The sequence below is a fragment of the Tachypleus tridentatus genome, chromosome 2, assembly GCF_004210375.1.
Source record: "Tachypleus tridentatus isolate NWPU-2018 chromosome 2, ASM421037v1, whole genome shotgun sequence".
Classification (NCBI taxonomy): Eukaryota; Metazoa; Arthropoda; class Merostomata; order Xiphosura; family Limulidae; genus Tachypleus; species Tachypleus tridentatus.
The window spans coordinates 147435786-147491905 of NC_134826.1; the positions used below are offsets into that span (position 1 = coordinate 147435786).

The 56120-nt window shown below is 34.3% G+C and overlaps 1 protein-coding gene across 2 annotated transcripts; it reads right to left on the bottom strand.

Moving 5' to 3' along the window:
- Positions 1–24941: 24941 nt before the first annotated feature.
- Positions 24942–45870, bottom strand: LOC143236715 (fucolectin-5-like). 2 transcript variants are annotated; one of them, XM_076475159.1, is made up of 6 exons: positions 45788–45870; positions 31675–31854; positions 30371–30446; positions 29169–29190; positions 27424–27636; positions 24942–25558 (listed from the first exon to the last, which is right to left on the bottom strand). In XM_076475159.1, the coding sequence occupies exons 2-6, from the start codon at positions 31851–31853 to the stop codon at positions 25293–25295; spliced, it is 756 nt and encodes a 251-aa protein (XP_076331274.1). In that variant the 5' UTR covers position 31854; positions 45788–45870; the 3' UTR covers positions 24942–25292. The 2 variants fall into 2 exon arrangements, with proteins under 2 accessions (XP_076331274.1, XP_076331265.1); XM_076475150.1 differs by lacking the exon at positions 45788–45870 and adding an exon at positions 41802–41897.
- Positions 45871–56120: the final 10250 nt, after the last annotated feature.

Genomic DNA, 56120 nt, shown 5'->3' on the forward strand with positions numbered 1-56120 from the left:
TTTCTGGATACAATATTCATTGTCTCTCACCATTAAGTTCTGGAAAAATTACCGGCGAAAATCCATTAGAAGAAATTATAATAATTTGGAGATAAATTCGATCGCCAACAAATTAACGAACTCACGATAGGCAGAACGAGTACAGGTGGTGCCTTCGTATATCCATATCAATTATCCTAAAATATCTATTCTAATTACATGAAAATAGGGCGTGGCATCCTCATCACATTGAGGAATTTACATAAAATTACCAACATTAAGTTTTGTATCTCGAACCAACTAAAGAAAATAATGAAAAACAAAATTTTCTTCTCGTTAAAAGTTAAATATTATTTATTTATTGTCTTCAGAAACTGTTGATAATTCTCGTAGTGTGAAGCAAATTTTAAAAATTATAAAATTATCAAACATACGACGTAACAACCTTCATTACATCAGTATATTCATGTCCTTGTTTCTAACATTGAAGATTTAGTGCACGCTCCACGGAGGTACAGTTGAAGATTTAGTGCACGCTCCACGGAGGTACAGTTGAAGATTTAGTGCACGCTCCACGGAGGTACAGTTGAAGATTTAGTGCACGCTTCACGGAGGTACAGTTGAAGATTTAGTGCACGCTTCACGGAGGTACAGTTGAAGATTTAGTGCACGCTTCACGGAGGTACAGTTGAAGATTTACTGCACGCTCCACGGAGGTACAGTTAAAGATTTAGTGCACGCATCACGGAGATACAGTTGAAGATTTAGTGCACGCTCCATGGAGGTACAGTTGAAGATTTAGTGCACGCTTCACGGAGGTACAGTTGAAGATTTAGTGCACGCTTCACGGAGGTACAGTTGAAAATTTAGTGCACGCTCCATGGAGGTACAGTTGAAGATTTAGTGCACGCTTCACGGAGGTACAGTTGAAGATTTAGAGCACGCTCCACGGAGGTACAGTTGAAGATTTAGTGCACGCTTCACGGAGGTACAGTTGAAGATTTACTGCACGCTCCACAGAGGTACAGTTGAAGATTTAGTGACGCTCCACGGAGGTACAGTTGAAGATTTAGTGACGCTCCACGGAGGTACAGTTGAAGATTTAGTGCACGCTTCACGGAGATACAGTTGAAGATTTAGTGCACGCTCCATGGAGGTACAGTTGAAGATTTAGTGCACACTTCACGGAGGTACAGTTGAAGATTTAGTGCACGCTTCACGGAGGTACAGTTGAAGATTTAGTGCACGCTTCACGGAGGTACAGTTGAAGATTTAGTGCACGCTCCATGGAGGTACAGTTGAAGATTTAGTGCACGCTTCACGGAGATACAGTTGAAGATTTAGTGCACGCTCCATGGAGGTACAGTTGAAGATTTAGTGCACGCTTCACGGAGGTACAGTTGAAGATTTAGTGACGCTTCACGGAGATACAGTTGAAGATTTAGTGCACGCTCCATGGAGGTACAGTTGAAGATTTAGTGCACGCTTCACGGAGGTACAGTTGAAGATTTAGTGCACGCTTCACGGAGGTACAGTTGAAGATTTAGAGCACGCTCCACGGAGGTACAGTTAAAGATTTAGTGCACGCATCACGGAGGTACAGTTGGAGATTTAGAGCACGCTCCACGGAGGTACAGTTGAAGATTTAGTGCACGCTTCACGGAGGTACAGTTGAAGATTTAGTGCACGCTTCACGGAGATACAGTTGAAGATTTAGTGCACGCTTCACGGAGGTACAGTTGAAGATTTAGTGCACGCTTCACGGAGGTACAGTTGAAGATTTAGTGCACGCTCCATGGAGGTACAGTTGAAGATTTAGTGCACGCTCCATGGAGGTACAGTTGAAGATTTAGTGCACGCTCCATGGAGGTACAGTTGAAGATTTAGTGCACGCTCCATGGAGGTACAGTTGAAGATTTAGTGCACGCTCCATGGAGGTACAGTTGAAGATTTAGTGCACGCTCCATGGAGGTACAGTTGATGTATTGTAAAAAAAGGAAAGAAAGAACTGTCTTGATTGTTAGCTAACAGTGCGCATGATCTGGACTTATTTTTCAACCGAAACGGTGGGTACTAGAGCAAAACACTTCAATCGAAACGGTGGGTACTAGAGCAAAACACTTCAACCGAAACGGTGGGTACTAGAGCAAAACACTTCAATGCTGTGACTCTAGAGGTATAATCTATATTTTGGTAATAATAAAGTATCGAACTGTGCAGCTTCATATGTCAACAACTTATTTCAACGAAAGTCTTCTTGCAGTCTTTAATTGATTATTCTATATGAATTCATGGTGGCATGCTAAGTTTAAAGCATACAGCAATACAGGTCTATAGGTGTATTAAAAGTAAAGGAAGATTAGGGTTTTTGTTTGTAGGTTTGAAAAGTAACAGTTGTTATAAGTTCTTTTTAAGAGTTTGGTTTGGTTTGTTCTGAATTTCGCGCAAAGCTATACGAGGGCTATCTGCGCAAGCCGTCCCTAATTTGGCAGTGTAAGACTAAAAGGAAGACAGCTAGTCATCACCACCCACCGCCAACTCTTGGGCTACTCTTTTATCAATGAATAGTGGGATTGACTGTAACATTATAACGCCCCCACGGCTAAAAGGGCAAGCATGTTTGGTGTGACGAGGATTAGAACTCACAACACTCGGATTACGAGTCGAGTGCCTTAACCATCTGGCCATGCCGGGGCCTTTTTAATAGAACGTAACCAACGTTTTACACTTTTTTATCTTCAAAAAGTGAAGTAACGATCATATTAGTTTTATCCACGAATTTCAAATATTACAAGATATTTTGCGCTTTAGAATACTACTGAAATATACAAATTATAAGAACGTTTGAGTAAAAACAAATGAGAATATATATAACAATATATTTTCCGAAGAGGCCTTTCTTCAATACAAGGTCTTCCTAGGCCGGTTGGAATATGACAAACACAGTTTAATGTGTATGTGCGTGTTATTTTATATGAAAAGCTATACAGTAGCATATCTCAGCTATGATCATTCCGAGGAATTGAGCCCCGAAATTTAAGTGAAGTAAATCCGTTTATGTCCCGCTGACCCATTGGGAACGACACAACACTGGTTATGACTATTTATATTATTAAACTGCCTAAACAACAACCTTTGTGGTGTGAAACAGATAAGTTGGCGAAGTGTTTGATCGATACAATATCTGGCACAGAAAACGTCATCAGAACACTTGACTGTAAGCGCACACGAAAGTGAAACTCTACCCAATCATTCTACAGCCATTGTTTTCAAACTCTATAACTTGATACAAAGAAATCCATACCAGCTTCGAACACTGATTCCTCTTTCTGCGCCCATTTTTAAAAAGAGAAATACACGAACGTGCAAGATAGTGTAGAAACTTATATGAGTTTTATGTGGTTAATAATGTACAAAATCTCTGCAACATGTCTTTGTAGTAGTGCTAACTGCTGAGGTAAGGTTTCCAAATCATATAACTGTAGAACTGACGATGTAACTTTTCTAAATTATATCATTGTAGTACTGATGATCTAATATTTCTAAATTACATAATTGTTGAATTGGTGATGTAACTTTTCTAAGTTATATTGTTGTAGAAGTAACGATGTAACTTTTCAATAATTGTAGAACTGACGATGTAACGTTTCTAAATTATATTGTTGTAAAGCTGATGTTGTTATGTTTATAACTGTATCATTATATAACTGACGATGTAACGTTTCTAAATTATATCATTGTAGAACTGGTGATGTATCGCACATCTTTATAAATCACAGCTTTGTTGCTAACTTTCGGTCTAAGTCCTGTCTATATTAAACGTTTGGTTGGTCTGGTGGTTAGGGCCCTTGACTCATAATCTGCAGGGTCGCGGGTTCGAATCCCATCACCGAACATGCTCGCCCTTTCATCTATATAGGTATTATAATGTTACAATTAATCCCACTATTCAGTTAGAGTAGCCCGAAAGTTGGAGATGGGTGGTGATGACTATCTGCCTTCTTTCCTGTCTATCACTTGAAAATGAGGGACAGCTACTTCAGGCAGTCCTTGAGTAATACAAGAACAGAAAGAACAAACTATATCAAATAAAGTTCATCGTCCTGTCTGGCCCGACGTGGCCAAGTGGTTAGGGCGCTCGAATTCCCGTAACACCAAACATGCTCGCTCTCAGCTATGGGGGCGTTACAATGTAACTATCAATCCCACTATTCGTTGGTAAAAGAGTAGCCCAAGAATTGGCGGGGAGTGGTGATGACTGGCTGCCTTCCCTCTAGTCTTACACTGCTAAATTAGGGACGGCTAGCGCAAATAGCCCTCGTGTAGCTTTGCGCGAAATTTAAAAACAAACGAACAACCAAAACCGTCTACCTTATGTTTATATCATCAACGTGTTTTATGGTGAGCGTGTTTCATGCCTCCCTTGTATTTAGCTTTCAGGTGTAATGTAGAAAATTTGTTACTTGACGTACAGGTTAACATACGTTTCCGAACGTTTATCTTCCACACAGTTCGGTAATGAAGGACTAAAGCACAACTTTAAAGTACAATTGTAGAATAAACGATGATATTTGTGAACTAGTTGCTGTAGTATAAACACAAGCCATACACGAAATGGAACAGACGGGTATGAAATATTTACTTCTACTGTTTTGTTACCAGCATAAGATTTAGAGAGATACTTCTAACGGGAACTACTGCTAACAGGAAGGAATGGTCAGCCTACACTAGCTTATGCTTCAGAACAAAGAACACTCGTGTAAACTGACACAAGTATCTGCGCGAGGGACCTATGTTAAACGTTAAATTCAGTCATCACGCGCGCGTGTAAACTTCGAGTCATTGAAATGAGTCTTAACTTTAAGTACATTTGTAGGTGGTAAAGCGTGTAAAAACAAGCTCTTTGAATTTTACTTTTTTTTATGTTACTTATACAACGAATCCTCTCGTTTAGCTTTTTGTCATATAAATAAAAATATAATGTTAAAAGCCTGAAACCTGTCAAACTTCTGATTAAATATAGCCCTATATGGGAAGAGGTGTAACATTATTAATTAAAAGAAAGTCAAATCAACTTCATACAAAAACACTGTAAAATAAAGTGTTAAAGTAGATAGATCTTCACAATAATTTTTAGTTTACGAAGACAACTACAGGAAGATGTGGGGAACCTAACGGCTACTGGAATAAAAGCACAAATCTGCGAAATGAGCTATTCGTGGCGTGTCCACCACGGGTATCGGAACCCAGATTTTAGAGTTATAAGCCCTGAGACGTACTGCCGAGTCACCGGGAGCACAGAGAGAAATGTCTGAAGGCCTTGTATACGATTTTGGCAAAGAACCCTATGCTAATTACCAACCTAAAATAACTTGATTTATACAGTGTAGCTCGTTCAATACACCTGCCTAACTAGGGGTATCTAGTGCCCTGAAACAAAATATTCTAATGAGACTAGAATACATTAATTCACCAATTGCGTACTCTCGTTATCGGTCATATTTTTCGTTGCAACCTTAAGAACATTTGAAGAAGTTGGCCAGCATATGGGATTTTGGCTAGTCCTAAATCCACGTATTATAATACCAACAATACAAGTTGGACCTTATAATGAAAAATATATGTACTAGAAACACGAAAAGTAGATTATTCTTTGCTTTACTTTTAATATAATTAGGTGCATAACTGTGATAAATATATGCGTATTTAAGTGTGTCATTACCAGAATTTGTAAGTAGAAATTCTATTTCTTGTAGATTTAATAACAAATGTGTTTATGCGATTATCTTAAATCCATCAGATGATGTAGTTCGAAACTCGGTTGTTACGATCACTTAAACATTTTGTCTCTGGTGCTTCCTAAATTCGCGAGTACAGAATAGTTACGTATGTTTCGAATATCGTCTTGTTAGCTTAGCTAATCTCTTAAGATGCCCGAACATCTAGAAATGTTACTGACTTGTTACTTAAGGCCGCAAATATCAATAACATTGGCGGTGCTCAACTAATAAAACAATGCATTTTAATATTTCTGATTAAGAACAATATATTTAATTAGTTTTAATAAAGAAACTCTATACCTTAGTTTACAGTGATTGTTTCATGGCTAGGGAGAGACATAATATGAACTTTTATACTGAATATTTCATCGTTTCACGGATAGGGAGAGATTTAATACGAAACCTGTATAACAAACGTTACAGAAATTGTTTATTCAACTGAACTGAACTAATCCAGTTTTGCTTATTTTTATGTGTCTCAAACAGCAAAAGATATATCAAACAAGAAAAGAATTCCTCACAGATATTTGTAATATTTGTTTAAAGGCTTTACTCATTTTAATGTGACGGTCAATCCCACTATTCGTTGGTAAAAGAGTAGCCCAAGAGTTGGTGGTGGGTGGTGATGACTAGCTGCCTTCCCTCTAGTCTTACACTGCTAAATTATGGAACGGCTAGCGCAGATAGCCCTCGAGTAGCTTTGCGCGAAATTAAAAAAACAACAACAAAATATTCAGAACTTGACAGAACAAATAGGCAGAATACTTACTGTACGGGATATCAGTATACAGGGTGTCATAAAATTACACAATATTTTATGTTCCAATTTGAGAAAAAGACAATACTGTATTTATTTGTATACGCAGGGAATCGAGCTCCGGATTTTAGCGTTTTAAGTCCGTAGACTTATTGCAGAAGACAACACACATAGTAAACGAAGTGAACTGTCAGAAGAAACCACTTGCGACACATTCGTGACGGTCAATCCTACTATTCGTTGGTAAAAGAGTAGCCCAAGAGTTGGCGGTGGGTGGTGCTGACTAGCTGCCTTCCCTCTAGTCTTACACTGCTAAATTAGGGACGGCTAGCACAGATAGCCCTCGAGTAGCTTTGTGCGAAATCCAAAAACAAAAAAAACAAAAAACAAACCGTATTTCCTAACGTTGAACTGCTTAAACCAAAATATCGATAATTATACAAACTAGGTTCTAACATACAGCTTTCAGTGACTACTTCCTGAAACAGAAATACAAAAAAAACACTCATTTGTACATAGTTTAAGTCACTTTCAAAACACTAGTTCAGAACTCAGGTATAAACAATATCAAATATTGTATTTAATCTTTAACTTCAAAATATTCAACATTCGCTTACCGTGAAATGAGGTGCCAGGTAGGCTTGGATCACTAGTCCCGGACAGTACTAACCTTTTGACAGTCAGTAACAGAACCAGTGCCGCTAGCCGAACAAACTTTTGATCTCTTGCTGTCATGACGTGGTAACCGTTTATATTTTGTAAGCCTTACACTATTATTTTATGTAATATTGAAGTAATAATAGGATAAACTGTTCCAAAGACTTTTGTAGTAGAAATTTTCATGACTACACAACGCTTACATGTACAGTGATTTCATTTATCTAGTCGTGTGCACAACGTGTATAGAAATCCACACAACGATATGCTTGTTCTTAATGTACAGCACTGGTGTATATTTAACCTTCGAGAAGTAGCGAATTGCTCTCGAACTAGTATAATACTTAATAAAAAAATTCTGACATTCACTGAACGTTATCCACGTATCATATCCTACACTATCCACGTATCATATCCTACACTATCCACTTCACATGGAAAACACAGTAAAAGGGCGTTGCGTGGTGCTAGTTAGAGAATAAGTTATAAGTTTGTGTCTATTTCACAAGTATTTCTGCCTAGAGTCTCTACCGATCATCCGGGTTTTTTTTTAAGTTATTCTTCAAATTACCGGAATTAATACATACTCGCTTTCTTATACTGAACTTTATCTCTGCTTACGAATTTCCAAACTGAACTGCCCCCCCAAAAAACCAGCAATGGCCCACACGCTGGCTTAGTCATTCATTGAGCACATTTTTTTTTAGTGAGGAGCGCCTTTGCGCACAAAGACCCAGTTGTGTTACCGCTCAACTTACAGGCTGGACCTCGTTAAAAGAGCGTCTCACCCGCACCGCTTCAGTGCTACGCGTTTAACACCGCGCTCGTGAAAGGTTCACCAAGGTCTAACCATTCCAGACGAGGGGACAACGTAACTTTCTTCTCGGGCGGCACCATTCATCATTAGTGACCGAATAAATATATGACAGACTCACACACACAAAAAGCTAGTTTCCCGTGCCTTCTGGTTGTCATAGCTACTGAGATTAACTAGCTGATCAGGTCAATAGGTTTTCTGTCAATTATAAAAGCACAAAAAGAATAGAAAAAACAAACAAACTCGAACTGCTTGGAAGTTTCCAAATAGCGACTTTGTGTAAAATGTTCTTGCTTCGAAGAGAATCGTATGTTAATACATGCTCCAAACTACCATCATAATATAATATGCAGGTTTATGGATGCTGAGATCGACATAAAAAGATTACGAAAAGAGAAAAAATGCCTTTGATTAACCACAGCTTAACAACCGAGACCGTCTCCAAACTTTATGCTGTTAAAAGTGCCTAAGTAATGTATTCTATTATATCTATTTAGTATCTCATAAAGCACAATGCTTATCTACAGAGAATTTCCTTGCAATAACACTGGTATTCAAAACTACTAGCACTCAATCGGTTTGATGACACAGAACAAAATTACAATATTAGAGAAAGATAGTGTAGCTTATCAGAGTATTGTATAACATACTATAATTTAGCGTAGTATTGTATAAAATAAAATAGTAAAATACAGTACAATATAGTATACCATAACAATACAGTACGATGTAGTATACTATAACAATACAGTACAATGTAGTATACTATAACAATACAGTACAATGTAGTATACTATAACAATACAGTACAATGTAGTATACCATAACAATACAGTACAATGTAGTATACCATAACAATACAGTACAATGTAGTATACTATAACAATACAGTACAATGTAGTATACTATAACAATACAGTACAATGTAGTATACCATAACAATACAGTACAATGTAGTATACTATAACAATACAGTACAATGTAGTATACCATAACAATGCAGTACAATGTAGTATACTATAACAATACAGTACAATGTAGTATACCATAACAATACAGTACGATGTAGTATACTATAACAATACAGTACAATGTAGTATACTATAACAATACAGTACAATGTAGTATACCATAACAATACAGTACAATGTAGTATACTATAACAACACAGCAACAACGTAGTATACCATAACAATACAGTACAATGTAGTATACCATAACAATACAGTACAATGTAGTATACTATAACAATACAGTACAATGTAGTATACCATAACAATGCAGTACAATGTAGTATACTATAACAATACAGTACAATGTAGTATACCATAACAATACAGTACGATGTAGTATACTATAACAATACAGCACAATGTAGTATACTATAACAAATACAGTACAATGTAGTATACCATAACAATACAATACAATGTAGTATACCATAACAATACAGTACAATGTAGTATACTATAACAATACAGTACAATGTAGTATACCATAACAATACAGCACAATGTAGTATACCATAACAATACAATACAATGTAGTATACCATAACAATACAGTACAATGTAGTATACTATAACAATACAGTACAATGTAGTATACCATAACAATACAGTACAATGTAGTATACCATAACAATACAGTACAATGTAGTATACTATAACAATACAGTACAATGTAGTATACCATAACAATACAGTACAATGTAGTATACCATAACAATACAGTACAATGTAGTATACCATAACAATACAGTACAATGTAGTATACCATAACAATACAGTACAATGTAGTATACCATAACAATACACAGTACAATGTAGTATACCATAACAATGCAGTACAATGTAGTATACTATAACAATACAGCACAATGTAGTATACCATAACAATACAGTACGATGTAGTATACCATAACAATACAGTACAACGTAGTATACTATAACAATACAGCACAATGTAGTATACCATAACAATGCAGTACAATGTAGTATACCATAACAATACAGTACAATGTAGTATACCATAACAATACAGTACGATGTAGTATACTATAACAATACAGTACAATGTAGTATACCATAACAATACAGTACGATGTAGTATACTATAACAACACAGCACAATGTAGTATACCATAACAATACAGTACAATGTAGTATACCATAACAATACAGTACAATGTAGTATACTATAACAATACAGTACAATGTAGTATACTATAACAATACAGTACAATGTAGTATACCATAACAATACAGTACAATGTAGTATACTATAACAATACAGTACAATGTAGTATACCATAACAATGCAGTACAATGTAGTATACTATAACAATACAGTACAATGTAGTATACCATAACAATACAGTACGATGTAGTATACTATAACAATACAGTACAATGTAGTATACTATAACAATACAGTACAATGTAGTATACCATAACAATACAATACAATGTAGTATACCATAACAATACAGTACAATGTAGTATACTATAACAATACAGTACAATGTAGTATATACTATAACAATACAGTACAATGTAGTATACCATAACAATACAATACAAATGTAGTATACCATAACAATACAGTACAATGTAGTATACTATAACAATACAGTACAATGTAGTATACCATAACAATACAGTACAATGTAGTATACCATAACAATACAGTACAATGTAGTATACTATAACAATACAGTACAATGTAGTATACTATAACAATACAGTACAATGTAGTATACCATAACAATACAGTACAATGTAGTATACTATAACAATACAGTACAATGTAGTATACCATAACAATACAGTACAATGTAGTATACTATAACAATACAGTATAATGTAGTTTACGGAACACAGAAACCCACATATAACATTTCAACGAAATCAGGCATTTCTTTTTTTTTTATTTCATTTTAATTAATTAAATAAAAATTCATGTAATATAAAACATTTTACGTTGATGGTTTACAAGTAGCAGTATCATAACTAGAGTTATGTATCTTACCAGAATTACAAGCAATGTGGTTCGAATGGTTAGTATTACAAGTGAAATAATTTTATTTTATAATTAAATTAAGATATTTTAAAATACTTTGTAATTAAGTACTTTTCGTTGTACTACATGCACAAGCTCGTGCGTTTTAAACTTTTTTAAATAACATATTGATGTGATGGACCGTGCAACGTTGTTTCTCATTTTTAGAAATGTTTTTCACGTGCATGCTTGCTACAAAATATTTAATAAATGGTTAGTGTGAAGTTTGATTGCACGAGAAGGTCTTCCAGCTCTGTAATCCATTTATCATGTATTTATACTTTCACACACTATTTATAGAAGTATTGTTACCTACACTCAAATCACTAGCCCATCAAATGTTTGTTAGAATATCTTCTCGTATTTTATTAGAGAACCTTTTCATATCTTTGTTACAATACTCTATCATATCTTTGTTAGAATAGCTTATCATATGTTTGTTACAATACTTTATCATATCTTTGTTAGAATAGCTTATCATATGTTTGTTACAATACTTTATCATATCTTTGTTAGAATAGCTTATCATATGTTTGTTACAATACTTTATCATATCTTTCTTAGAATAGCTTATCATATCTTTGTTACAATACTTTATCATATCTTTGTTAGAATAGCTTATCGTATCTTTGTTACAATACTTTATCATATCTTTGTTAGAATAGCTTATCATATCTTTGTTACAATACTTTATCATATCTTTGTTAGAATAGCTTATCATATGTTTGTTACAATACTTTATCATATCTTTGTTAGAATAGCTTATCATATCTTTGTTACAATACTTTATCATATCTTTGTTAGAATAGCTTATCATATGTTTGTTACAATACTTTATCATATCTTTGTTAGAATAGCTTATCATATCTTTGTTACAATACTTTATCATATCTTTGATAGAATAGCTTATCATATGTTTGTTATAATACTTTATCATATCTTTGATAGAATAGCTTATCATATGTTTGTTATAATACTTTATCATATCTTTGATAGAATAGCTTATCATATGTTTGTTATAATACTTTATCATATCTTTGTTAGAATAGCTTATCATATGTTTGTTACAATACTTTATCATATCTTTGTTAGAATAGCTTATCATATGTTTGTTATAATACTTTATCATATCTTTGATAGAATAGCTTATCATATGTTTGTTATAATACTTTATCATATCTTTGATAGAATAGCTTATCATATGTTTGTTATAATACTTTATCATATCTTTGATAGAATAGCTTATCATATGTTTGTTACAATACTTTATCATATCTTTGTTAGAATAGCTTATCATATGTTTGTTACAATACTTTATCATATCTTTGTTAGAATAGCTTATCATATGTTTGTTACAATACTTTATCATATCTTTGTTAGAATAGCTTATCATATGTTTGTTACAATACTTTATCATATCTTTGTTAGAATAGCTTATCATATCTTTGTTACAATACTTTATCATATCTTTGATAGAATACTTTATCATATCTTTGTTACAATACTTTATCATATCTTTGTTAGAATAGCTTATCATATGTTTGTTACAATACTTTATCATATCTTTGTTAGAATAGCTTATCATATCTTTGTTACAATACTTTATCATATCTTTGTTAGAATAGCTTATCATATGTTTGTTACAATACTTTATCATATCTTTGTTACAATACTTTATCATATCTTTGTTAGAATAGCTTATCATATCTTTGTTACAATACTTTATCATATCTTTGTTAGAATAGCTTATCATATGTTTGTTACAATACTTTATCATATCTTTGTTAGAATAGCTTATCATATATTTGTTACAATACTTTATCATATCTTTGTTAGAATAGCTTATCATATATTTGTTACAATACTTTATCATATCTTTGTTAGAATAGCTTATCATATGTTTGTTACAATACTTTATCATATCTTTGTTAGAATAGCTTATCATATGTTTGTTACAATACTTTATCATATCTTTGTTAGAATAGCTTATCATATGTTTGTTACAATACTTTATCATATCTTTGTTAGAATAGCTTATCATATGTTTGTTACAATACTTTATCATATCTTTGTTAGAATAGCTTATCATATGTTTGTTACAATACTTTATCATATCTTTGTTAGAATAGCTTATCATATGTTTGTTACAATACTTTATCATATGTTTGTTACAATACTTTATCATATCTTTGTTACAATACTTTATCATATCTTTGTTAGAATAGCTTATCATATCTTTGTTACAATACTTTATCATATCTTTGTTAGAATAGCTTATCATATGTTTGTTACAATACTTTATCATATCTTTGTTACAATAGCTTATCATGTATGTTACAATAATTTATCACAATTATTATTTGTTACAACAATTTATCACATGTTTGTTACAAAGCTTACCTTATGTTTGTTACAATAACTTCTCACATGTGTTCTTTGTTACAATAACTTATCACATGTATTGTTTTTACAATAATATATCACATGTATTGTTTGTTACAGTAACTTATCACATGTATTCTTTCTTGCAACAATTTATCACATGTTGTTTGTTAGAACAATTTATCACATGTATTGTTTGTTACAATAATTTATCAGATGTATTTTTGTTACGGAATTGTATGACATCTATTACTCTATGTAACACAAATTTTGTTCCTGGATAGTATGTGTTATTTGTTAATTGCTTACGTTGTAAAGGTACAGAAAATGGCCATTATTTCCTTCAAACTTTGCTTGTGTAACCTGGATAATGAAATTTAAAAATTAACCCATTTTCTATTTAAAACGGGGAAATTCGCACATTTTCATTTATATAAGGTCTAAATAAAACAACATATGAATAAATATTTACATGTATTTATACAAAATGAACAAAAGTGTTTAGAAGTGAGTAGTTTTTTTCGAGATTTGTGACTTTAATGTAATTTTGAAGTCTCCGGTAACCTCAGAGCCATACTCATCATATTTCAAGGTTTCTAGCAAGAACTTGATGCTGCTGTATTGCTCTCTGAGGTGCAAAATGAGCCAGGGAAAGAGACGGATACTTATTCCCGTTGTGGAGCAGCACAGCTCTGAGACTACTGGATCAGCTATCAATGAAGAGACGCCACTCGTTCGGGTTACAGGCAATTCCAATTGCCTCGCACAGACCGGATACATTGTGGCAGAAGCAGAGCACATCTTGACGAGTAAAGAAGCTTGAAAAATGTCAGTGCCGCTTCCTCTGTGTTGCGACTTTCATCTAACAAATCCCACTCCTTGAACCTACATGTCAAAAGCTCGGCATTCGTCTTTGTTAGACCAAGATCTCTGATCATGTCATTTAGGTCTCTTTAGTTGTGGTAGTATGGGTTTCTCTCACCAGCTGCACCTCTGAAATTGTAATTTGGATCTTCAACGTCTACCTCCTCTTCGGATTTGCTGCTCTCTTCTGAGGATGGCTGCTTTCTCTCTGGCGGAGTGGGTGCAGAGAGCTCAAGGGGGTGTGGAGCATGGGCGGTGGATGATGGAAGGTCCGGATACATGACAGCAATTGCATTCTTGCCAGCCCGACATTTGTAAGGGTCCACCTTGTAGAAGTAGCAATTGCTTGAATGGTCAGTGGGTTAACGTCAAATTCTTGGAATAGCGAACTTCATGGCTCTCTTTTCCCCTCTGTACCATCCTACAAAAAAGCAAAATAAAATTATTATGAAGAATAAATTTATTTCATCAACAACTAATGTGTAAGAGGTTCATGCAAAATATTTTATATGTGATATTTTTCTATACAATTGGACATTTTTAAAAAGTAAACGATATTTAAATTTTAAAAGGTCTAAAATTTGTATAATATAAAATCTTACTATTTAAGCAAGCAATAATTGTCCGTCTTACCTTTTAGAGTTTTTTTTTGCAGTGGTCACAGATAAAATGAGGTGCTCAGGGTTTGTCTTGACCTCTGACAGGTATGCCGAAATATGTCTTCACACATTTTAGCAGATGCTGTCACAGAGTACTTTTTCGCTCTTGTCTTGATAAATTGGCCACATACATAGCAGAATGCGTTTGGAAAATGCTTGCAGCTTTTTGATGTCATCTCTGATAAAATCAGATACGTATATGTGTCACTTAGACAGCTAGAACTAAGCTGAAATGGTGAGTGTTGAACCCCTGTATATATATATATTACTACGGAAAGTTCAGAAAATTCTAAAAGATTCTTGAAAATTCTCGTAAATTCTACAACATACTAGAAATTTTTTGTAAGCTCTACAACATTCTAGAAAGTTCTTGAAAATTCTTGTAAGTTCGAGAAATTTCTCTGTCAGCTGCTCAGCACTGAATCTACCTGGAATGTTCTGGAAAGTGGGTAAATTTGTAAATTTCACTACCCAGGTCACAAAAGCAAAATTTGAAGAGAAAAATAGGTCTTTTTCCATTTACTTTAGACATAAGCAATTGGGAAATAGCACTTCTGCCCAGGAACAAAAAAAAAGTAAAAATTTTGTTACATAGTGTTATTTTGTTGCTAAAATAATATATGACTAAATAGTTTGTATTGCATAAATTGTTTGGTCTTGTTTTTTACAATAACTTATCGCATGTATTGTTTGTTAAAATAATTTGTGGCGTATGTTCTTTCTTATAATACTTTATCACATGTATTGCTTGCTAGAATAAATTATCACGTGTTTGTTACAATAATTTATCACATGTGTTTATTACAATAATTTATCACATATATATCTCTTACGATGACATATCACATATATTTTTTGTTACAATAAGTTACACATATATTGTCTGTTACACCAATTTATAACATGTTATTTGTTACAACAATTTACCCCATGTATTGTTTGTAACAATAATTTATCACATACATTGTTTGTTAAAATAATTTATCACATGTGTTGTTTCTTACAAAATTTTATCACATATATTGCTTATCACAATAATATATGACGTTTTTTTTAATTATCACGTGTTCTTTCTTACATCAATTTATCATATGTATACTTTGTTACAATATATCACATGTGTTGTTTGTTAGAATAATTTATTACATGTATTGTTTGTTACAATAATTTACTGCATGCATTCTTTGTTACAAAGCTTATCTTATGTTTGTTACAATAACTTCTCACGTGTATTGTTTGTTACAATAATTTATCACATGTATTTTTGTTACAATAACTTATCATATGTATTGTTTGTTACAACAATTTATCACTTATACTGTTTGTTAAAACAAGTTATCATGTGTTGTTTGTTACAATAATTTATCACATGTATTGTTTGTTCGAATAATTTATCACATGTGTTGTTTGTTACGATAACTTATCCCATGTATATTTTGCTCCAATAATTTTTCACGTGTATTGTTTGTTAGAAAGTTTATCCTATGTTTGTTAAACACAATTTATCACATATATTTTTGTTACAATAAGTTATCACATGTATTGTTTGTTATAACAATTTATCACATGTTGTTTGATACAAAAATTTATCACGTGTATTGTTGGCTAAAACAATTTATCAGATGTTGTTTGTTACAACAATTTATGATATGTATCGTTTGTTAAAATTATTTATCACATGTGTTGTTTGTTACGATAACTTATCCCATGTATATTTTGCTCCAATAATTTTTCACGTGTATTGTTTGTTAGAAAGTTTATCCTATGTTTGTTAAACACAATTTATCACATATATTTTTGTTACAATAAGTTATCACATGTATTGTTTGTTATAACAATTTATCACATGTTGTTTGATACAAAAATTTATCACGTGTATTGTTGGCTAAAACAATTTATCAGATGTTGTTTGTTACAACAATTTATGATATGTATCGTTTGTTAAAATTATTTATCACATGTATTGTTTGTTAGAGTAACCATAACATGTATTTTTTGTGACAATACTTCATCGCATGTATTTGTTATTACAATAATTTTTCACATACATTGTTTGTTACAATAATTTATCATATGTGCTGTTTGTTACAACAATTTATCACATGTATCGTTTGTTAAAATTATTTATCACATGTATTGTTTGTTAGAGTAACTTATCACATGTATTATTTGTTACAATAACTTATCACATGTATTATTTGTTACAATAACTTATCACATGTATTATTTGTTACAATAACTTATCACGTGTATTGCTTTGTTAAAATAATTGATCACATATGTTTTTGTCACAAGAGTTTATCACATTATTTTTTCTTACAATAATTTATCATATGTATTGTTCATTCTATCATGCAAATACCAGAAAGAATTATATTTGTATAATTTTATTACAAAATTCGTTATGAAATGACCTTAAAATAAAGGTACGTGTATATAAAGTTCGATGCATATTATTCCTGGAACGCCCTCTGTTATTTTGATAGAGAAGTAATGACTAAGGCTTGCAGAATGTGGTTGAAGCAAGGGGTTAATAAGTGAGAATGTACTATACTACGAGTATAGGTTCATACATTGTCAAATTCGTAAATTTAAAACAAAATATATTGAAATATCAAAACATAATCTCATTGAAACGTAGAAAATTGATGTGCAAAAAGTAACAACATTAAATTACCTTTAAAAATTATGTTTTAAATAACAAATAGTTCATTATATGTGTCTACGAAACTTGACGTCTTCGTAGATAAAGTAGTCTCGTTCTCGGTGTGATTAAAAATTGAAAATTATTTGACGTTCCAATCTCCTTTAATTTATATATCCAATTTTATGAACATAAATCATTTTTCTGTGTTTTTTTTTGGCACATAAAATCACCAAGCGAAACTAGCAGATTTGTGATAGCACAATTATATTTGTACACGTTTTTTGCTTCTTTGTTTCTCTTATTTAAATATTGTTACTGTCGCAAACCCTGTTAATTTTTGGTATTCCGAGTCAACTTTGAAATTATTGAAATTATATTTTAGTTCGCAATCTATTGGAATATATATATGTGTAATGTAATTTACAAAATAATTGGATATCAGACTAAGTATTTTCTATGTTATATTGTAATTGACTTCGAAAAGTATATAACTTTTAGTTAATGAGAACGAAATTATAATATCAACACATTTATGCTATTAATATTAACTTCTAAGAAAGTTTACTTTATACATCAGGTCAAAATAAATTCAGCCTAGTACTGAATATAGTTAATTATATAGATATAATGCTGAGTTTGTTTGTGTTTTCTTATAGCAATCCCGGTCGCACCAAACATGCTCGCCCTTTCAGCCGTGTGGGCGTTATAATGTCACAGTCAATCCCACTATTCGTTTATAAAAGAGTAGCCCAAGAGTTGGCGGAGGGTGGTGATGACTAGCTGCCTTCCCTCTAGTCTTACACCGCCAAATTAGGGAGTGTGCAAAGCTCGATGTGGCTTTGCTATAAGATTGTTTGTTTGTTTTGAATTTCGCGCAAAGCCACATCGAGCTATCAGTTGAGTCCACATATAACTGTATAGGTTAGTCCTAATAATGCAGAATAATCTTTATAATAAATAGGTTCGTTAAGCATTCTGAGCAATAATGTCATTGAAAGAAATATTAAAGACAGAATACCGTATAACTTACTGACATGTTCACTGACTAGTGTTAGTTTTTCGATGGTAGATTAACAGTTGCTGTCATATAAAAAGAATGGTGCCAGCATTGTTATTCGCAGCAACAATAAGAACTTTAGGTTCCACAACTGAAACAGATTTATTTTGTTTATACTATTCAATATCCGTAAATATTCTTAATATATATTTCTACTGTAATCGTATTTGAAATTGTAAAATCAGAATGGTAGCCAGTAGATATAAAAACATTACATTTATATCTGTGACGAAGATTTTTTTTCTCTCTGGCGTAAGCTTTTAAAAAGACTAAAAAAAAAGAATATAACACTGTATAGTTTTATATTTCATTGGTATATGAAATATTAAATGCTTTCGAGTCTTAAGTTTGTTTGGCACAGAGCTATACGATGAAATATCTGTGCTGTTTCAACCGCATATATCTAAACCCGAATTTTAACGTTATAAACCCCCAGACCTGCTCGGTCATTAGGGTTTTATGGATTGCGGAAAACGTCATTAAAACACTGAAAGTATCGAAAATAAACAAAACATTTACGATTTTAATTTTTTTTTAAACTATTTGGAGTGTGATTGGAGAGAGAAACTAAACACAGACTGAAAGGTCACACAGAAGAGCCCAGACCTTGTCATGCAGGGTTCACCATATTCGACTGTCAAAAAAAAACAAACGAACATGTGTCCTTCGTTATGAAAGGACACGGACGATTTTAGGCAGAACAATGAGGAATAATATCCTACATAGATTCACCAAGGTTCATCAAAATATGGTAATTTTTTACTGAGTTACAGAGCAAAAGTAGTGTGAAAAATTGATTTCCATGTTTATTAGATAGCAATCTTTTTATTTTATTGACCTAAAACATCTAAAAATTAATCGCTTCTAAGTTTGGTCATAGCTCAAACGTGTACAACCTTTCGTCCAAATCCATTCACTTTGTGTTTTCGAGAAATCTTGTTGACAAACAAATACAAAGGGAATGAACATAACTTTCGGCAGCGGAGGTAGAAAAATAAAATAATTAAAATAATAATATTTCAATTTGGAAGACAAATTATTCTATGAATTTAAAAAGAAATATTGACTAAATTATAATACACATACATATATATATATAAATTACTTAGATCTGTAAATGATATTAAAGTCCTGGTGTTACTATCTGTAAAGACACTACTGATTTACAAAATAATTTAACTCATTTAGTGAATGGAACAAATTAATGGCAGATGTGTTTTTAATTATAATAAATGCAAAATAATGCATGTAGGTTATTATAGCCCCCGCTAGTACAGCGGTATGTGTCCGGATTTACAACGCTAAAATCAGTGGTTCGATTCCCCTCGGTGGGCTGAGCAGATAGCCCTTTGTGGCTTTGCTATACGAAAAGCACACACAGGTTATTATAATTTGAATTATAAGTGTAATTTTAATGGGAATAACTTTAAGAGTATTGAGAAAAAAAATAGATCTTTGTGTAAAAGTTGATCAGCCTCTGAAGCCATTCAAGCAGTGTGCTATTGTAAGTGGATCCAAGCAGCGTGCTATTGTAAGTGGATCCAAGCAGTGTGCTACTGTAAGTGGATCCAAGCAGTGTGCTACTGTAAGTGGATCCAAGCAGTGTGCTACTGTAAGTGGATCCAAGCAGTGTGCTTATTGTAAGTGGATCCAAGCAGTGTGCTTATTGTAAGTGGATCCAAGCAGTGTGCCATTGTAAGTGGATCCAAGCAGTGTGCTACTGTAAGTGGTAGCACAAATAGGACTTTAGGTTGTATCTACAGAAATACTGAATTAAAGTCTAAAGATATTCTAATTTCGTTGTATAGGTCATTGCTTAGGCCACATTTGGAATATTGTGTTCAGTCTCAGGTTTCTTTCTTTATGACAGACATTTAATTGTTGGAAAAGGTTCAGAGAATGATTATAAGAAGGGTGCCTGGGATGGAGGTGGGGGTTCTTTTTTCTCTCAAGATAAAACAATTTCAGGCGAATTTGGTTGAAATCATTATTATTGTAAAGGGAGTTGATGCATCATTTTTCATACTTAACAGTGAGAACATTAGGACTAAAGGACACAAATATAGGTTTTGGCAGTATAGGAATCATCTCCAATTAATACAGTTTTATTTTTAACAGGGTAGTTGGCCTTTGAAATGGATTGCCTTCGGATGTTGTGGAAACAGTAAATTTTTTCGTTTCTATGTTTAGAATTAGGCACAAATCTACATAATGGGCTATCAGTGCTTTGCCAACCACAGGTATCAAAACCCCGGGCCCGGCATGAGCAGGTGGTTAAGGTGCTCGACTCGTAATCTGAGGGTTGCGGGTTCGAATCCTCGTCATACTAAACGCGCTCACCCTTTCAGCCGTGGGGACATTATAATTTCACGGTCAATCCCACTATTCGTTGATAAAAGAGTAGCCCAAGAGTTGGCGGTGGGCGGTGATGACTAACTGCCTTTCCTCTAGTCTTACACTGCTAAATTAGGGACGGTTAGCGCAGATAGCTCTCGTGTAGCTTTGCGCGATATTAAAAACAAACCAAACCAATCAAAGCTCGGTTTTTAGCGGTATAAGTCCCCAGACATGCCGCTTTGCTACCGGGGGACAAGAACAAATTTAAGTGAATTTAAGATAAAGTTTGATAAATATATTAATGATAATGGTTATCTTTAAGATTTAAAAAAAAATATTAGTTATTACTAGTTTCAGTTTAGTTTAGATGATGGAACAGCCAAAACAGAGCAGTAGGTCTCAAGCTGTACTAAATCCTCATGTCATATAAAAATATAGGGATACAATAAAAAATATAAAACTAATTTTTTATTATATTTAATAAAATTATTTTCAGAAAGAATGCTATCTTTTGAGTATAACGAGACAGGATTTGTTGAGCAAGAAAAATATTAACACTGGTTTAGAAACATAATTTACTGTTTCTTATTTTATTAAACGATTCTACTACACGTGATTTTACTTTAGGTTGAAGAAATTAGATAACAAAATTATCGTTTGTTGTTTTGTTACAATTAGATTATAGTTAGCCAGACCCGAAGTCTATAAGAACACATAAAATTAAATTCTGACAAATAAAATTGCCCACTCTTATTTCTCGTGCATGAAGTTTATTAATAAGCCTCCTGGTATTCACATGACGCACGCACATTCGAACACGCAAAAATTTGATTGGTGATGGAAACTCTGCGGTCATACGTTTTCTACAAACGTCACATCATTTCACTTTTAGAACATGTAGTTGCAGCAGCACGGTTTCCTCACGCTTCAAATTATTTAAATAGTTATTGACTTTTTATCAGAATATTGAAATTTAAACATGGAATTTATCAGCACCATCTTGAAAATTTTATTTATATTAAATGACGAACATCGTCCCAGGAGGGGTTTGATTTGTTTTGAATTTCTCGCAAAGCTACAATAGAGCTATCTGCGCTAGCTGTCACTAATTTAGCAGTGTAAGTCCAGAGGGAAGGCAGCTAGTTATCACCACCCACCGCCAACTCTTGGGCTACTCTTTTTACCAACGATTGATCGTAACATTATAACACCCCTACGGCTGAAAGGGCGAGCATGTTTTGTGTGACGGGGATTCGAACCAGGAACCCTCACATTACGAATCGAGTGCCTTATCCACCTGGCCATGGCGGCCCTCCCCAGGATGGGACGGACAAACGAGGTTTATGTTTTACTTCTGCGAATTTTGTTCACGAAGGCGCGTGTTAGATTCGAAAAGAATTAGATCTTGGAAAATGTTTAAAAGAAATATGAAGCACTACAGCTGTGTATTGAGTCGTGAAATCAAAATTGCTGAGGCTCGATTTTCAAGGGATACTGGACATCGAATTAAGTTGGAGAGTAGAAACAGTTCGTGCCGCATTATGTCACGTGAAAAATTAGTTCGGGTTGGAGGGTTATAAGTAGTTCCATAGAATGGTGATTTTTCGTGTAATATTTTTGAAGGCCCCATATGCAAATAACGTGTATTTGTTTGCTTTTGAACTTCGCGCAAAGCTACTCGAGGGTTGTTTGCGTTAGCCGTCCATAATTTAGCAGTGTAAGGCTAACCACCCACAGCCAACTCTTGGGCTAGTCTTTTTACCAACGAATAGTGGGATTGATCGTCACATTATAACGCCCCCACGGCTAAAAGGGGCGAGCCTGTTTGGTGTGATGGGGATTCGAACCCACGAGCCTCAGGTTACGGGTCGAGTGCCTTAACCACCTGGCCATGCCGGGCTAACATGTATTTCAACCTTTCATTTATGTCACAACGTTAAGTATAATTAATTTCCTCTGTAAATAATATGATTTCGTGTAGCCTAATTCTACTCGAACAGGTAATCTCTGTTTATATGCCACATCCAACTTGTCCATTTAATTAATTAAGTTTGGTGGGGGCATGCTTGATTCACGATAAAGGCGGTTTTTTGTTGACTATATAACACTAGAGTGAAGTAGTGTAGCATTGTAATAGATAGTACGTAACGTATTATTGAGTTGATCTTGTAACTGTAGTGCTGTTGGACATATTACTCTCCTGTATAAAATTCACTAAGCCAACGAATGTGATCAAGCAAGTCGATCATAGTTTTTTATCCTGCTGGAAAATTTGTGAAAAAGTACATTGAAACGATCTTCTTCATATAAAATGCGTAAAGCAACAAGTTTTCAAACTTACTACTACATATTTTTTTATGCGTAAAGTACTTGTCATGGATCTTATTTTGTTAATTAAAATAAGATTGTAATTTAATTTACATAACAAGACCCGTAATATTACTTATTTGCTCCATGCCTTGCCAACAGATGGCGGGACAGAGAAAGTAACTAAATAGGTAAGCGTTCACTTGAAGTTTGAAGTTAGCAAAGAGGACGAAACCATTTATGGCAGAACAGGCACATACATACTTCACCTTCGTAAGATTTCTGACGGTTTCCATGGACACAGAAAACATGACATTTCCTGAAAAATCTTGTCTGATGTATTTGATTTAATATACCGTAAGTTAACGCTACAGACCACTCCATAACTGTTTAAATCTCAAGTCAAAATAATTTTCAGTAATCTGGTAATCGAACTAATTGTATTTTATTCAACACCAACTGAAATGGAACATAACTTTAAGTTGACGGTATTAGAAGAAAAGTGTTAAAAACGAACGATCAAAGGAATTATAATTATGAGGTTTCCGTAAATATTCTCATAGAAATAGTAAAGAATATATGAAAATTTCCCACTTTCCAGGAATTCTAATCCAGTATTCACATAATCTGTTACTTTATTTTTACATTTCAATAAGTTTCATAAGAACTGTGAATTATTCATTGAGTACATATATGTGTACTACTTTTTAACATACACTTAACGTGGTATTGTTTTATGATTCGTGAAACTTATAAATTCTCCCTCCGTTAACTTTTGTTAACTCGGATTACGAGTCGCACGCCTTACGCGCTAGGCCATGCCGGGCCCCCTCCGTTAACTACGGATTATTTGTAATGTTACTGTTATTATTTATATATATTGTTCACTGAATGGATTGTTTTGAATTTCGCACAAACCTACAGAAGGACTATCTGTGCTAGCTGCCCCGAATTTTAGCAGTGTAAAACTAGAGGGATGGCAGCTAGTCTTAACCACCCACCGCCAACTCTTGGGCTATTCTTTTATCAACGAATTGTGGGATTATCCATAACGTTATAACACACCCACGGCTGAAAGGACGAGCATGTTTTGTGTGACGGGGATTCGAACCCGCGACCCTCGGATGACGAGTCGAGTGTCTTAACCACGTGGCCATGCCAGCCGTTCAGTGAGTAGATATACAATCAATAGTTCGATTGTTTCATGCACCAGTCGTTTAAGCAAATGATATTAATTGTTAATTACAGAATCACATGAAACTTCAGAGTTAACTTTTGTGTTTTTTAAACCCATCTTTAACAGGTCATCATATTGAGTGTTTACAATGTGCTGATCTACTATGTTGTTTTTTTGAAACTGGTTACGTATTTATACAAGTTATTTAAATGTGTATCACTTAAAGTAAAATCCAGGAATCTAGTCTGTTAAAAATGCTCATGTCATGAGGTCTTTAGGGATTGTATACAGTAAATATACATATATATTAAATATTAGGCTAGCGTTTCACTTAGAGTGTGTGTGTATATCTGGCAGATACATAAACAGACGATTCTGAGGTGGATGAGCAAAGTAGAAACATTTTTTTATTTAACAATCTCTACTCTCGATATCACCAATTAAATTAATCTCAAACGATGATTTCTCTCTTTTTATTCTTTTTTGTACAATTCATATGCTTATTTCTTTAATTTCATCTATAAAATAAAGCCACCTATTGGCAAGAATTAAAGTTTATTGTATTGTTGTGATTAATAAATTGTGAAGACACTCTATCGAATGCTACTACTAAATTGTATGCACTTACAAATCTTGTTACATATGTGTTTGAATGCAACTATCTAAACAAAAAGTTCCTTAAATAAAATAAAATACATTACCTTTTTTATCGACTGATACTTATCGATAACTTCCAAATAATTGTTTTTAATTAGAATTGTCTTAATGGTATATAGGCCACTACCAAACAAAAACTTGCCAGTAATATTGTGTCACGGGAGATAACCAAATACTTGAAATTCGCACAGCTGTATCATGTTTTTTGTGGTTTCTGGGCAACCTGTACAGTAGCGCACAATTTGCAAGCTAACATAGCGTCCACCGACAGGATATGGCTGGACACAACTGAAGGTCACAGGAACGGCCGAAATTCCTCCTCCGACGTGTTGATCGCAAAGCGGATTTTGGTCGAAAAGTTTTCCCACATCTTTAGGAGGAACATTTCCAACACGGAGCTCAAAATCGTGTAGCCGATATTCTGTAACAGTAATATATACGTGTATATCAGAGATAGCTTGTTTTCGATTTTTTACGCAAAGATACAGCGGGTTATCTGCGCTTAGCTAACCCTGATTTTGAAATGACAGACTCGTGGAAAAGCAACTAGTCAACAGCTCTCATCGCCAACCCTTGGGCTACTTTTGTGTCATCTTGTTGTGAGATGTGACCATCCCTCTTATAGCACGTCCATGGTTCTGAAGTACGGAGCGTGTTTTCGTGGTAATTCGTCGCAAATCTCGTATTCACAGCCTACATACGCTAAAAACTAAGCTCCACTCAGCGCTTAAAAATCATTATCAGTTTAATTTTTGTTTTGCAAAACAACACCAAATTCAGCGTCGCGCCAAGTAAAATTATATAAACTTTCTTCATAATGGACCGTACATGGCCAGATGGTAAAGGCGCTCGACTCTAATCTGAGGGTCGCCGTTCCTAATTTTGCAGTATAAGACTAGAAGGAAGGCAACTAGTCATCACCACCCACCGCCAACTCTTGGGCTACTCTTTTATCAACTAATAGTGAAATTGAACATAACATTATAACGCCCTCATTACTGAAAGATTGAGCATTTTTGGTAAGACGGGAATTCGAACCCGCGACCTTCAGATTACAATTTAAGCGCGCCAACCACTCGACCATGCCAGGCCCTTTGGCACTGGACTTTCAACCTGAATAGTATTTTACGCAACACATTGGCCATAAAAGAGCCAGATTAGAAATTTCTTAGAACTTAGGAATAAGTAATTTATGCCTGTTGATTAGAGGCAAGACAATCCTTAAACAACACAAAATAGCAGTATTGACTGTCTTACTTATGACACAGCTGAAGCGTGTAAACTAGCACACGGTGGTTCGAATCTCGTCCTTAGTGATCTACAACTTAAAGCTTTAACCACTAAAAAACGTTTCCTTTGCTCTCAGAATGTCTGAAATTGGTTCGAAGCACTAAACAGTGACATCGTTCGCTTTCCTCAGCTATAAGATGGCTGAATGTTTTGTGTTTGTGCATGTGATCATCCTAAATATTAATTTAACCAGCGGAATTATCTACCTACATCTACAAAGTGATGCTGGTCCATGCTAGTCAAGGAGTAGATTGCAATGGAGAACAACGCCTTCACTTCTGCTCACTTCCATGTCGAGTCTACGTTAATCATCACGACAAAAGCTGGTTCTCTCCATTAAGAGTTGAAAAAAAAAAAAAAGAGATCCAAATATAAAGCACCCAAACAATGTAATTCGTTAAGATTTATACATAATATAACTGGAGATAATGACAAAACTTCTTTTATTTCGTGTGCTGTTTTGTTTTGTTTTTCTTATTGCAGAGCCATATCAGGTTATCTGCTGTGTCTACTGAGAGGGATAGAATCGTCTAATTTTGGAGCTGTAAATCAGAAAACTTATCACTCTCCGAGAGATAGACCTTTTACTTGAAATTTCTATAACATATTATTCAAAATTTCGTCTACGTAAAGTGTGTTAGTCTGACTTCCCAGAAAGAACTATTGCGATTTTCTTTCGTGTAAAGTGTGTTATTTTCAGTTCCTACAAATAACGTTTATGATTTTCTCTTGTGTAAAGTGTGTTATTTTGAGCTCCACAAAGAGCAATTATGATTTTCTCTTGTGTAAAGTGTGATAATTTAACTTCCCGCAAAGAACTATTATGATTTTCTCCCGAGTGAAATGTGTTATTTTGAGTTCATACAAAGAACTATTACGATTTTATCCCGTGTGAAGTGTGTTATTTTTAGTTCCTACAAAGAACTATTATGATTTTATCCCGTATGAAGTGTGTTATTTTGAATTTCTACCATTACTCTTAAGTTTTCAACTTACGTGCCGTATCTTTTCTGTTCCATACGACAATCTTTCTCACAATATAGATGTCGCCTAAGTCCACGTACCACCAAGGAAACTTCTCGAATGACGTCATGCTGATGGCAGTTGATGGACACGTCATTTGGTTGTCCACTGGCCAGTGTGCTAGTCTTATTGAATCATAATTAGTACTGTGTCGAGCAGTTTTTCCAATTGCAACGTTTATCGAGGCTAGATAAACAAAATTAAAGTCTAGATCAAGAAAAGCAACAACTTTGATAAATAATTATAACAAAATCAAACAACACTGGGATGCTTGTTTGTTGTTTTGTGTTTTCAAAAATGAATAAAAAATTAGAACATATCAAGTTAACACTTAACCTCGTGGAGCCTTAGAAACAATAAGTTAAGGAATTGTTACATGTCTTGGAAATCTTATCCCTAAACTGTAATAACCAAAATAATTTATAACTGCTATTGATGACACGCTGGCTGTCAGTTTAACGTTTACATTTGCGATACCATCTATTTTATTGACTTCATGATCTTCACAGAGTAGAATTTAAGAATGATTGTTTGTTTGTTTTGAATTTCGCGCAAAGCTACTCGAGGGCTATCTGCGCTAGCCGTCCCTAATTTAGCAGTGCAAGACTAGAGGGAAGGCAACTAGTCATCACCACCCACCGCCAACTCTTGGGCTACTCTTTTACCAACGAATAGTGGGATTGACCGTAACATTATAACGCCCCCACGGTTGGGAGGGCGAGCATGTTTGCTGCGATCGGGATTCGAACCCGCTACCCTCGGATTACGAGTCGAACGCCTTAACACGCGTGGCCATGCCGGGCCTTTTAAGAATGAAGAAATATAAGTTGTGTGAAGACGAAATTATTGAAGAACAGGAGGTATTATAACTTACCGAGTTAAAACATAATGAACTTGGTAAAAGGATTTCTAAATGTAATTATGATAAATCCTAGCTCTGAGTGTTTAATTTTCATTCCAATGTTTAATGGATGAGATTGACCAAAGATCCCTTGTCGTCTTTAGTTAATATGTGTGTATATAAATACCTGAAGTCTTCACACCTCAAATTATTAAGTATAACTTATTCTTTTCTTTTAAATTCTGATAGCGCTAATAATATTATGAAAAGTATTAAATCAGCAAATTTCGTTGTTGAAGATTATGATAATTGTCTAAAACATGACTGTGATTCATGTAATACTCATTCAACTGTGTTCGAAGGCTCTGATTATGAATCTGTAAGATGGATGTCCGTAGTATTTCATTCAACACGGTTTTAGCAAAGAATAGCAGTCCCCCTCCCGAAAAAACAAAACAGACAACAATACATGCAGGGTGATATGACACAATTACGAGGTAAACCTTTTATGTCTAAATGTATAATATAATAATATAGTATGCAGATTTTATTTTTCTGAGAAAACGTTGCCACACAAACGTCACGTTTTGTAAAGATATGCCACACGCATGCACAAACCTGTATATAAAACATGCCAAGTTTTCTTCTTCCTCACTCACCCTACAGTGTTAGGCCTTTTCCTATTCCATTTACAACTCAAGACATGCCAAATAAAGTTAAGATTGTTTCTAGTTATAGGTTCGTCCATAATTTACTGTCCTTAGAGTTCCTACATAGAGAAGAATTTACTTTAACGAAAAACAAAGGAAATGTATCTGAGATGTATTTTACACAATGCAAATCTGACTGTTTTATCCACACATTTATAAAAACTTACCTTCTTCTTTCCAAAGATCCATCTGAAATTAAAAATAAAACAATATAACAATACATAAATCGCATTTAATGATAATATATTTAGCACCCCTTTAAGGGACAATGTTTCATCAAATACGGATAAATTTGAACAAAGTAACAAGTTTTGACAAGTATGTGTTGAATATAAATTAATAATTCAAATTTTTATTTTAAAATTTAAATTAAGAAAGATATTTTAACCTGTAATAAAAGCATTTCTTTCAGGTATAACATAGAACTATCAAAATATAAACTTCTTTTAATGACTAGAGCAATTTTGAAATTAGTAAATCTTTAAATCATTTTATAATAAACATTATAGCTTATTATGAAATATCGCTTTTACAAATAGAATTATTTCTAACATGGAATTTTAACATTGTAAAGGTCGCCAGTGATTTAGAAACTAGCGGTATTGACAATGAAAGTCAGAATGCCGGCGTCCGAAAGGTGACTTTGAGACAATTGAACCTGACAAAGTTTACATAAAGTTATTTAAAAGATTAGGTTCATGTAAGTGTGGTAGTAGGGATACCAGAACAATAGCTGTAGGTTTATAACTTGAGTACCATGGCCGAAGATATTTTTAATTTCTTTTGTTCTGTTACAATTTTCCTGGCGCGATCGCGTATTTATAGGCGAGTACTTTAAAATAAATGTTCTTTTTTACATAATTATCTTGTCAAGGCTGTCTAGAGGTGAGTAATCGCTTGTACGTTTTTGATGTAATACAGATAATTGCAAAATATATATACGTATATGTGTGTATAGGAGTGTATTTACTTGTAGTATATATATTTATGTGTGTATATAAATATATGTATATTAAATTATGTATGCGTGCGTGTATACGTATATGAATATATACATATATGTGTATAAAAATAATTTGAAAATAAATCTTTCTATACACTAGTACAGTTACTTTGAACATAACTTGTAACTTACAGTAACACAGCTTCTGACTATAGAAACAGAAGTCTCAATGCTGGTATGAGGCAACGTAGATTTAATTTAATACTTATATTTTAGACTTGCACAGAAGGTATGTATGCCTTTAATTTTAAGTAGAATTAGCTATATCTTAGTCATAAATAGCAAATGCCAATATCTTAGGCTTAGACAGAAGAACCTATATCTTAATTTTGTACAGAATATACATATATTGTAGGTTTAACTCACTGGTTTGAGGTAATACGTAGAACTAGGTAAGGAATCACCAAGGATAAGCAATACACATTTGTTATCAAGATCGAATCTATAAAACAATTAAAAAAATTAAATGTTATTTTTTTCGGAAATATCATAATATGAATAAATAGTTCAGTGTTTAAAAGTGGACGCAGGCTACCTAAATTAATCATTAAAAAATCAACAAGAAACAAAAGCAAAAACCATATTCTGAAACCTTCAACAGCTTCTTTGTATTTAATATGGTTATTTTGGAACATTGTGGATGTCCACTAACGGGAAAGCGATATGTGTTCACGCTTACAACGCTAACATCCGGGATTCAATTCCTCCCTTCGGTAAACATAGTGCAAATTTCCAGCGTGTAACTGCATCAAAATATGTTATTGGAACTTATTTTAAGTATTTACTGAACTAAATAGATTTAGAAGTAATATTTTCGTTTTAAGTAATGAAATCCATCATTACTGTTGAAATATCAGAAGATTGTTGCTACTATTATAAGAGAAACAATAATTCAGTTTAATGACTAAGTTTATACACTTCCTGTACCAGTGTCGACAGAAATAAAAGAGGATATCAGATTGTTATAATGAAAGAACTGAGAATGAAAAAAATACAAATATCATAATGGTATTCTTATCTGTACTCTTACTGTACAATAGTACAACTAATTTAAACATAACTTTTACCATGTAATACAACAACTACTTTGAAGAGAATTCTTACTGTTCAGTAGTTCATACGTTTAAGCACAATAATTCCAATACCATAGATTACAATATCATATGTACCCCGCTGGTACAGCGGTAAGTCTACTGATTTACAACGCCAATATGACGAGCGTGATTCCCATCGGTGGACTCAGCAAATAGCCCAATGTGGCTTTGCTATAAGAAAATCGCACACAATGTCACACTTTTCGAAGCCATTACCTGAAAAAGAGGCTTCTTTGAGTTACTACATGTAATATAAAGTGACTCTGCCTATTTAGCAGCTTCCATCCAACTAATAGTACAGTTTCTTCAGTAGAAAGTTCTAAGACTGTATGTAGTGCATGTGTCTATTAGATTCACCAGAAGTAAAATAATTACCTGATATGCAGGCGAAGCACTTAAGTTATTTAAGAGCTATTGTGTTGCATAAATACTGAGTCATGCGTGTTGTTTTTTTTTTCTGTAACGCGATCAGGATGTTTCTTATTGAAATCTGATATTTACGTTCCAGCTAATTAAACGGAGAAATCTCGTTAATGTCATAATTCATTCTTAGAATTAAGAAGCAGGTTTACTCACGTAAATCCATAGCAGGTGTTGTCCTGCTGGCATTTAACTCCACACTCTATGGGAAGGAGTCTGGGTACCGGAAGAGTACCTTCCTTCGTAAAGTAAGTGTTAGAAATTCCTGATGTCACACGCATCAAGCAAGTCAGTATTAGTATATTCGACCAAGAGAATCCACATTTATCTTCCATGCTATCAATATAAAGGAAGTAGAATTATTATTTCATGACGCAGTATTTTTATGGCACTTCATATGGTGCATATAAAAGTATTTAGGTTTTTTTATTAACTAGGCTAAAAATTAGGGTTCAATCTCTGCAATAAATACAGCATAAATAGCCCATTGTGTAGCTCGGTTTGAACTAAAATAGAAAAAAAATATTCTTTATTCGTGTTGCGTGGAAATGTTCTTTTTTTTTGCGCCTCGCGAAGTTTAGATGTGTTATGTTACAATAGCCTTAAAACTATTATATATGTATGGGTTTATATAAAACTGTAAAGTTTCGTACCTCAAAAATCTACTACAAATATAATAAATATAACTACAGTTTTGTATACGATGGAGAATATAGCAGCATCAGTGTAACAGATAGAGAAATCATCTTGTTCGGACTAAGGTATATTATTCTACTTAAATACAACAGGAAGAGATAAATATAATGTTATATACCTAATGCGAAACTTACATATGCTAAAAACAAACAAGGTTATAGACATACCGAAATGTCTAAAAGCGACAAAAGAGACATTTTTTTAATACTTACACAAAGTTACAAAAGAGCTATCTGCTGGAGGCATAATTAATTCTAGACTGAAGGACTAGAGAAAAGCTAGAATCTACCGCCAATTCTTGGAATATGGAATAGCGAGTTTTGATTTATACCCTAATCTCAAAATGGGATTGTTTTCATATTTGTTTTTGATATCCTGGTTTTGGCGTCAATATATTTATAATCATAATACATGAAAACTAAAATGCCGAAATGTCTAAAAGCGACAAAAGAGACATTTTTTTAATACTTACACAAAGTTACAAAAGAGCTATCTGCTGGAGGCATAATTAATTCTAGGCTGAAGGACTAGAGAAAAGCTAGAATCTACCGCCAATTCTTGGAATATGGAATAGCGAGTTTTGATTTATACCCTAATCTCAAAATGGGATTGTTTTCATATTTGTTTTTGATATCCTGGTTTTGGCGTCAATATATTTATAATCATAATACATGAAAACTAAAATGCTTTATAATTAATTAGCATATTTACCTGGCTTCGCTCGGATTATTAACTAATTTTATTATGAAAATATAACCTATATACTCTTGTTGCTAAACAACACGACATAAAAACCATTGTTGTAACGCATTGTAATCAAAATGCACTGACTTTTCTACATATTATAAATTCTTATTAAAGAAAACACGTTTCTGTTATACTTTTATGCTAAAATGGACTCAGAATACACACTCGCACACTATAAACTTAATAACCGGAACGAAGCCAAGTACATTCGTTGATAATTAACAGTACATAACAACTACAGTGTTTTATCAATACACACCTACAGCTGTGTGGAATGCAATTACAATAAGACACGAACCATCAAATCTCGAATTTACACTTCGGCACTCTAACCACACACTTATGTTCGTACTCAAAATAGACGAAAGTTTTGTGACGTTGTGGTCAAGCTCGAACCAGACAATATAATCTTTAATTCAATGTACTTAGGAACATAAATTTTACTTGAAATAAATTAACTTAGAATAAATAGTTTATCACTCAGTAAAAGTGTATGTTTATATTGTTGAAGAATTGTTGGTCTGGAGTTAAAAATCTGATCTCGTGATTTTATCACTTTCAGAATTTCCCCAAGTGGAATTTGTATCTTTTGCAAGCTATACTAAGGCTATCTGCTACAGTCCGTAATTTCAAACTGCTGACCAAAGGGATGTCATCTAGCAACACCTATCATCACCCATCATCCACGCAAATGGATTGATTGATACAGTGGTACCTCGGTTCTCAAACTTAATCCGTTCCAGAAGGCTGTTCGAAAACCGAATCAATTTTCCCTTAAGAAATACTGTAAGTTAAATTAATCCGTTACAGACCTCGAAAAATTACGCATTATGAAGCATTTTAAGTAAAAATATTCCTTATTTATACCTGTATAATAATACTTACATGCATAAAGTCAACCACAAAAACTATAAACACAATAAAAAAATAAATGAAAATTTAACTGCACTTTACTTGTGCTGAGGAGAGCTGATGACGTAAGTAAAAGGTGGTGAGGAACGTGGAGAGTAGGAGGGTTATTATTGTTTGGAAGGGGAGTCACTTTCCATAAAAACGTCAAGTAACTCTCCTTCTGGGGTTCTTTCTCTTTTCTGTCTCTTTGCACCGTTACAACCTGCTTGAGACTCACTGGACCTATTTTTCACTAAAACCTTGTCTAATGAGGCTTGTTTCTGTCTGCATTTTAAAATGTTTCTGAAGTAAGACATGGCATTGTCATTGAAAAGCTTTATTCTACGGTTTGCTACAGCTTTGTCAGGGTGAAATTTTTCCACAAAACTTTGTAACTCTCCCCCTTTTCCACACATTTCCTTGATTAGTGAACTAGGAACATCCTCCCTTCCCTCCTCCTCATCTGACGACACTTCCTCAATTGCCTTTTGTTGATGCTCCTTCTGAAGGTCTTGGAGTTCTTCCGTGGTGAGCTCAGTGTTGTTGTCTTCCACCAACACATCCACATCATCACCACTCACATTCAAGCCCATACACTTGCCTAGTGAGACAATACCCTCGACAACAGGGTCAGCCTCAAAGCCTTCAAAGTCTCTATTTGCTACTGAGTCTGGCCACAATTTCTTCCAGGCTGAGTTCATTGTCCTCAAAGACACTTCCATCCAGGTTTTCTTTATGATCCTCAAGCAATGGAAGATATTAAAGTGATTTTTCCAGAACTCTCTGAGGGTTAACTCTGAGTCAGAGGTCACTTCAAAGCACCTTTGAAACAGTGCTTTGGTGTAGAGTTTCTTAAAGTTCGATATGACCTGCTGGTCCATGGGCTGAATGAGAGGAGTAGTGTTAGGGGACAAGAACTTCACTGCAATGAAACTGTACTCCTCCACCAACCCGTCTTCCAAGTCTGGTGGGTGAGCAGGTGCATTGACCATCACAAGAAGGGCCTTGAGTGGCATCTGTTTTTCCGTAATTCTTTACACTTGGGGCAAACACTTCATGGACCCACTCCATAAAAAATTGCCTGGTTACCCATGCTTTACTATTAGCCCTCCACATGACATTTAGTTTACTTTTCAGGACATTATTTTTCTTAAAAACCTTCGGGTTCTCAGAATGGTACACAAGCAAAGGCTTAAGTTTAAGGTCCCCTCTTGCATTACTACATAACAATAGAGTTAGCCTGTCCTTCATTGGCTTGTGTCCTAGCAGTGACTTTTCCTCCTTGGTGATGTAGGTCCTCTTTGGCATTTTCTTCCAAAAGAGGCCTGTCTCATCACAGTTGAACAGTTGTTGGGGAATAAAACCCTCAGCTTCTATATAGTCCTTAAATTCCCTAACAAATTTATCAGCAGCGTCTTTATTAGAACTGGCAGCCTCCCCATGTCTCACCACACTATGTATGCCACTTCTCTTCCTAAATTTTTCAAACCACCCCTACTAGCCTTAAGGGCATCATTCGTATCAGCACTCGTTCCAGGGGTGGTTTCCAGGAGGTCAGCATGCAACTGCTTTGCTTTCTCACAAATGATGGTCTCAGAAATGCTACCACCAGCTATCTGTTTTTCATTTACCCAAATCAACAACAGTTTTTTCTACCTCTTCCATTGTTTGTGATCTTTGTTTCGTAAGCACTGTCACTCCTTTTGCAACATCAGCTCCTTTGATGACCTCTTTATTTTTCAGTATGGTGCAGACATACCAAACCAAACTGTGTAACAAGGTCAGACACGCGAACACCATTCTCATACTTCGCTATGAGTTCTTTTTTCACCTCTATTGCGGCTCTAACAACTTTTCTTTTTGGTTTGCTGCTTTCATTATTTTTCTTTGACCCCATGGTGGCTTATTTAATCAGAATATTTGGAAAAGCAAAAAAACAAACAAAAAGAAAAACGAGAACGTTCACAGCAGATTTTAGCGGGGGTGTGGACTGAGCGACAGGTGCAGGTAAAATGTTTTGGGCAAGCTTGGGCCGAAAATGGTCGAAGGGTCGTTCGGGTCATTAGTCGTGTTATTTCGGGAGATTGGGCCACGACAACTTGGTTCGGGAATCGAGATTATGTTCGAGAACCGAGGTATCACTGTCTCTTATGATGCATCCACAGTTTAAACCGCAGGGGATGTTTTATGACTATTACTAGTATAAAAGCTCTTGAAATATGACAAAAACGTTATTGAATTATTAACGAAACTTATCGAATTTAACTAACACGAATTTGTTTGCGCCTCCGAAATGCACCTACCCTTCACTTATTTCATCAGCGTCTAAGTAATTCTTTAATCACCCTGTTTATAGTAAAACCTACACACAAAAGACTTGGCATAGATAAGTGGTTAGAGCGCTTGAGTTGTAACGTGAGAGTTGCAGGTTCTAATCTCCGTTACATCAAACATGTTGTGTGAGCGTTATATGTGACGGTCAATCCACGATTTATAAGTAAAAGAGTTAGCGATGAGTGCTGATAACTAGTTGCCTTCCCTCTAGTCTTCCACTGCTAAATTAGGGACAGCTGGTACAGATAGTCCTCGTACGGCTTCGCGAGAAATTCAAAACAAGAAGCTCACAGAAGGAACAAAAAAAAAAAAAAAGTCCGACATGGCCAGGTGGTTAAGGCACTCGACTTGTAATCTGATAGTCGCGTGTTCGAATCCCCGTTATACCAAACATGCTAGCCCTTTCAGCCGTGGGGACGTTATAATGTGATGTTCAATCCCGCTATTCGTTGGTAAAAAGAGAAGCCCAAGAGCTGGCGATGGGTGGTGATGACTAGCTGCTTTCCCTCTAGTCTTACACTGCTAAATAGGGACGGCTAGCGCAGATAGCCCTCGAGTAGCTTTACGCGAAATTCAAAACAAACAAAACAGGAAAATAAAAACAAATATATATATATATATGTTTAACAAAAGTAGGTTGCACTTTTGAGTTTTTCACCGTATTTTTGACTGTACATAGGGTAAAACATATTTGGTGATAATAAACGTTTATTTTTTATGTTTTAAGGAAAAGTATAAAATATAGGTGTTAAAATAGCAAAATAATATTTGTTAATAAACGTTTTTTCACCACTTGAAACTTTTTAAACATGACTCTATAACGATAGTAATAGTATGCCTCTATGTAATCTAATTTAATACATTATACACAATTTAAGGCTTAGCTCAAACATTACTTGGTAAATTTTATTTTGCTTGGACTACATCTCGGTGTCATAAAACTCCGGAATGAAACTACTTTGCTATTGTATTACCTGGCTAAGCAAGAAATAAAAATAAGAAAAACATTTCTAAGAAATCAACATGAATATTGAGTACGTTTAAATAACAGACTGAACAATCGCCAAGCTTTTGTATTTTGTTTTGAAAGGATGACGTTTCGAGCTCGCGCTCTTCATCTGATCGTCCAGTTCTTAAATATTGTAAAATTTTATCTTTCTTTAGGCCCGGCATGGCCAGGTGGGTTAAGGCGTGCGACTCCCTAATCTGAAGGTCGCGGGTTCGCATCACAGTCGCACCAAAAATGCTCGCCCTTTCAGCCGTGGGGGCGTTATAAAGTGACCGTCAATCCCACTATTCGTTGGTAAAAGAGTATCCCAAGAGTTGACGGTGGGTGGTGATGACTAGGTGCCTTCCCTCTAGTTTTACACTGCTAAATTAGGGACGGCTAGCGCAGATAGCCCTCGAGTAGCTTTGGGTGAAATTCAAAAACAAACAAACATCCTTCTTTAAATAACAATATACAAAAACTTTGCAATTATCCAGTCTTCTATGAGTTAGAAACTCACGTAGCTTCAAGAAGACTTGATAGAAATTTATTTAATTTTGATATTTTCATGGCCTATGCGTTTTTTCTAAACTATATTTGTATGAATACTGAGCATTCAACGTAAATACCGTAGGTGGCTTAACAACAATGAGGTGATAATTTTGTTGCTAGGTAACGATATATTTTGTTGAGCATTTTAAGTATTACACTTTGATATAGCCTGAAACCGAGTTAAATTATAATTTAGATTTAGAAGTTATATAAATGGTGGCTTATGATACTCGCCACCACAATTCATACACACAATTCTCTTTTTTTTAATACAAATATGTTTTTGTATTAAAACTATAGCACAATTTATATTAACTGTTATTACAAATAGTTATTCCAAATAATGATCTATGTACAAAGGTCTTACAAACTTACATAAATACAATTCCTTCAACAGGTGTCTAGTTAGCTCTGCCTATGTATCATTCATTCTTGAAGTTATATGAAGTTATATGTCTTCGTTAAAATACTAATGTCTGATGTGAATTCACTGAAGCTAAATGGTTTGTAACGTTTAAAATTTATAAACGTTCCTGGGCAAATATCTGAAGTTTCCTGATTAATGAGCACTTATCTCATTTATAACTTTCGAGGTTTATAATACACAAACTGTAGCAAAACAATAATATATACTGTTTCTTGGCGTGTCGAGTTGGTTATATTTATAGGCGTGAGGAGAACTTTTAGAAATTTTAGTCTGCACAACAATACTAACGATAAACTAATGCTTATGTGCACAGATATATTATTGGTTCTTACACTAGAGAATCATCTGCAACTTTAGTGAATAGGTGGGCATTTCGTAACACAGACTTAACAGTTTAAATACTGTACATTTTTAAATATAAATGTAACTTAAATAAACATCGATATTAAAATAGATATATTATAGCAAATCCGCCATAAGTATTACCAAAAAAAAAAAAAAGGAGCGTGAAAGCGTTCTCGACAGACAGACAAAGGGAATAAGCAATATTGAACAATTGGAACACGGCTTGTTTGCTTCGAAATTCAAAGCTATACCACAGGAACATCCACCCCACTGAATTTAATACCCTTAGAATTAGATACTGTAATAAGCTCTTATTCAATATTGAGTAATTTAATATTATACAACGTCCGCATTTAATATCTTATTTGTTTTCTTAAACTTAAATTATTATTTTAAAATCATACAAGCACAGAATAAAATGGCAATAAATTGAGTTGCAGGTTTCAACATTATGGAATCAAGTATCAGGTCATCCCATAAGTAAGGTCCGAAAATTTAATACAGAAATTACATCATCATTTCTGTCTTTGTAGAAGGCTTTAACGACTAAAATATGTAATAGAACGTGTATAAAAAGTTCAGACAAATAAAAGAAACTAACCCAACTCCACTTCTTCAGATCATTAACCAAATAAACCCTTATAAAGATGGATGTGTCTGTGAAGCACATTAGGTATATAGTTTGCTTTATGAGTTTAAAAAAGGCAATGGTGTAGCAGAAACTACACGAAATATTCAAGGTGTTTATGGTGCAGAGTCTCTCAATGTAAGAAAATGTCGGTGGTTTCAGAAGTTCAGATCAGTTGACTACAGCTTAAGTGATGCGCCACGTTCAGGTCGTCCTGTTGAGTTTAATGACGACTTGCTGCTGGCTGCACTTGATGAAGATTATGCTGTAACAGCTAAAGAACTAGCACAGAAGCTTAATTCAACCCATTCAACAGTTTACTGTCATCTGCAACAGCTTGGAAATGTGTCAAAACTTGGAAAATGGGTCCCTCGTGATTTGACAGAAGCCAACTTTAGAGCAAGAGTGGACATTTGCACTTCTCTGCACTCTGGTGAACGTAACTCATTATTTTTTGGACAGGTAAGTGACTAGAGATGAAAAATGGATATCTTATAAAAATGTTAAGCGCCGCAAACAATGGATCTGTGCATGTAAAGTGGCTAAAGCCCAGCCCAAAATGGACCTTCACCCTAGGAAAGTCTTCTTAAGTGTTTGGTGTGATGCACTTTGAGTTGCTGCCACTCTGGAACAAGTATACCAGACTTCTGTTGTAAACAGTTAGAGCGCCTGGATGTTCCACTGAAAGAAAAGAGGCATGCTTTGATCAGTCGTAAAGGTATTGTGTTACACCAGGATAATGCACAGTCTCATACAGCAAGGATTACATCTGCAAAGATTGAAGAGCTATACTGGGAAACACTTCCACATCCTCCTTATTCTTCAGACCTTGCTCCATCTGATTATCATCTTTTCCAAAGTTTGCAGAACTATATCGATTGAAAAGTGCTTGGAACACATGAAGATGTCAAAACTACCCTCTCTACATTATTTTCCTCCAAACTACAATAATTTTATAGAAGTGTCGTTCAGAAGCTTGTGAATCGTTGGTAGGAAGTAATTAATAATAATGAAACATGCATTATTGATCAAATAACATTAAAAGTATTTGAAATCCTTTGTCTTTTTCTAAACCTAAGATCGGACATTACTTATGGGATGGCCAGATAGTTAGATGTAGCCATAACAATAATTTTGCTACTACTATGCCTTGGCAACTTAAGTGTAACACATGTTCGGAATGTCTTGGCAACAATTTCTGGCTGTGAGTACCTAGTCCAAGTAAATGGTTAGTTTATCTACTTGTATTATCCCACTATTCGGCCTGGAACACCTAAAAATTAGTTTATTCACTTCTTATTTAATGTCTATTATCTTACTATTCAGCCTGTACCTGGACCATCTGAAAGTTAGTTTATTCACTTCTTATTTAGTGTCTATTATCCCACCATTCAGCCTGTACCTGAAACACCTAAAAGTTAGTTTATTCACTTATTATTTAGTGTCTATTATCCCACTATTCAGCATGTATCTGGAACACCTAAAAGTTAGTTTATTCACTTCTCATTTAGTGTCTATTATCCCACTATTCAGCCTGTACCTGAAACACCTAAAAGTTAGTTTATTCACTTCTTATTTAGTGTCTATTATCCCACTATTCAGCCTGTACCTGAAACACCTAAAAGTTAGTTTATTCACTTCTTATTTAGTGTCTATTATCCCACTATTCAGCCTGTACCTGAAACACCTAAAAGTTAGTTTATTCACTTCTTATTTAGTGTCTATTATCCCACTATTCAGCCTGTACCTGAAACACCTAAAAGTTAGTTTATTCACTTCTTATTTAGTGTCTATTATCCCACTATTCAGCCTGTACCTGAAACACCTAAAAGTTAGTTTATTCACTTCTTATTTAGTGTCTATTATCCCACTATTCAGCCTGTACCTGGAACACCTAAAAGTTAGTTTATTCACTTCTTATTTAGTGTCTATTATCCCACTATTCAGCCTGTACCTGAAACACCTAAAAGTTAGTTTATTCACTTCTTATTTAGTGTCTATTATCCCACTATTCAGCATGTATCTGGAACACCTAAAAGTTAGTTTATTCACTTCTCATTTAGTGTCTATTATCCCACTATTCAGCCTGTACCTGGAACACCTAAAAGTTAGTTTATTCACTTCTTATTTAGTGTCTATTATCCCACTATTCAGCCTGTACCTGAAACACCTAAAAGTTAGTTTATTCACTTCTTATTTAGTGTCTATTATCCCACTATTCAGCCTGTACCTGAAACACCTAAAAGTTAGTTTATTCACTTCTTACTTTGTGTCTATTATGGTTCTACATGTCCTGGACCTGTACTGCCGTAAAGGTTTAGCTTATCCATTTCTCATTTGATAACAACCACGTTACTAACTGAACTAAATCTCGACCACCGAGAGAAAGGTTTGTTTAAGAACACTGAGATGAATAAAATGTGGTCTTAAATTAGTACTCCGTTCCAAAGTTAGTTTAAAATACTAAGTTCACTTTGATATTGGTATATTAGCTATTTTTTATGCTTTAATTGAAATTGAATAGAAGAAGACGGAAAAATAAACTAGTTACAACAATCACAGTTCTATCATAAGAAATGCTAAGACAGACGTATAGAAAAACATTATTAGTCAGTAAGAGTTACAATGTGGTTAGAAATTACATTTGAAAAAGTCGGCAAATGAAATAAATATACCTGTAAAAGTGTAGTATCAGCGGTCATACAGCTGTGTGGAGAGAGAGACACGACTTTATGGAATACCGGAATAAATCAAGTTATTTGCTTTCCCGTGGTGTCAAATGAAATATTGATTCCCCTGAGAACAGGATGAAATATCACATGACCTTGCATCTCATATACATCAGCCTTTATCGGGCTAAATTTATTTTAGCTGGATCAATTTCTGTTTCAGTTAACACTACTGTTTCTAAACCAATCTTAAACACTATCTCAACACTACTTTGGGCGTGTCATCTTGATACGAGTGGAAATAATATAGCTAGTTTTGATAAATCAAAAACAAAAATCTTATTATTTGTCTTTTATTTGTTTATTTTTAATGAAACACAAAGCTACACAATGTGCTATCTGTGCCCTGCTCACCACGAGTATCGAAACCCGATTTCGAGTGTTGTAATTGTGTTTTGAATTTTGCACAAAACCAGGCTATCTGTGCTAGTCATCCCTGATTTTGAAACGGTAGTCTCGAGAAAAGGCAGATTATCAATATCTCCATCCCCCAAGCTCTGATTACTCTTAATCAACGGACAGTGAGATTAATCGTCCTAACGCCCTAACATGTTTAATGACGGGATTCGAACCCGCGACACGCGGACTACGAGACGAATCCCATAACCATCAGGCCATATAAAAAATCTTACTCACAGATGACATGAAAAAAGTAGAAATGTTTGTTATATGAATGAACAAACACTTGAATATAACGATGGGATATGAAACAGCTGCGTGTGTGAGCTAGTTCGTTACAAATGAAATATTCATACTGTAATTTCATTACTTTTTGAATATCAGCATTTATTAAAACATAGACGGAAAGACGATAATGTAGTAGAAATTTCAAGTTTAGATTAGATCTTACTATCTAGATTTTTCTGCACCCATTACACTTTCAAAAAAACTCGTATAACGTGTAGCTTTATGATAGCCTTTTAATTATTCTCAGCTCTAATATATTCTAAAAATACAATTTACCTGTAAAATGTTATCACTAACATGATACTGTATTTTCAGTTTCTTACTAGACAAAAACAAATAAAAAATGCTAAATTAACTTTTTTTTTTCAAGAGCTGAAATAAAACAATAATAGCTTAACTGGAATGAAAATTGAGCTACAGGGGTATTCTTGATGGAATATATATTGAAACAGAGAAGGATAAAGATATAAAACCAATGAGTCACAATAAATACTAGATGTCCTCTAAAATGTTCTGTTTCAAGAGTAAATGCAACCAAAATTAACAGCAATAAATAATTTTATTTCTTGCTTTTGATGTTCGTATGTCAAACTATATTGTAACCTTAAGAATGCATGATTCTTCATGTGATTCATGACATGCGCACGATTTAATGACGTCACGAAAGTAGAAATTGCAACGTTAAGCGTCCGTTGTGTGATATTACCGTCTACTGACTGAATGTCAGACAATACTCTACTGTCTAATGGTGCGAGTGGTTTAAACAGGTAACCTCTCCTGGCGGCCTTCGTCCCCATATTGAAAAAAATTAGAAAATATTTGATTATTATTTTGAATTAATTATGTCTTTTTTTCAATATACTTTTGTACATTTGTTCTTATGTTTGTTTTAAAAGTAGTTTTCTGTTTGGATTATTTACGAATAAATGAAAATTGTTAATATATTAACATTAATGTTTTTTTGAAAAGGTAGCTGAAAAGTTTGTAAAAATTCAGTAAACCTGAAGTTCAGATTTCACATTCTCCACCACTTCTAGTGAAAATTTACTTCACCCTATTGTCTGTTTTAATTTTAAATAACACAAAAACAAAAAAGATAAATAGTACTACCCTTGTTGGCCATAGGGTTCTTTTTTGGTAACTCTGTACTAAAGGTTTCTGATAAAAGATAACAGCATCTCAACTACACACCTTGTGCATGCACGTCACTGATGGCGATGCTTTTTGCTCAGTACCAGAACTCATCAAGTCGCCTTGAATGCAGCACGATCAAAATGTCACGTTTATCTAACCATTTTTTAACACCATTATAAATGACTGATAAAATAGTACCAACAGTTAATGTTACGAAATGGTTATTTTGATAGCCATTATACTGGGCAGGTATTCGTAAATGGGGAATTTATAGAGTTACCAGCCCAACAGATTCACTTAGTCTTTAGTTACTACGAATAAAATAGTTATTTTATATGTACGTATCAATATGAGAATGTTTTATCTGTCAAATACGTTTAAAAGTCATGAGAAACAATATATATCTCCCATGATATGCGTGTGATTTCCTCGATTAATACGAACTATGATGCATGTGCTAATGTGACTTCCATCATTTTATATTCCTCGTACGTGTGTGATTTGCCCTGCTTACTTTCACACACGAGCCTTGTTTTATATATTTACACTACTTACATTTTATTATGGTAAAATCAAACATCATTTATAGTTGTTTACTGTATTTACCAACTCAATACTCAGGTCAATGTTTGAGTTAGCCCAAGGGAACCTCACTACGGTATCGTTTTATGTTTAAACCTTTTAATAATTGATATTTGTATTGATAACTGTGAAAGCTATTTTTAAACAACATAAATAGTCTATATTTTATATATAATTTCATTTTTGAATATGTCTTCGCTTATACATAGGTCATGATGGCTGAAAACCTGCCGAAAAACAGAACACAACCTTTTACCAGTTTTCACGAATGGAAACCCAGTATACAGAAACATTCTGCAGTTAACTTATGTGAAACTGAAGAGAAAAAACAAAAATTTGTACGTGTGATATTGAATGTTTTTGTTCGTTAATAAACACAAAGCTACTTAATTTGTTATTTGTGCTGTATTTACAGCGGGTATCGAAAACCGATTTTTAGCATTATAGGTCCTCAGGCTTGCCATATAGCCACTTGAGGGTCTAGGGCGAAAGTTTTCTATGTTCTGATGCCTGAAACTGTAAGATAAATTTGTTTAAAAAACCTAATGGATCAGATATGTCAGAGAAATGTTATATTGAGTGGGATTTTAAAAAAAAATTACAGAATCAATTAAGAACATTTTGAATATATTTGGCATGTAAATATAGCTGAAAATATATTTTGTAGTATTGAATAGTGTAAGCTGAAGTATTAGTAACAAGATATAAGTATACTGAAAAGCATATATATTATTGGGGAAAATAGGAACTTAGTTTAACATTGAAAGATGGTTTGGTTTGAATTTCGCGCAAGTCTACATGATGGTTATCTGCGCTAGCTGTCACTAATTTAGCAATGTAAGACTAGAGGGAAGGCAGCTAGTCATCACCATCCACTGCCAACTCTTTTACCATCATGTAGTGGGATTGACAGTCACATTATAATACCCCAACGACTGATAGGGCGAGCATGTTTGGTGTGACGGGGATTCGAACGTGCGACCTTCAGATTACGACTCGAGCGCCTTAACCACCAGGCCAGGCCCGACCACATATTTATATGAAAACAAAACTCGCGTATCTCTTTTTATAGCTTCTACTTCTAATACGTTTTTCTACCAAACTCGACTCCTTGTTGGATGATAGTTACTTTATTGTGCTTAGGCCCAGCATGGCCAGGTGATTAAGGCACTGGACTCGTAATCCGAGGGTCGCATGTTCGAATCCCCGTCACACCAACATGCCCGCCATTTCAGCCGTTGGAACGTTATAATGTGACGGTCAATCTCATTATTCGTTGGCGGTGGGTGGTGATGACTAGCTGCCTTCCCTTTAGTCTTACACTGCTAAATTAAGGACGGCTAGCACAGATAGCCCTCGTGGAGCTTGGAGTAAAATTCAAAACAAACAAATTATTATACTTAAGTTACAGAAAGAACTCATGAACTTTGTAAATAACACAAAAAAGTGTCTTTAACCTCACGTCATTTCGTTTTCGAATAAATTATCTTTATATGTAAGCCTAAACAGTACACAGAAATATTACTTACGGAAGACTTCTTTATGACACCCGTTTGATAAGCAAAGCTACTTTATCAATTCGTGTCTGTTTTGTTCCCTGCTTGAAATGTTAATGTTTTACGAGTTGACGTTAAGAATGAATTGATCAAACACTTGCAGTCATTAATGAAAGAATATAAATCTTCTCTTTATAGGCTTACCAATCAAATATTTATTCATATAGAAGTATATCTGTTTATAGTAGATACATTTTTTAACTTATCATCGTGTTTTGTGACCCTATCGTCTACTACTGTTACACACAACATACACACACGTGATCCACATAAAACAATGATAGACTACCTTATCATAGGATGCCAACCGAAACAGTAGTGTTCAAGCTAAGTGATGGATAAGTCAAAATATTCAATTAAACATTCGAAAATAATTTACAACAATACATGCGTTATTTTTGTTTTCTTTATAAAGAGATAACGAAATGGTGTATCGTGTCCAATCTATTATCAAGAAGGGATATAAAATGACACCAGACTACCATACATTGTATCATAAATGTATTACACAGTGTCTTTGTTCATGAAGACGAACATTGTTTGTTCTTATGTGTATTTTCACAAAAAGATGTTTTTGTTGTTGTTGATTTTATTTCTACAGTAGTTAATCACTAACCCTGTCATCCATTCAGAACGTCCGGAGGTAGTTGGTCATTAAGCGTAAGACTTGTTTGTAGCTTGAAAAAGAGCTTCTACTTTCACCAAGTAAATAAAACCTAAATAAAACATGTTTAATGTGACATATTTCTAAAGTCCAATTTATTTATTTTATTACTTTTGCACTTTTTCCTCGTCTTTCATATTACCTAATAAACATCACCTGTCTTCCTTAGATGATATTTTAAACAGCCTATATCACAACTCTGCTCAGCTTTCTTTCTTTCTGGTCTCCTTTTCTTCAAAATTACTTTACCAAAATGTACATATTGTATTAATATATATTTTCTTCTTAGACCGGGCATGGCAATCTACATGCCGTGGGCTCGAAGTCCCTCATCGAACATGGTCGCCCTTTCAGCCGTAATGGTGTTATAATGTGATGGTTAATCCCATCATACACTGGTTAAGAGTACCCACGAGTTGATGTTTGGTTGTGCTGATTTGCTGCCTTCCCTCTACTCTATCATTTCAAAAGTAAATGGAAAAGACCTACTTTTCTCTTCAAACTTTGCTTTCGTGACCTGGGTAGTGAAATTTTCAAATTTACCCATTTTTTCAGAACATTCCATGTAGATTCAGTGCTGAGTAGCTGAGTGGGAATTTTCTCGAAGTTACAAGAATTTTCTTCTAGAATGTTGTAGAACTTACAAGAATTTTCTAGAATGTTGTACAATTTACGAGAATTTTCTAGAACTTTCTATTGTAATATATATATAGGGGCTCACCACTTACCACTTCAGTTTAGTTCTAGCTGCCTAAGTATATCTATCTGATTTTATCAGATATGGTATAAAAAGCTGCAAGCATTCTCCAGACGCATTCTGCTATGTATGTGGCCAATTTATCAAAACAAGAGCGAAAAAGTACTCTGTGACAGCATCTGCTTTGAAGTATGATGAGTATGGCTGGGAGGTTATCAAAGACTTCAAAATGGTGGCATTCCTGATGGATCTCCAAGGAGGCTTTACCAAGTTTCCCTGTTATCTTTGCCTTTGGAACAGCAGGGACACCGCAGCGCACTACAACAGGAAGCACTGGCTACAACATACCGAGTTCTCTGTGGAGGCACAATATCAAGTGTGGGCCACTAGTGGACCTTCAGAAGGTCCTGTTGCCACCATTACACATAAAATTGGGTCTTTTTGAAAATGAAAATTTGCCACAGCTCTTGATAAGGAGTCTGCAGCCTTCAAGTACCTTCGAGACTTCTTTCCTAAGCTGTCTGAGACAAAGGTCAAAGCTGGTGTCTTCGTTGGACCACAAATAAAGAAGATCCTGGAGTGTACAGAATTCCCCAAGAAGCTCAGCAGGAAGGAAAGCAAAGCTTGGGGCAGCTTTGCCACAGTGGTTCGGGGCTTCTTGGGCAACCACAAGGCCGAATATTATGTGGAACTGGTTGAGGCAGTGGTGAGGAACTACGACAAAAGGGGCTGCAGGATGTCCCTGAAAGTCCATATCATTAACGTTTATCTTGATAAATTCAAGGAGAACATTGGATCATACTCAGAGGAGCAAGGCGAGCGCTTCCACCAAGATATACTGGACTTTAAACGCCGCTACCAAGGAGCGTATAACGAAAACATGATAAGTGACTATATTTGGGGGCTGATACGTGAAAGTGATTTACATTACAGTCACAAAACTCGAAAAACTACTCACTTTTAAACATTTTTGTATAACTTCAGTATAAATACATGTAAATCTTGATTCATATGTTGTTTTATTCAGACCTTATGTAAACGAAAATGTGCGAATTTGCCCGTTTTTACATAGAAATTAGGTTAATTTCTAAATTTCATTATCCAGGTCACGAAAGAAAAGTTTGAAGGGAATAATGGCCATTTTCTGTACTTTTACAACATAAGTAATTAACAAATAACACACACTATCCAGGAACAATATTTGTTATCTAGTATAATAAATCTTCAAAATGCGTGAAAGACACTCTAAAGTAATAAATAAGCCATATACTAAACTACAAGTTATAGAACTGCGTGAGAAAGTCAGCAGAACAAATAAAAAATTCACAAAACCAGAAATTTCGGAGCCTCACTGACTGGTTCATTTCGTTGAACGCTTCTAGCTATGTTACAAACAGACTTATCATAGTTATAAGTTCATCAAACAGAACAATAACAAAGGGACCACTTGCTAGTAATAGTGCTTTTCTCTACTAAACATCATCGAAAAAAAATTATTTTGTGTACCTCAGGTAACACCTTGAACAGAAACTCCATTTTTAAATACGAACATCCGTACGCTCACTCCGTATAATGATTCAGCATGTTCAAATAAAGCAGTAAAGGGATGTGATCCTCTCGATTTACATGATTTCGAAACTGTGAGTAGTATGGGGTATGCCAACGTAGGGAGATTCTCGAGACAAACTTCTCTATCTGGACGAGAAGACAAGCTACACTATTTTTTTTCAAGGAATTTATAAAACGAATTGTAAATTAATCAAATTTGCATTTATGAAGATTTAACGTAAGATGATGATATGCTACAAACCCATACTGTATACAGAATATCAACATAAATGAACGATTGATGCCTAAGATCATATCACCTTGTGTGGAAAAAAATGTTTTCAAAAAGAATTTAAAGTGTAGGAATGAGTGTACCGAAACGTAGGACAAGGTAGGAATGGGAATGCTGTAATAAAACTTCTTCTGTACAACCTCACAAGGAGGCGTATCCAACATCTGGTCATTGTCTACTACGTTTTTATGTGTTCATGTTCTTATACAAATTGTGGGTGCATGCAATAGTGTGTCTGTAATTATTCTAGTTTTGTATAGAAGTAACAAATCTATGATATTGCTACATATAACCTCTTAGGATTTTTTATCTTTCTATTATACCCACCTTTATAGCTAATGTAAGTAATCTCTCGCCTTCTCATGCATTTGCAAAATGAGGAACAGAAAAAAAAGCTTACATGTTATGGGTTCCACACGAATATCTGATTCTACTGTCTTATACACAGACTTCACAGTACACGTGTTGCCTCCAATAATTCGATTCAGAGAAACCTCTAATTTGTTAAGTTGAGTCCACCTGGTTTATTGTACACAGGATAGAAACAATAAACAAGTAGACAATGACCGGATGTCTGACACGCCCCCTTGTGAAGTAGTACAGAGGAAAATTTATAACGTCATTCCCACCTTGATGGCCCGGCATGGCCAAGCGTGTTAAGGCGTTCGACGCGTAATCCGAGTGTCGCGGGTTCGAATCCCGGTCGCACCACACATGTTCGCCCTTTCAGCCGTGGGGGGCGTTATAATGTAGCGGTCAATCCCACTATTCGTTGGTAAAAGAGTAGCCCAAGAGTTGGCGGTGGGTGGTGATGACTAGCTGCCTTCCCTCTAGTCTTACACTGCTAAATTAGGGACGGCTAGCACAGATAGCCCTCGAGTAGCTTTGTGCAAAATTCAAAATAAACAAACCATGCAGGCATTATGTGTTAGATCAATAAATACTGTTCTCTTTGAACAAGGAATTACACTGGCAGACAAACAAACCCATGTAATTTAACTTCATTTAATCCTCATACAGTAATTGTAAGTTGAGTATTTCATACCTGAGCCTGTAGCAACGCAGAACCAGTCAAAACTGAAATAGTTTTCGATGTATGTATTAATAATGTTGAAATGGTTTTGGAGAGCTATAGGTAAGTCTAAAAAAAAAGTTCATGTACATTTTGAATAGTTAACTTCTGAACCATTCGGCATTCAAAACACCGAAAGGAAATTTCAACTTTTGTTTTTTCTTTATTTCGTGCAAAGCAACACGAGAGATATCTGCGCCACTTGTGTCTACTTTAACAGTGTAAGACGAGAGGAAAGACAGCTAGTTATCACCATCCAACGCCAACTCTTGGGATTTGAACCTGCGACCCTCGGATTACGAGTTGAGTGCCTTAACTACCTTGCCATGTCATGCTGAAGGTCAACTTCCTATAACCTTTACTAATACCTATCTTAGTTTGTAGCACCGCAGAACAAGTTCAAACTGGAATACCTTTCGATGCGTGTATTAATAAAGCCTATTCTAAGTTGAAATTTTCTTTCTGTGCTTTGAAAAGGTTCAGAAATTAAATGTTCAAAATTTAAATGAAATTTTTCTACGCTTATCTACAGTTTTCCAAAACCATGACTCAGATACTCATATATAAATATCTTTAATTTTTAATTATATTTTCAAACTTCAATTTTTCACGAGTTGTTGTTGTTAACACGCAATGGAAATATTGAACTGGTTGTTCTATAAAAAACAAAAGTCTTGCGTTTAATTCAGAACAGAAAATGTTTATCGTGTCTCCTTAGGAATGTTGCAACAGACGTTGTGGCTTTTAAACGAAAACAAGAATTTTACATCACAAATGTAATTAACTGTTTGTTATAATTTTGAACTGAAAACTATAGAAATACAATTGATACGTCTTTTAGAAAAATATTTGCTAGAATGCAAACGTGGTTCAGCTTTTCTTGTATTTGTATTGTTTTTCACAGGATAAGTTGCTTTGAATCTTTTTATTATTTTTTTCGTATTCCACAAGCTGCATGTTTTAAGATTTTTTGTATTTGTATTGTATTTCACAAACTTTATTTTTTTAACCTTTATTGCATTTGTATAGCATACCATAAGCTATAATGTTGTTGTTTTTTTAATATTTCGGCCTAGCATGGCCAGATGGATTAAGGCATTCGAATCCCCGTCACACAAAACATGCTTCCCTTTCAGTAGTGGGAACGTTATAATGCGACGTTCAATCCCACTATTTGTTGGTAAAAGAGTAACCCAAGAGTTGGCGGTGGGTGATAATGACTAGCTGCCTTCCCTCTAGTCTTACACTGTAAAATTAGGGACGGCTAGCGCAGATAGCCCTAGTATAGCTTTGCGCGAAATTAAAAAAAAAAAATTCTTGTATTTGTATTGTATTCCACAAGCTAGAATATTTTAACCTTTTGGTAATCAGTGATGTCGAGAAAACCCACTTGCAGAGAATATATATATGCAAAACGGCTTGTTTGGGTTGAGAAAACGTTTCGATTTGGTCATCAGGAAGAGCGAACAACGTTTCGACCTTCTTTGGTCATCAGGAACCTGACGATGACCAACCCAAACGAAACGTCTTTGCACATATAAACCTTTCTTGTATTTAAATTGTATTCAGCATAATTTATTGTTTTAATCGTTCTGACCTTTGTACTTTTTGCCACAATCTAGATTGTTTTCAACCTTTTTTCTGTTTGTATTATATTCCACAAGCAATGTTGTTTATTTAGATGCGTTCATATACACGCATGATGCTTGGTTAGCGAGTAAGATAGGTTTATCTCGCTTATAGGGGAGTGTATACTCTCGGATCACAACCCTTGTCTGTTTACCATTAGTTCTTACACACATTGTCATGCCCAAAGTCGGTGTTTTACCGTTATTTATCTATCCATTTGTCCTCCTTCCCTTCTTTGTAAGTTTTCTTTGTTCATCTTTTGATAAGCAGATAGACAGAACTTAGTAAAAAGTACAAAACATTGTGAATGTTACATGAGCTGGTGCAACTTAGAGAAGCTCCAGAAAATTTTCTGTACAGTTGATGTACAATTTGAGAAGGGAATTTGTCCAATAAAGATCAATGGAGTTGCAATCTAAGTGAATATTACACGTTATATTCATCTTGTCCAAAAGAACCTTGCTTTTAAAGGAGATTCTTTACAGGTTTGAGCACTTAACAATGTCATGTTTCTTGATCTTTTTAGAAGTAATTTCCAATTATGATGACATTCTCCACAGAAACCTCGAAAACACAAAACAAGAGTGGGTTTATTAACTCTCTGCAGAATCACATAATGAGTTCATTCAGTAATATAGTATGAAAATGTGAATGTTTAAAATATCAGAAGTTGGGGAGACGAAATATTTTACACTAATTCTCGATTTCACACCACATTCAGTGCGCAAAAAACATACCACTATTATAAAAGATGTTTAATTTTTTAAAATCAATTGGAAAAGTGGAATATACATCTTGGGGTTGAGACAGTGGCAGCAATATGGCTGAAATTCGCGGCTATCATAAAGAGTGAACCTATGTGGTTGTAATAATACTAAAATCTGTCAGAGTTTATCACATATTTGGCAACACTTGAGAACCTCTTCTCATATTTCAATGCCAGTTCTCAGTGCTCAGAAACGTTCGCTGCACAAACTTTTTGGAATTTGATTCTCGGTAAAAAATGTATGGTGCGAAACCAGTCAGTTCTTCATCACATTCGTGAAGTTACAAATACTTTATAAAAAAAGTGGGTTAACTTCTAATTTTAACAACAGATGCTGCAACAGAATTAGAACACACAAAAACTTCCTTTTTTACCTTCATGTCTGTGTTGCTGAGCGCTATGGATGAAGGTACTGTCGTCAACAGACATGTGCAATCATTATATCACTGTTGATGTGGAAGTTACATATTTGAAATGATTATTGGAAGAAAATGTGGTACCTACGTGAGTAACATAAATATATATATAGAAAAAAATAAAGCTTATAGCTGAACTTTTTGGAAGTAAAATTCAGTTTCTAGTTTAAAAAAAATCGACTCAGGCAGTTTTCTGATAACATTAAGATGAGGAAGAATTAATATCGTCCGTTGATGATGAAACTTGAGCCGAGACAATTTTTTTCTTTGAAATTTCAACAATTATGTCTCTGTAGAGCTAACTAACGAGATTATTTATTTCCATCAAACTGGCAAAAAATAAGTAAAGAAACTAAGGCTCGCTTCTCTTCACCAGTGTTAGTGCACAGACTAAAGAAATTGCACCTTGCTTCTATTTTTCCTGATATTTGCATACGTTTACGACCGTTCTGTGCTTTACCAGTTTTCTCGGTCAGCAAAGTCATAAGAGCACTTACAGGACTTAGCTATTCTTTCCATTGTGTATTAACTGGCCATGAATTTGAGCTATGACTCGATTACTGAAACATCTGTTAGAAGAAAGGATAATAAATTATCACTTTAACTGATAATTACAAATTCTTTTAAATCGTTGTAGTACCCACTTGGCTATAATATGCTATAATGCATGCCTCTTCTAAATTTATTGCAAAACAATTGTAATTCGTAAAACATAAAGCAATAAGAAATTACTTTTACATATAATTTCAATTATAGTTTAAAACAAATAGAATATTTGTACTATAAAATTAAGTTGTTTAACTTGGTTGGTTGTGTTGTGGGGTAAAATAAATTAAAACACAAGCTCGAAAAATTCGCAAAAACAACAACAAACAGGATTGTAGCTACAATAGGACTGAGTGAATGTATACATACAATATGTGCTGTATTTTTGCCTGTTCTTTATCGCTGAGAACTCTACCCTCAAATCCTTAGGACCCATCCTAGTTCTCGATAGGCCTGTGCATAAATAAATCGCTTTTTATTTTAAAACTTGAATTGTTGTTATATATTTTGCTTATACGAGTTTGATTATCTTAATAACATGGGGAAAACGTGTTAATTGGCGCGAGAATAAATAAATACAATACATCCCCAATGGCTACTTCCAGCGCTAGTGGCCAGATTTCGATACTCGTGTGAGTACAGCAGATAACCCACTCTGTTTTTGCTCTAAAATAAATAAATACAAAATAAACTGTGTTTGTAGTAATTTCATTTAGTGTGATAATTCATTTTGAATAGCAGAAAGTAAACTAATTGCGTTTTGGGATGGACTTTGAACACCTGTATCATTGCATACCTTCCGTAATAAAACATATGACTTTGAAACATCTATACCCTTATGTACAAGTACATTCCGTAATAAATCATATGATCCTTAATGTGGAACTAGATAATTTTAGTTCTCATTAAACAAGTGCTTTTTAAGATACATTAAATAGTTTTTGGTTATCAACTTACCTTGTATATTGTTAGCAACAATGAGGGGATTATATAGCAATAATTAGACATGAACGTGTGTGTAAAACGCATTGAGCTCAGAGAATTAATATATATGTACCCACATATTATTTTATTAGTTTTTCATTAATTATTTATATAAAAATCTTTAACGTTGAAATGACGTGGAAATGCCTTTAGCGCCAACCATTTTTGAATTTGCAGCACGCACGTCACTGGTTCTTCACTCTCCAGTTTAGGTAGCATTTAGAATTCAGGTGATAAAGACATGAGGCAGATTAAGGAAATCTGTGGACCTAAGTCAAGTGTCCTTTTCGTGTTTTAACTTTCTCAAATTTATTAACTAATGTTTCTAAAGAAATAAGATACTTTTTCACTTAAACTTTCCAGAAAACTGCTTCTAAGGTTTATAGGCGTTGGCAAAATATGTTTACCATCAGGTAGGCAAAAATATATTCTGCTAAACGAAAAGCTCTTATTCATTTTATCAATCAAAAATATCATGTAAAAATATTCGACATAAAATAGAATAAAGCGTTATTACCAAACTACGGTAGGATTTTTTAGACATTCTTATAAAATGTATACTTCAAGGGTACAAATAATAAGTAATAATGATAGTGCTATATTTCAAGCAAGCGAATAATAACAGACACTTTGTTTATTTGTACTTAGCACAAAAGTACACACTGGGCTGCTTGTGCTTTTCCAACCACGGGTATCCTAGCATTGTAAGTTCGCAGACACTGCTGTACCACTTGGGGGCGATAGCAGCTGCTTAACAAATGAATAGAAAATAACACCGACGTTTAATATATCAATCTGACATATAGTAGTTAAAGTTTAGTCTCAGAGTAAAAGAAAGTTCATAAATGTTATGTTTTTGTGACTCATGAACGCTTTAATTTGGTTAATCAGAAGCTTAATCCATCCAAGAAGTTATTTAGATATAGACGTTTCACTACAGATTGTATAGGTTTAATATAATCATTTACATGTACATACAGACGTTTCTCTGTAGATTGTGTGTTTAATTTAAACACCTGTTGTGGATAAAGCCGTTTCTCTGTTTATTGTGTGTTTAATTTAGACATCTATTGTGGATATAACCGTTTCTCTGTACATTGTGTGTTTAATTTAGACACCTGTTGTAGATATAGCCGTTTCTCTTTGGATTGTGTGTTTAATTATTGTTTATGGATATAGTGGTTTCACTTTAAAATATTTTGTGAATTTAATGTAGTCATTTGTTATGGATATAAATATTTCATTGTTAATTGTGTGGGGCTAATTTATACAGTAGCATAAATCTGAATATATACAGTTTTACAACACTAAACTTCCAGACTACATTTTAGCGTAATTACCTCTTTATTTGTGTTTCGCAATATTTTCAAGAGTTGTTTGTTTCTCGTTAAGCCAAATTTCCTATAAGGGAAGCAGATTTTCGTATCCTAAGGTACCTTCACATTAATCATGAATTTACACAACTTCCGTCCACGAGAAAGGTACCAGCCGGTATAAAATATTACTTAACTTTGTATTTTCACACCTTTGAATACACAGTGAGTGTACGTTGTAATTTTTATGAATATGTATTTTTTCTCACAGACTATGAAATAATGGATTTCACATCAATCGCTACAAAATATTGTTTTTGTAAGTTTACTTTTCATAATATAATAAATTCTGGGATTTACCGAGACATTATAACGCCCC

Bases quoted from the DNA above. Each gene is read 5' to 3' on its own strand.
- LOC143236715 (XM_076475159.1), bottom strand. From the start codon at position 31,853: ATGGAAGATAAATGTGGATTCTCTTGGTCGAATATACTAATACTGACT. The intron at 27,637-29,168 runs GTAAGTTTTTAT...TTGTTTATCTAG, and splicing joins GGATCTTTGGAAAGAAGAAG to CCTCGATAAACGTTGCAATT. The intron at 25,559-27,423 runs GTAAGTTGAAAA...TTACTGTTACAG, and splicing joins GAACAGAAAAGATACGGCAC to AATATCGGCTACACGATTTT.